Raw genomic sequence first — 71757 nt, forward strand, 5'->3', positions numbered from 1 at the left:
GGCTGATGAAAGGACGCCGCGTGTTTCACTCCAGGCTGGAGAGAGGATGACGATGGCTACAGTCACTGAATGTTGGCAGAGCAAACATCTGTGAGTACCCGATCACACACCACAGACACACAGACAAAGACACATGCACACAGACACAACATTAATATTTGCTTTCTTTGTAAGACGTCTCAGACCAGAAACAACAGTTTTATTAAAATATTCACGGAAAAATTAATTAATTTTTCTTCTTTGAATGAGCCAGGATAAACTGAGACTTAATGTTTAGGGTTAAGATTAGGGTTAACCTAACAGAAGCCTACAGAAGCAGCAGCAGATTAACGACTGTAATTGTCTCGTCTACAACAAAATGGATGGATGGATGTCTGTTTTAAACCATTTACAATCACCTGAAACTAACACATTTCAGCTTTTTTCACGGCCTTAGCATCCACACAGGTAGAGGGATATTTTCCATCCCGCCATGATGCACCACACTGTTTCTACAGCAGCCCAGAATGAATAAAGAATGTATTTATTTTTAATGCTAAGTCTCCCGTTATGATGTGAAAAAGCAGTGAGATAAAGCCCATTTAACTCCAGCTGGTTAATCCTCCAGACTTCAGGTCCCAGGACACGTGCGTGTTCGTGTCTTGACCTGCTTCCGCTGTTGACTATACTGCTGGTGAAATTGTTCTCGGGCAAAATGCGAAGACTCACTTGGAGGCAGAGAAGCCCTGACTGACTGGTTCAATATTTGCTGGTCCAGAGAGGAGGCGTGTGGAGGCTGCAGGAGGTCAGGAGGTCGGTGGGGCGAAGCGTTGGGCTTTTAGACCGCACACAACTGACCTGCAGGTGAATAAACAGAGGCTGCAGCGAAGGGGGAGCAAGATGGTGTCATGATAGGAGATGGATTTCACTTTAAGAGTTACGTTTACAATAAGTTTGAGCGAAGGATCCGACAAAAGATTCCAAAACTCATTTTTATTTTTATTTTATAGGGCTTTGTGACCATCCTGAGTAGAACAGCGTCAAGAGAGATGGAAAGAGGCATAAAACTGATGACTTCAGCTTCAATGTGAACCGTCAAAACAAGATGTTCCCTCATGCAGCACCGACTATGAAATCTGGGAATTGTGGAAAGACATCATGATATTCATTTATAAGCCTGTATTACTGATTAACACTGAGAACACATGTAAAATGGGCTTATTAGAAAATGCAGATCTTATTAAAAGCATAAGCTCAGTCATGCCAGATCAGGATTTCCCTAAAAACACAAGAGCTCACAAACACAGCCCGGCTCTCCTTTAATACAGCCGGCTGCCAGCGTGACAGAGCCGTGCATTAAACATTCACACTCTGTCTCACTGTGTGTTTGCTTTTGGTTTTAGCACCTGCTAAGACGCTATTGATAGCCGGTCAAGTAATGTCACCAGACCATTTTTGGTCTGGCCTCACTGCGGCACTTGGACGATGAAAGACGGTCCTCAGCCACCCCCCCCCCCTCCCCCCCTCCCCCATCCAGCAACAAGTGCGGCCCCCTGTCAGCGCCACCCCCGGCAGGAGGAGGCAGATCAGCCTGACTGACGCAAGCAGTGTGGACAGATACAATTTCATCCTGGCAACCCTTCTCCCTGTATTTACCTAAAAGCTCAGGCAGCTGAGCCCAGACCTCACCTGCTGGCCTCACTGGTCGCCATGAATGCTCACATAATCCTACTAAGTCTACGCAAACTCAGAGGCGTTTCTGAAACCTCGGAGTTGTGCCTTCTCACTAAGACGCAACTAAGAAGCGTTTTTACGATGAGCGTTTTCACCCTGGCAGCTCCATCCTGCAGAGGGAATTTCCCCCCTGGCTGCCCACGTTCACACACACACACACACACACACACACATCCTTTAGTTTCTTACTCGACTGTCTGACTTGTCCACAGAGTAATACATTTTTAGTGAATACCTATTTTGCAGTGGCATCTTTCACAGCAGTGATGCATTCAATCAAATAGTATAGAGAGAACGGAGCAGATTGTGTTGAATCCCCTTTTACATAACGACGGTTTCGCTTTTTTAAATTGTGTTATAGTATCCCAAAGACGTTTTAAAATGTTGTAGTATACATTCATACAGGTCAAGAAGAATATTTCAACTTCAATGAAATCTTTAGCAGATTGAAAATGTTCTGTAAACTGGATGCACTCTGCGGGATATTTCCTTTTAGGTTATCTAATTAACTCATTTACATATTTAAAACACTAGAATCATATTCAGGAGTCGATTTTGGTTGTTTACCCAGATTATAAAACAATGATTCCGATGTGAGGGTGCCTTTTAAGCAGTGGCGAGATGACAGGCTGACTCCTGTGTTCCCGCTGTTGATGTGGGGGGAGGGGGGGGGGGTGACCCTGTGAGTCAGTGGGCACCCGGAATCTTTAGTGATTAGCAGGAAAATCTAGATCCACCATCAGGGCTTTATATATGGAAGCCGTTTCCTTCCACAATGGGCTGATTCATTTATGAAGTCCCGTGCCGTAAGACCATGAGGTCATTTTATGTATTCTTTCAGGGTGCATGTCAGACTCCAATGGTGACAACAGGCAGTAGTTCTCTACCCGGCCACCCCTGTGGAATATTGCACACACACACACACACACACACACACACACACACACACACACAGACACACCAATAGATACAGGACCGCCGCAGGATTCACACGGTCAAGCCTCCGTCAATTCCTAATGTTTGAGGGCTGAGTAACGTAATTTATAACTCGCATAAACTAAAAACAGGGCTCTCTGTGTGTGTGTGTGTGTGTGTGTTGGCGTTTGACGAGAAGGGTCACTGACCTTTGTGACTTGGCTAAAATCCCCACGGGTCTAATTCAGCGTTGGAATAGACCCCACAGAGGAATGGGAAGATGCCTCCGCCATAATGAACACAAAGGGCAATTGTGAGGCTATTCTCCGCAGGGCAGAAAGCAGCGGGCCCCGGGGACAGTAGAAGGTTTTGTTGCTTCAACAAGCCTCCGATAAGATTCATCAGCGGCGACTCAGTTTACCAGGGTGCAAAGTGTTAGATTTGCATCCACTGTATATTTGTCTATGCTTGTTGACTGAAGGGCTGATAAGTGACTCTCAGAGGCCAAATCAGCGTCTAATATTATAGCGTGTCGTAAGCACTGAGATCAGTCTCTCCTCTTGTAGCGTATCGATCTAGAAGATCAAGCGCCCTGCGGTCGACGGTCACTCATAACATCGCTTCGATTGTTGAGGAACTGCTCACAAAATCTATGCTGCAATAATCAAAATGTAGGAATATTATTTATCGTCCAATTTCCTCAGTAATTCTTTATAACATTAAGAATCCATTCAATTCACAACCGCATAAAGTAAATATAGAAATATAGACTTCTCTTTGTTATTTATTAAACAAAATGTATGACTTTCACGTGAAGCTTCTGATTGATTATGCCCTTTGTTAGCTTTATGGCAGGAGATAAACGAAAATTTGTTGAGCATTCTTTCATGCTAAAAATCCACCTGAGGATGCTTGAAAGGAACTGTGCATCAGCTGACAACCATCTGCATTCATTTGGGTGCCAGAATCTCAAACTTCAGCTGCCATGAACAAAGCCAGCATCACCAACAAGGGGGGGGGGGGGGGGGGCAAACAAAGGGTGATGCCGCTGCTCCTGCCAAAGAGTGCCCACCCTCACAATTTATTGCCATTGCTAAGACTTTGTCAATGTTTTCATCATATACCAACCTGCCACGCCCCCTGCCCCCGCCCCAAAATTGTCTGTGTGATGAGGTGAGGGATAAAAAAAAAAAAAAAAAAAAACAAGCAACAAGATCAGGCCTTTCTTTCACTTAAGAAAGACTAGAAATGACGCTTTTGTGCAAGTCTGCTGCTGTGGCATATTTGAAAGGTCTGGTCTGGCTGCTTTTGTGTCACCAGCATAAAGGGGATTGAGGGGAAAACACAAACTGAACCACTGTGCCGTTGTGGCGCCGGCTATTCGTCAACGTGACGGCCTTTGCAGATGCTAATGGTGTGTAATGTGTCCCCGTTGGCCTCCCTCCTCCCAGAACGCAGCTATCTGATGGCACAAAGGCCTTCAGCTGGAGATTGACTTTTCCTCCGTTCTTTAGACGGACGGCTGCTACGAAGTCATTCAGCGTCTTTCACTCCGTTTAAGAAATCAGGGGATAAAGTTTGGCGTGCGGCACCTATCTCCATGTCTAAAGCTTCAGGTGCTGGTAATGAGCCCGCCCCCCTCCCCAAAATCCATTCCTCTTTGCTGTGCTGCCCTGACAGCAGCGCGGAGATATGAAGCAACAACCAGGCTCTTGTGAGAGAAGAGAGGATGCCCAGAAGTGGAGGACCTCTGGACTCTGCCTGATTAATCAGTCAGGCCCTCAGCTGCCTGCCTGCCTCTCCCTCAGCTGCCGCCTCGGGCTGCAACGCGTCTTTAGCCTGCTCTAGATGAGATAGAGTCAAATACTCTGAGGGTTTGCCCAGACCTGAGGCAGGAGCCTCATCACACAAAACGCACAGGTCACGGCACCCACAAGCAAGGCGGCTGGATGATGAGAGCAGATCATTCATGGTAAACCGCTCTCCAAGGATGAGAGGAAACAACGCAGCAAAAGCTTTCCAGCTTTTCATCACAGCGAATCAGCTCAGCAACTATTAAATGGACCGGCATGAGATGTTTGCGCGTTCACTCATTACGTATTCAACAGCCTCAGCGGGAAGACGAAACGGCTAACACAAAGTCATCAGCACGGAAAAGCACTTTCATGTTTAGCAGGTAATATTGTTATTCCAAGAACCGGAATGCTGACATTGGAATTCCCTCGTGCGTCAACACTCCTAGGCTGTACTCATATGCAGTAAAGCGCAGTGGCAGTTAGTGTAGCGCGGTTTGGTTCATGAACTTCGGCTGGATTGCACTTTGGTGCAACAACCGTTTCCACAGTAACGTCGGCGTGTTTCTCTCCCTCTGCTGACGCCAAGTAAACAAAACTTGTAGTAAATGCGTATGTTATGTGTTCATTCATATAATGTAAGCTATACTTACATTGTAATGTCATGAATTTAGAGGAAAAAGCCAGGGCTACTCTGATTGCTGGCGACCTGGCACAGAGGCAACTGCGCTCCAAAATCTGACTTTGCTCGTTTTCGTCAGTGCTCTGCGTTTTTTTGTTTTTTGCCACCTTTGGTGCCTGCATTTCTGCATCCTAAATGCTCCACACACTCTAAAAATCAATGGACTGGGGTTGTGTGCTGTAGCTTTTATTAAATGGACATGGAGATGCATTCTCTTTAGCATTTGGAAATTTGACTGAATTTCTCATTTGCTGAGAAATATTGTCAAAAAAGAAGCAAAGCACCGACTGGTAATATCAAGCTGGATGACAACGTTCACGCAGACTTAAGATCGACTTGCTAGACACGCATCATGAACAAAATTTATTTTTGCCAATTTTATTTTTTTCCTTAACACAAATGCAATAAATAAAGCTCATTTGATGGGGTTCATCATGCAGACATTAATTTCTACAACATTAAACTTTTTTGATCTCACCAGTCTTCCATTAGATTAGAGAAGCGCCTCACTTCATACACGTGCTGTAGTATCTCAATGACTTCCCATGAACCTCACCGGTACAGAATGCACGGCGTACTATAGTTTAATACGCCCATAAATACACAAGTGTATCAACGGAACGCAGCCTCACTGCGTCAGACAAACAGGAGACTGAGCGGCGGGGTGACGGGAGTTCAGATGAGCGAAGCGCAACGAGAGCCAAAGATGGGTGAAGACGAAAACGATGAGGGAATGAAGGATGGACAGCGACTTGGAGACAGAATAGTGACCAAAGCATTGTTTCCTGTCATATATTTTCATTACAAATCTTTGAGGAAAATTCCTCTTCGGAGATTCCACCATTTCTTTTTTTGCTTCCTCTTTCCTGAACCACCCTACAATTTGAACGATTGCAGATGAGCAGTGGACCTGTGCTGTTTGCATAGGACTAACTGACCTGCCAAATAAACAACCAATCAGAGCCATCAATTCTAGTATGGAGTGAAAATGCATCAAGGAAACCCACCTTCTCCTGTGTAAACATTCCTGAACTGGACGCTAGACTGGGAAAGACTAAAGCTCAGGTCTGAAGTCAAAAACGGTTTTCAGTACCTGATGATGTAACAAAGATCTTATGTTTTTTACATCACCGCAAAATCAGGCAAAATTGCAGCTCTTGTCTTAATTATTCTGAAAATTCCTAAATGTGATTTCAATTACATTTTGGCCATTTTATTTTATACTATAACCTCTTGACATGAAATGTAAATGTACAATGGCGTATGTGCAAACACCAAGAAACATATGTTCTGTGCATTTAACATTTACCATTCCCCCCCCCCCCCCCTCAAAAAAAAAAACCATCCAGCAAGATCAAAAGAATATAAAAGAAATCTATACATACAATATTTCCAACTTCAGAACTGACTATTCTTTTGAAGTGTTGATGAGAAGGAAGCTGCATTCTAGACCATCTCATTTAGGGATACAGACTAAATGTGGAATATAGCTGCAGTTTGGACAAAGTATTTAAGTGATTGGAATCTTAAGAGCTACAAAAAAGAACTTGCAAAAGTTAAATAGAGGCAAATTCTCGTGTTCCAGGTTGGTATCATGTCATTGAAGGAGCACAAGGCAATATAAAGGTGTGAATTTCTAACCCATTTGACACATGAGGAACACATCCAATGGTCTTTGAATAGAGATGAGTGAAGACACGCACTCCTATAATCACGTGTACACAGACACAACGTGCCAGAAAAGGAAAGGAAAGGAAAAACTGGACGATGAGCATCAAACACAATCCTAATTTGTTAAAAATGACTGCTCAGATGTCTGACGCTCCCATTCAAAGCAAAAAGAGGAACAGCTTGAAAGGTTTTCCCCATCTTGTCCATCTGTTCAGGTCCACGTCTTCTTCAGCATCAAAGGAGGACAGGAAGCTAAGTCCAGCGCAATTAAATCAGGGGCCGGGGTGATGACTCTCATTGATAGATTTTGTAGTCTCTGCTCAGTGCAATTCTCTATTCTGATCCATAGATTTACGGTCTTTAGTTCTGGAGATAAATGGGAAGAAAGAACAACAGATTAGACAGTGGACAGTTAACCATTTCCCGCCACCAGCACGGATTTAGTATCTTTACATTTATTGTAATCCAATGATTGTTCAGTACCGATGATGGTTAATGTCATTACAGAGACAAATACCTTGTTGTTCTATTATTTTTCCTTGTGAAGAGCTTCTATGAAGGCTTCGAGTTTTTCCTGGATCTCACGAACCTTCTCTGCAGAAAATCACACAAAGTTGAATGGTTAGAAAAATCCCCCATAACCAGGAAATGATGCGCAAAACTCTGAACACAGGAGCGAACAAGCGTGACGTGCGCATCAACCCACGCGCACATGAGTTTGAAGAAAGACAAAGTTTTAAAGCAGATGTTCTCAAGTACGATTTCTCCTTAATTATATCTGATATCAATTATCAAGCTAAAAAGTTAAATGAAATAGATTGCTGTGTCGGTTTGCACAAAACAAGATATTTGAGGCTTTCACCTTGACTTCTGGGAAACTGTAATGCACCTTTTTTTTTTTGTACTGTTCTAATATTGCAGGGTATCTTCAGTCAGCTTAAATGATAAACGCTAATTGCAGCCCTTGGTATGTCGAGTCATTCTTGTCATGTAAAATACACCCATTGATTTTCTGAGTAAAAAAACATGAAAGACGAGAAGAACTTAAGGTTTCTGCAACAACAGGGTGGGCAGCGAGTCATAAGCCTGCTCTTAAAAGATCAAGACCCATTAAGCAATATTCCTACCCCTTCCTTAATTGTGCAGGTGGAAATTCCCCACACCAGATGGTCCTCTCTGACGGTGACAGCCAAACCTCAAGGCGAACTTCCATCACACATCAGATGGTGAAGATCTCTCCCGGTTGTCATAGACCACATCAAAGCTCTGGCTCCCCCCCTGTTCAAGGTATGTACCTCACGGGCACATTGCTAATGGACAGGAGGGGATACAATAACTCCAACTCTTCACATGAAAGCAGGGAACTACTGGAAAAAGTCAGCCACCTCTTTGCATGACTACACCCCTATTGTCCGGAGACTGCATAAGACACAAGACAATCCTTCCACCCAACATGTACTGTCACACGAGATGAGCGAACAATCTAAAGCAGTCTTAATCGCTGATTAAACAGTGGCTATAGGAAGTCTGGGGGGCAATAGAAAGCAAAGGAAGCTGTAGCTCCCAATGCCAGCTGCACCTCCAGCCTCCCTGTCAACCTCGCTAATCTGTCTGGATTTCCCCCCCAAGCACAAACTCAAACACCGACTGGAAAACAAACTAGCACTGCTCTGATTCGATCCGCCACACGAGGCGGCCCATTGTCGATTGTTTTTCTATGAGCAGGTCCAATGAAAACAGATTAAAAAAAAAAAAAAAAGACTAGATTATTTTGAGAATGATAAATCACTGGTTTTGGACCTCGAAGCAAAAGTGTCCCAAGTGTCCATTTCAGGTCAGAACAAAGGTGATAACTGTGCGTGCTTTGGAGTGAAACTAAATACGGTACTCAGAGGCATTTGTGCAACCCCCCCTTTCATGAGAGCACTACTGCTGAGATATCCTTTTCCTGATGGATGAAAAGCACCTAGTCGTGAGAGGTGCAGGTACACCCCATGAAATGTCTTGAAACACTTGCAGCTGGATAACACATGAAGTCCACACACACATACAGGCAGGCATAGCTGAGAAGAAGCAACTGACTGTGGCCAGATAGACACACAAGAGCCTTAGACTCGTGTCACCTCCACCTCTTTTCACCTTCTACACATTCACTGCTGGCGGATGGCAAAAAAGAGGATAAAAAAAAAAAAATCCCCAGCCTTTGATACTCTTAACACACTCAGGCAAAATAGCAGGGTGTTAGGTGGAGATTACAACACCTAATGGAGGCATTAAGCGGGCCTGTCGAGAGGCATGCTGACAAGTCACTGCAGCAGGTGTGAGACTGAATGAAATGCAACACTGTGGTGTGCCATTCCAGCACACGCCCCACCGCAGGGTAAGACTCCAAGGCAACCGAGAGTTCAGGCATGTGGGCTGTGTGCCCTGGACAACACAACTCAATCCAAACCCATCAGAGCAGGATTACCAACATCTGTCCAACCTGAAGAAAGACAGGTCTACGTGATGAATGAGGGGGTGAGGTTTTTGCTGGTGTGAGGAAAGGAGGGTACTGACTGTCAGAGCATCTAAACATGGGGGAATCCCCTGGCTCAAGCTTCAAAGTCTCTAACTGCATTTAGATGTGGCTTGGTGATAAGGAGTGTTTGGAGCCTTGGTGTTTTAGACGCAAGCCGCTCAACACGGGTCAAACATTAAGACTCTTGCCGGCTGTCAGGCTGAGGCAAGAAGCTCTGCTGAATCACGGGAGGCAACAGTGGCCGAGGGTTCAATTGGAAGGCATGCGATGAGAAAAGACAGATTTGATCCTTCAGCCATCACCAATATAGACTTTTAAAGTGCATCTGACGCTCAGCACAACGTGCCAGATGCTAAAACGTCAGGCTGCAATTTGGACTCACTTGCACTGCAAGAAAACACGGGGGAAAATTTGGGTCCCAACAAAGAAAGAAAATGCAGCGCTGTCTGGGAAGAAACTTGAAACTGTTTAGCTACCTGTACAATTAGACTTCAACCGTGGCATTTTAGCTCAGAGTCAGCATATGCATCGCTCATTTGTTTGCTTCCAAAAGCAGCAAGTTAAAAAAAAAAATTAAAAAGGCCACAACGAGGCTTTCCTTTCACAGTTCAGTAGAAATGCAACAAAAAAAAAAAACACAGTGGACCGAGTCATATTGCCTATTCCTCACAGAGCAGCAATGGGAGTCACAATCTAAAACTCCATTTAGGCCCGTGTTTACCGAAGAGATGAGCCCCAAAACACAGTCATTCAACCGCTCACCCCTTTATCTGGTGATGAATATTCCTATAATCCACTGCCCCCCATCCCAGAGGCCCCTTCTTTAAGATGCCGGGTGTTGCGTGGGTTGGTGAGGGTGGCGGAACTCTCGCCCATTGAGAGAGAGAGAGAGAGAGAAGGGAGCCTTTTCCCTCCACTTCTTTTCAAGGCCTTCTCTCGGCTGATCTCCACATGAAATGATATCTCATTCACGCTCACTCTGAGTCCCCTAAGCCTGCAGAGGCCGAAGCACTGACAGAAGGAGCGCTGAGCCTCAAAGCCTTTAATTGACCTGTAATTAGACTTTGAAACTGCATGGCCTCGCTGGACAAGTAGCCAATGCAGGTGAGACAGAGCACAGCAGAGACCGAGGCCCTTCTTTAAACAGAAAGTTATGAAAAAGTGGCAACAGAAAGAATTCAGTCAATGAAGTTCGGCGCCAGGGTTAACGCTACTTTAGCATACGGCTGTTACAATTTTCTATCGACAATCAAGAGGCACCTCGCAGCATGGTCACTGGAGTGGGGAAGGGGTTTTTGGTTCCTGTCTCAACTTGTCATCATTCACCAGGAAACATTTTATATTGCAGGCCTGCCAGGGTTACATTATAGGTGGAGACGCAAAATGTCTAATAATGTAACAAACAGAAAACCCTTTCCTCGCCATGTTGGATGCTTGATTTGTCACTAAACCTGGATTGTCATGCTATAAAAACTGGGTCCTGCGAGACATTGGGCCGAGCGAGAGTGGAGATGTCGACGGCCGAAACGGCAAGTTGCTGACAGAGCAATGAATCAGCCGACGCATTCAAACCTCTTATTTATAAAACAGATGCGAGGGAACAGAACAGACCAACCTGGGAACAGACGTACATAGGTCTGAACAGGTCAAACCTCAGGGTCAGCCCAAGGGCAGACTAAACAAAAGAGAAAATTGCAGGGAAAATTCCTTTCAAGAGGCTCTTGCCGGGCTATGCAGCACAGGTTTTACGAACAAGTGCTGTTTATGCCTTTGAAACACCAGACGTTTTAGAAGGGGGTTATAAAGATGAGAACTGGATATGGATTTAGGGGCCTGATAGGTTTACCTGAGGGAAGGACGACAACAATAAATGTAAGACAGACAAGAAGTAATCGTCACCTTCACTTCCAATACAAAGTCTTTAAAAAAAAAAACAGGGCTAAGACAATAATTCTCATTTTGACTTATGACATAATGCAAATCAAAGAAATACAGGGGGGGGGGGGGGTGTCTCAACTCTCAAGTATTCCAAGAGCCTTTTCTGCAGTCAAAGCCCAGTGCTGAGGGTCAGTGGTAATCAATCTTGAGTAGCCACTAGAGCCTGAGGATGTGACGTTGACAGGTCTGGTTTAAACGGAGACTCTGTCATAATCTCTCAGAAAATTGCCCCTCTGCTGAATCAGACAGGGGCGGGTGGACCAAGTTAACAAATGCTGAACTCTTAGGTAAGCAGACAAAACAAACACACTCTTGAGCTTCAAAATGCATCGCATTCATTCGGACCTGTTGATACCTGGGCTTAAATGGAAGGCATTGGTCCTTAATCACCTTCTCTCGGTTCCTCCTTGACATGGCGCTGACCCCAAACAGACGATCAAACAAGACGACAGAGAAGAGATAAGGGAGGTCAGTTCTCCTCTTCCCTTTGCAAGCCCTGAAGTAAATGTGCGTTTCCAGCTGCTATGGACCCCACACAACAATCACCACCATAGAGGATAAAGCAAATGCACCTGGAATTCCTTTGAGGACTAATCAGGTCTATAGGCAGGAATCTCTGGGCAGAAAGCATTTGACACCCAAAGACAGACCAAGTTATTCTGGTCCAAAAATAAATAAATACAAAAGTCCCTGACAAAGTAATTGTTATTACAGAGATGACAACAGAACACTCCGTTGTGTTCTCAATATTTATTTACAAAGTAAAACTTTTGTGTCTAATGACAGATGCCCTAACCACCTTAAAAAGTTATTTATGCAGAGGTTTGGGAGTAAAGGTGTGTATATATATATATATATATAAAACCCATGCCCCTATAATGGGATTTTGTGTCAAAGACTGTCCTACCTAAATACATTTCTAGTCAAAGACTAATAACAAAATTATGAGTTACCTCATGCGACTGCGTAATCATCGAATCGGAATATTCCAACCTAAAATAAGTTTGCATTTGTTTATGCCTAACAGAAAGACTATAAGCAGCATCTGATACCAGGTCTTTGTAAATGCTTTGCATGCTCTGAGTTACAAAAAGGATGAGCAGGAATGGCTCCCTGATGGACACACCATGTTGGAAACGTGAAACGAAGCTTTGCAAAAGTTCCCTTCCCTTAAGGCAGCTTCTCCTCTGTCCAATTTTCTCGACACTTCCTTGGTTTTATTTCCCGTAGAGAATGAACTATGGTTTCACACCCTTAAATATTTAGTTCTTTATCACGTCGTCCATTACTTCATCTTGACCGGTTGTCATCTAAAGCCTTGTTTCCTTAGCTGACTGGATTTATTTCCTGCATTTGTACTGCATGGAGGATCTTAAAAAGCAGCCATATCACTTGCAAATTGTTCATCTGCCAACTAAACCTGGTTATCAATAGAGTAAATGGATTTGACAATTTTGGCATATTGCTTACATTTGGATGTGCACATACTGGAGTTCCGTTCATACAGTGAATTCATGTCAAAATCAAAGTGTATGTGTAAGCAAAGCAACAAATATCAATGACAGAATGAGCCTAAATTCAACTTGTAAGCATGAAAGTGAAAACAAAATACTCATAAGTTTCAAAGCTGCAAAAAGCACGGCTTCAGTACTTGGTTGCAGTGTTTAAAACATTTGGTTCCTATATCCATCTCCTCATTTTCCCTGATAAGTCACAAAGAAAACATGAACCAGCTGCGCGTTCTGTGCTAGAGCAAAGCAGGCGCATGTGAACACGACACCTTAAGATATGGCATCCCTCGCGGAGGAGCACAACTCACTGAGCCCTCACTAATCTCTCTGGAGGAAGCTTCTCAGAGGAGGAGAAGGGGAGAAGATGAAAGGAAACGAAGTGAGTGTGACGCTAACAGGGCATTCCGGCGAGCAAGCCCAGGCAACCAGAGGTTTATTGTATTCTGCTTCCAGACGAGAGCGAGAGAGAGAGAGGGAAAGGGAAAGGAGAAAGTGACTGCATGTGCAAACATGCAGACCCTTCACACTTTCTCAGTGATCTCAAGAGAATCTTCTGATGACACCTTTAAATCCTTGCCCAGCCTCAGCACAAAAACTGAAATCCAGAATTTACTGCACACTGTTGTTTTCAATTTTGGTCACAACCCCACACTGAAAAAAGTGACTTCATTGTAAAAGGCCTGTGGTGCCCAGATGTTCATGTGAAGCAGCACTTTCAAAGATGTGAAAAGGAGGTGTTACACTTCTTCTTTCTAGGCATCATCTACTAGTCGCAGACATATTATTACGGCGCTGGGATGCATGCTCATCGTAAAAACAACTCAAACGCTAATAAACAGTCCGTTTGATACGTGAAAGCATGAAGAATTACTGCTTTTCTGCTACTAGGCCGTGCAGCACGCTCCAATGCAAACCGTTTTTTTTTTCTACAAGGGGTAATGAAGCAGTTAAGTGACGTCCCAGCGGTCTCCTAAGAGGCGTGAGCTCGAACATTAGGCCTGGGCTCTGCTCCAGAGGCGGCACCGCGCCACACAGCTGGTCTGGCGCACGCTGACAGACACACCACGCTTCTTTGCTTGTCCTCCTCATTAACAGTGTTTTCACGCTCTCACTCACTGATGCACGCACCTGATCTGTATTTGTAATCTGAGCAATTCTGAACATGCCTGCGAGTAGAAGCAAGTGGAGCTTAACAACGGGCTGCCCCCGGGAGCACATTTCTGCCTTTGTTAAGTGTGTTTATCCTTTCTCCCACCCATATCATCCCTCGCTTCCCACTTCTTTTCCCATTCTTTTGGAATTGATAACCAGTTCCCGTTGACAGCCGAGTCCAAAGCCAATCCCCAACGACATGCCCCAAAGTTTACCAATATTTTTTTATTAACAATGGCATTGCTCATTTACGAACAACACAGTTGTAGATGGAATATGCTCAAACATCTAAACAACTTCAGTTCAAGAACGGTGAGAAACTCGAGCAGGCGATCCTATCCTTGTCCTTCATAGTCAGCATCAGAAGTACTTTACAACTACACTTGATTAAATGTTGAATCTGTGCGCACTAATCCAATTTCTGACCAATAAGCAGAATCAATCATGGAACCGATGTCATTCAATTATTAGCACTTCCCATTCCTGTGCAAAGGTAATGCTGGGAGGGGAACGTGGGCCCCCACTCTGTTGTTTGCATCAAATACCCCCCCCTCCCCCATTCAAAAGGGAGAGAGGGATGGAGTCGGCTGACAGACTTTCACAAAGGTAAAGAAACAACAGTGATCCAGAAAGAGCATGAAAGGAAATTTAGCCAGACCGGGTAGCCTGAGGTATTAGCGATCGTTTGACGCGAAGCGATCAAAGCTGCTGTACTTAACAGGCTGAAGTGTGGTGGTGGTGGTGTGGGGGGGGGGGTGATGCTGGGGTAGACAGTTGTTAGAGAGGGTGTCTGGCTGGGTGGCATCTGTCCTGTACCTCAGACATTGTGTTTATTGGGCACCAGAGCCTGCAACAAGTTTGGTGAGTTGTGGAACTTGTAATTCCACTTTAGACCGATATGAATGGGATTCCTTTACCTGCAGCACATTGCATTGCTGGAAAGAGATGGTGGAAGCATCTAAACCCCTATCATTTAAATACGGTACTAGATGTTTAACTTGCAAAACCACTACATTGACTGACAGGTCATGGGTTCAACCCCAAATATCACGTGAAATGTATTCAAATAAAACCAAATATGTTTGTCAGTGTGTATTTTGAATGTTCAAAATTCCTGTAAATTAATTGTGCATCATATTGCAGTCACAGGACAGTCACATAAATGCATCAAGAATCAAGAGAGAATTTAGAATTTAGAGTAGAACAAGAGAAAAAGGTTCTGCAGAGACAAATGTTTCACAGGATCTCTGTGGTTCAAAAGAGTTTTGAACCCTTGAAGCTCACTCACTTTGGGCTTTGAGGCGTATCACAGAAGCAGCCATCAGTCAAAAGACTCTACTGATGGGCCCACATACCCCCATCCACAGCTATAGGCTGCATTAAACAGAAAGGCCTGGGCAAAGCATTTGAAAGCCAGTGACCCATTTCCTCCACTTACAATCTCAATCAATCTGAATATTGGCAAATACAAGAAAAAACAGATCACCATAATGAGAGGTGGGAGATAAATATGAAGATAATTGCAATATTGAAGGTAGAGGTCAAACAGATTGAGTTCATTCTTTTTTAAATATTTTTGAGGAAGCAACTGCAAAAACACAAACAAAGAAAGTGTGAAATGAAAAATATTTAATAATGTCACAGCTTTTAGGTTTAACTGAGTGAGTGTTATAGGTCTATTCTTTATATTTTGTTTAATTTTCTTTATTACACAACCACAGTCCAAATATTGTTCAAGTAAAAACAAAACAAAACAAAAACAAAGAACACACTGTTGCTTCTTTTTACAAAACAATCTACTTTTTCAATTATTAAAGTGAAGATGCTGAATAAACTGAACTTTAAACGAGGGTAACATGTTTCCATGGGGATGTGGTTCTGTTGTATAGATCCCATGACAAACTCCGATCATGTTCCCACATCTATCAGTGAGTCTTTGGAGGTGGAAAGCGGGAATTGTCATGCCCCTTTTGGGAAAGTTTGGGATAGACTTGTCTTATAGGATTTGCAAGGCCAGGCAGGTCTAGGCATTCCTGAGTGTGTGGAGAAGTGTGTGTGTGTGTGTGTGTGTGTGTCTATGACTTCACAACAGAGAAATTAAAAACAGCCCCCTGCAAATTCAATTCAGTTTCATTCTCTTTTTTAATAGTCGTTGCGATACCCCCTTTTCCTTTCTGAAACCAGAAGACTTGCAGAATTGTGTCCTTGATACCCAAATCCAGCATGTCAGGATGCATCAGAGGAATTTCCAATACTGGAATTAATAACAGGACAGCATCCTCCTTTCTGGGGCTGTACGTTCAGCTAAACTTTCCCATTTGTGTGTTTGTTTTCTCAGGCAGATAGCTTAGTTCAATCACACCTACCACACACTGACAGGTGGAACAGCCGGATTCTTGGCCTTCACAACATGCGTGCCCCACAGACAGATAATGAGAAGTGAGCAACCAGGATTAGCTGCACTTTTACAAGTTTTAATACATGCAGAAGACGAGGTACATTGCTAATGTCCGTATGTCTTAAGAACACCAACAATCATCACATAGATTCAATAATAGTTGGAGTTGTGGGCTGAGATTTAAGAACCAAGGCTTTTTTTTTTTATATTGTGTGCCATTTTTAAAGAAATTATACATTCAGAATGTTTATTTTTAAGAAAATCCAATAAATGTATTGAAAGTATTACCAAATGTGTAGATAAATATTAGTGCTTTCCAGAATTTCTGGGAGTTTTTAATGATCATGTGTTGCTTGTATTGCTTTAGTATTGATGCATTTATATATAACCTCACTCAGTCCCCCTCACTCCCCCTCAGTAAATAGCTATGGTTTTTGTCGGCCTGCTTTTGTTTTTAAACATTGTATTTTAACTTGCTTGCCTGATAAAGTCAAATTTTTTTTATCAGCATGATGGTTTAAAGGGAACTACCACGCTTTATGAAACTTGTCAATAACATTTCCCTTAGCACTACTGCCACCTGCTGACAACATTTCCCACAAACGATCTATTTAACCAATTCAACAAAGCAAATAATGAGCAGTGGAAGATATGAATGGGATAAGCTGCCTGCTTTCTCACTTTCGCTTTGGCCTTCAAGTGTCAGTCAAGCTTCAGTTTTATTATAAACTTTTACATCTCTGTGTGCCTTACTGAGATCCTCAGCCAGCTGGACTCTGCGACCAATGATAAGCTGAGTCTTCCTCTCCATGTCTTCCCCGAAGTCATCCAACACCTCCTTCACATTTTTTTCCAACCGGCGCACTGAAAACGTAAACGCACACAAAGCACAGCAATCAATATCAGACCAACAATGCATCAGATTTTTCTCTCTCAATGTATTTTTTTTTAGCATAAGTAAAATGGCCGAGACATAAAATGTCATTGAATGGCAATCAATGAGTTGGATAACTAGTTATGGATCTTGGTTAGACTGAAGTAAAGGTTCCCCAGCTGCTCTAGTTGACCACATTGAGACAACTTTTAAATATTTTGTTTACAGAATCTCATTTTGAACATAATCACCTTTAAAAAAAACTGAACAATAATCTCTATTGAACTTTGTTCAGTCACATTGGTGATATTTGTCTCACAATAATTGATAACTTCATGCAAACAAATCCCACGGTCCTTACCCTCAGTGTTGGTGAGCTGCTGTCGGAGAGTGTTGGCAGTGATGACCAGCATCCTCTGGATCCTCCAGAACAGCACCACGTCATTGCACTCCAACTGGAAAACATAGGAAGAAATTCAGTGTCGTTTTTTTCCACACAGTGATGTAAAACGTAGCCAAAATAATGTGGAAAGAAAGATGCCACAGGATTACGCATCCTCTCTTCTTACCTCAGAGTCAACGAAATGTCTCTGATAGTAGTAGAAACCTCTCTTGCAGAGGTTACAGTGGGAGAGCGCATTCTGCAAGAAGTGCCTGCGATACAGTTGGTGCCACGTGTCCTTAATCTGACATAGTAGAAAGTCAGTAATTTAGAGGAAATAGAGGATAGAGACATAATGAAAGACAAAGAATACTGAAACTAAATGAAGAGCAGTAATGGATTTACAACAGTGTCAGTATTTAAAGCATTTATCTCGACACCATGTCTTGTTTAGCAGGCCAGACACACAATGAGTGCTTCGATCTCACCAGTACAGGGTCCACTTCAACCGCTCGCCCTTCCAGATTCTTTCTGACTGTGGTGACTTCATCATTGGCCAAGTAGGCTGTGTGATCATCGTGCAACTTCAGCAAACGCTCCAGCTCATTTTTTGTTTCATTACGAATGTGCTAAAAGGTCAAGAACAATAGCGTGTTTAGATTTACATGAACATTGAATTAGTTATGAGCTCGGATTGAGATTTCTTTTAATTGATTGAACTGGCCCATGACATTTTATTTGTGAAGCTGACAAATAAAATGCCATCAAACCCTTCCACTTTCAAGTATGTGTGTCCTTTAAAAAAAAAAAAAAAAAAGCATGGACATAGACACAAATTTGGAGAGACCGTCAAACTCTGACCTGTTCTGGAGTGCGATTCTTCCAGTTCCACCATCTCTGTTTCCAATCTGGACCCACCATATCTCCGATTACTGATTCGGCTGACAGAGAAGAAGAAAGAGAAAAGGCATGAAAGAGATTAAGATTATTATATGATCAGTAACTGTAATAAACAATTCAATCCATGGTCATTTACAAGATCAGACTTCTTCACCAAGGTTCCATAGAAACAGAGCTCCAAATGTAGCGCTCTATCATGCATGACAAGATAGCGCAGAACCATGATCATCCTCTTCTAACTTGTCTGTCTGTGATTTGCCATAAAAACGGCAAAACAAGCTGGAGCAAATTCAAGAATTTGTACTGTAATTAAATGGATTTGCTCCGATTATATCTGAACACTTCCTTTGTATCCTAACGGGAGAACAAATATGAAACAGATACCTTTTCCAACATTCTAGCAACTGACATGCAGTCTATTTTTTTACATGTTTCTTTCATATACTATACAGTAGCAATAAATCACATGGAGTTATGATAGTGCCAATAAAGAGTACAAATAAAACAAACAAACACAAAAACTGATCCACATGGGCCTTTAACCGTTTTGACAGGCAAGCCGTCACAAGTTCAAAACGGACAAGTGAGTGCAGTCGTGAGCGACACCGCTTGAGGGGAAGATGACGAACATACTGTCTTTGAGGCGTGTCTGTAGGGTTTCCTCCATGAACTGGATGGCTGCATCCCACTGGGGCTTGTCTGTGATGGAACGGTCTTCAAGGGCATTGTGCTGGATCACCCTCTAAACCCAAACAAACAGTGTGAAAATCTAATTACACGAGTTGAGTTAAATCAAGTTTTGGATGCTTTCAGGGGTAAATGTATTTGTTATGCGTTTACCAGGCTGTCCTTTGCCCTCTCATTCCACTTGTGCCTCTTGATGCTCTCATCCTTCACGGCCTCCTTCAACTTGTCAAAGATGTCGTCCTGGTCTTTGCCTCGGTACTCAGCCATGAAACGGGCAAACTCTTCCTGCAGCGTCTCCCAGGCAACCTAAGGAGAGGCCAAGTATGGTGGGGAAAGAAAGAAAAGGACCATATTGTCATAATGCTGTTGCCTAAATTCCTTCATCCTGGTGCAGTTTGCATTTTGGCCAAATAAAAACAGCTGATAACTCAGATTTGCAGCATCAAAGTCTATTTTGTAAATTAATGGAACATCTTGTACAAACTCATGAAAATAATTTTAAAATGTTCTCACATCAGAGGGCACACTTGATGATCTGCTTTTTCAGGTAAAACCCATCAAGAGAAATGACTCGATGAATAGTTGCATAAAGACGGCGCTTGTTACCTCCAGTGCTTTATGTGGAAGCTGCTTGTCGGTCCACTGCTTTAGCTTGATGTCTACAGTTGTGTTAAAGGTACCCGAATCCGTTGTTTGCGCAGCAGGCAGGTATATGTTTTCAATCACATGGGTGGAAACACGTTCCCAGAGCTTCTTCTGCAAGATGGACTCCCTGGAAGAGTAAAAGATGCAGTCGATCAGCTCAATATAATTTGACACCTCTGTCCTTTGTGACTCAAGTTCTCTGCGTTCTGACTTCAAGGCTCCAACGACAGAGTAGATACATATATGTACTTCATTAAATTCTGATGACTATTTATAGATATTATTTTAATATTAATACAACATGCCTTTAACTGTAACACTACTGGTTCCAGGTGTTCAGCCGAGGTCAGACTAGTGACATATTTAGGTTAAAGAAAATAGTGATTGATGACGGCTCATTCTGGCTGAGCCGTTTTCACTTGCGTAGACAGTGCTGCTGCAATTGCACTTGACTGCAGATTCCGATACAGCTGCAGTCTGACTCTGTTAGCATCTACCAGCCTCCACACCCTCCATGTCCCAGAGGCTCTGTGGCGATAGAACAAACCTCTTCCCAAGTCCCACGAGACCAGGCCAGTGTTCAGCTTCTCTCATTTATCATAAACCCTTGCTCATATTTCATTAAGCTCGCCTTTTGTCTGGGCTAGCACTCCTCGCTGTCAATAAGTGGTATCTCCAATAGTGCTGGCTGGCTGCTGGCTAACAGGGCCACCCCTGTTCTTGTCCACGGGCCATTTATCAGAGTATTGATCTGAGAGAACTGATGGCACTCACACTGGGGGGCGGCCACAACACAGTGCATACATCTCATTTAGCAAGGTTTTCCTCATTGTTGGTGAGATATAGCAATAGATTAATGCACAGACAAATACACACACAGACCTGTAGTTCACTGTAAAAATAGCTTTAACCTCATGTTAAATTGAATGTTTGAACGGTGCAAACACATAATCAAATTCACATCCACCAAAGATAAAGGAGGCAACTATGCAGAGTTCAGGTCTCATGAGATGTCACGTCATTACAGCCAATATTCTGCATGGAGCGGATTGTTATTTATTAATGCATATGCTGTTTACTACCATTCACTCATTTCTTTTGTGTGTTGCACTGAAAAGTGTTTTTATTCTGCCTTGTGTTTTCATGTGAAGTGAAGTTTTGTTTTTTCTGTAGCACATAAGAATACGCATTAAAGGAAACCTGAAATAAATCCAGAACATTAATTTACAATGTCATAACTAACAAACGACTCAACCACAGGAGGAATTTCTGTAGGTAAAAAGAAAATACAGTAACTAACTATACATCTACCACTATAATAACAATAAAAGAGTTTAACAGTTTCAAAGAATGTATGTAATTTATTTAAAAACAGAAAATCAGACTTTCTTCTTGTTGAATATTACTGTATTATCAATTCAACAGCTGTGAGCTGAATTACTATGAACTACCCGTAAATAAGAGGTCAACATTGACTCACCAGTGTTGTGGTGTCACTTGACTCAAACTAATGACTTCATCCAAGATTTCATTTTTGGCCTTTTCAAACAGTTCATTCTGCAAAGACACAAAATAATCATCTCGATTGCTATTACATGCCCCTGGGGAACTTTAAATGTGTGAACATAATTAGTTTTAATCTTTATAAACTTATGATATGAATGATTTGATTTCACATAAACATGATTGGGACAATAGAGATACTAATGAATCACATTAGTTATTCAATGCTTTTGTTGAGCAACGTCTGCGTTTGTGTTTCTCACCCTGTCCAGCTCTCTCAGACGAGGATAGTTGTTCTTCCATTCTGTCTCGAGATTGAAGCGAGATGCTGGGGTGAAGAGGAATAGTGAAAATGAATATTTATCTTTAAACAAACCTTCACAACATCAATATGAATAATCTACAACTTTAAAATCGGCCAATCCCACCATTAAGTCAAAAAACTTAACCTTATTAATTTGTCTTTATTTTTTTTTAATCTGTACTAATATGCATCATTTCACAAAGTGCTCGTACTCATGTCTGGATGGAACTCACTGCTAATGCGTTTTACACCACTGAAGTACTCCCATCAAGCAGTAATTCTCCGTAATAAACAGGCAATGATGATACAGCGATAGGGCCTGCTTTGTTTTAACCTGGTATGATATAAAAGCTTTCAGGCAGGTAATGGTGCCTATCCTTTAGAAAGGACACGCTCACTGTCTTAACGGGTCTCTTGGGGAGCAGGTGGGAACAGTCACACACTTTATTGGAAAAATATTTTTTTGTCTTCATATACATTATACAGGTACGTGCACACGCATGCATGCACTCATCCACACCCATATATACGTGAAAGAAGCTTGCCGTTCCTGTGCACGCTGGGGATTAGGCTAATTGCTGGGTTGTGGGGCCATGGCGGCGCCAAGCATGGAGGATGTGTGATTTGATGAGATATGGATCGATATGCCACACAATAGGCCTGTGGGAACTGCAGTGTCAAAGTCATAAATCTCTTGTGCTGCCAGCAATGTGCTTGTGAATATCCAGACTAATTGCAGTTGGAAGAAAGAACCACAGAAAGGTGTTGCGTGGTGAGTTGGGTGAAGCCATTACAGTGAGGGGAGGAGCAACTATTCAGTTAATGTAAGAAATCCAGCCATTTCCATTCACACTATAAAAAATATGCCTGACACCATGTTTTAGACAAAAGGTGTGCAGTCATACCTTTAAAGACATCAGCCTGCTGCTCAACGGACTCCCTCACCATCTTCCAGAAGCAGTCAGAGACGGCGAGACTTAGATTCTTTGTGGTCACCTGGTGGGCCTTCAGCATGCCGTCCCTTGTTGCACACATACATTTCACTGTCAACTTAACATTTATGTATTTACAATTCATTCACTGAAGAAGCATTCAAGTTAAATGAAGAAGGTGTAGCTTGCCTCAATAACCGGGAGTTCTGAAAGAATTCTTCTTCATAGTCTTTAATAGAGTCTATGCTTTCACCACTGCTCCCTGCACACAAGTCGACAGCAGAACGACGCTTAATTCAGGACATAGTTCATGAAATTACAACAATATTTGGTTTGGTTTGGTTTGCCCCCGACCCCCCAAGTTAGCATGATGGACAACTCAGTAGTGCACGTTACCTTTTCCCGTGACGACAGCAAAGTAACCCAGGGCCTTCATGGGAAATAGCTTGCCTTCCACTATTTGTTGGATCTAAAACAGGAAATTTAAAAGGGAAAGACTTTTTTTTCTCCACGCTGGTCCACTCTGAAGTACCCACAAAACCGCCTCAAAGACAGCCCAGCACTGCTATGGTTAACTGTTCTTGTTTAGCAACAACATAGAGCAAGAAGACAGATCCCTGCTGTCATCAATAACAATAAAGTGAATAAGCGCAGGAAAATCAATGGTCAGCTTGATCAGGATTTTTGCCGTCTTACTCGACTTGGACTCGCCAGGTTCTTTTCAGCCAAGTCCACCTTGGTCAAGACGAAGATGGTCCTCTTCCCCTGGGGGTCCATCTGGCTTACCAAATCTGTCACAATGCTCCGCTCTGCATCCACACTGCCATCTAGAGGCACACAAGGAAGGTTGCAGGAGACACAATAAGACTGGGGAGGAGTAAGAAAAAGATTACGCATCCCACCGCTCCTGAGTAGCTCACCCTGAATACAGAGAATGATCGCATTGGGGTTCTGCATGTAGGCCTTGCTGATTCTGAAGATGGTTTCCTTAGTGTCTGTTGCCATGCCTGTAGTCACAGTCTTAGAAAGAGATTCAAAATCTTTAAAAGACTGCAGTTATATTCCTGTATTTGGAAAAATACGTGTTGGTTTTCATTAAAATTTTACATTAGAAAAATTACAAAATAAAAAGATAAACATACATCTTGTACAAACTAATAAACATACATGCAGCGCAGTTCAGACAGTACCAAACGAAAATAAAATAATACGAAACCTGTGGCACTAAGGTAAAATAAAAAGTACATGCGCTACATAAAGTATGAGGAATACATCTGGAAACATTTCCTCCTTAATAATTTAAGAATGCATACTCACACTGATGACACCTGGTAAATCAACCAGCACCATCCTCTGGATGCCAGGCCCTTTCACACTCAAGGATATCGTCTGACATGCAAATAATAAACACCATTATTGAATGAAACTTTCTGGAAGCAAATCAGACATCTGTGCAGGTGCACTGTCCAACCTCAGAGCTGACCGTCTGTCCTTCCTTTACACTCTTCCTCATCCTCAATTCAATCTCATGCCTCAGAGCAGCCAGCTGCGGCACAGAGGATGAGATAAATGTAGTGGTGTAAATAGTCTGGAGCTAAAATTCACATCCAGTGAGAATGAGTTTATCACGTACATCCTCTTCCTTGGTGAGGTCAAATTCACGGCCGCTGTCCTTAAATATGGCCACATGGTGGGGGCCTTCACTTAGTGTTACCTGCAGAGAGAACATAAACATCCATGCAAGCTTGTTTATGACATATGTTCCTCTCCCTAAACGGCTCAACTCACACACCTTGACAGGAGAGCGGGTCATCATCTCTCCGGAGCCCCTGGGGAAGATCCTTGCTTGAGCTATCATTTCCAGCACACTGGTCTTCCCAGCACTTTGATCCCCAACCACAACCACCTGCGACAGAAAAGCAGGGAATGTGAAGGAATTGAAGAACAGCCAATGGAGTGAGGATGAACTGGAAAAGGAACTAAGGAGGTATTAAAATAATGCCATCCAAAAGAAATTGCATACATTTTGCTGTTTAGAGAATTTGCATGAACTAGAAGAATAATTAGATGTGAAAGCCCCCTACCCTGGGTAAGTGGTCATGGGTGTTGTAGTTCGCATCATAATCAGACAAGATGTCCAGGACTTCAGAATACAGGTCAATAAGGGATTTCTACACACGGAGACACAACAGACATTAATTCCAGAGACTTGCAGCAGTGTGGTACGCACTACAGTCATTTAAGGAAACATTTCTATATCTGCAGAACATTTTCGTCCAATGTAAAATACCAGATGTATTAAATGCATAACCCCACCTTTGCTTTCCTCTGGTGGATGCCCTTATCGTCTTTTTGCAGCACCACTTTCCTTAACTCCTTATTCTCCTTCTCCAGTCTCTCCAGCATGCGCTGATATCTCAGCTGTGGGAAGAACGCTCATCAGGAAGACATCGTTCTAAAAAAAAACACGCTTCGAGAGCAGTTGGTGATATTTACTGCAGAAATACTGCATAGCATAACTAGCTATCCAGTTTGGGCTTTCATTTTATTGACTTTAATGAAAGTGCTTAGAGATTTTGGATAATATTCCTCTGTTCTGATTTCATGAAAAGTAACACAAATCTACCTGTGTTCGGAGGAGCTCTTCTTGAAGCTGGTCTACTTTTTCTTTGTCTGACGACTAGAGGTGGAATGATAGAAAAACACACAGCAACAAATCGGATGAATTCTTTTTTCGTTTTGAAAGGAGAATGCTTTGCCGTTCAATTACACAGGCATGGAATTCCCCCAGCACCACAAAGAGAATTACATGTAAGTGGTATTACAAACACAACCACCGTTAAAGAGTTAATGCACAAAGAAAGAAGAATAAACCTGATCCTGGCATTGCCCGGCAGTGATCAGCAAGCTATTGATTCACAAACAGACACAAATCACAAAGTGAGCTCTGAAAATACAGCTGATTATAATTACAAAATAATTTCAACAAACACATAGTTTCTTTTTTCCTCATGATTGGGCAAAACTCATTTTAAATCGATCTCATTTGCAGTGTCAGGATTAAGTGCAGGGAAGTCATCAGGAGACACACCACACAGGAACAAATGGGATCAGCAGCAAAAGACAGTAAAACAGAAAGACGCCAAAACGCTTTTTCAAAATAAAACTTCTACACTGAACAAGATGGCCAAATAGTGAGCTATAAATGAACTTTCTGACAATATGAACAGAAGCTATGCTACGACATTTTCAATCAGAAAGAGACCTGATGAAGCACTTGACAACGGTCCATAATCTTAAGGCTTCCATCTTGCTGTTGACACGTCTCATGTTTACGTAGCGGGGTCCGTTCACCGTGGCTTTACAGAATGCAGCTCACACCATGCAGCGGGGTGCCACGTCACTCCATGCACCGTCCAAGCATGATGTTCTGCTGATTAACTCTGTTTGCATGAAGATGTGAGACTGAGCTACGTCACCGGTAGAAAAAAAAAAACGATATATCTTTGCACAGCCAGACTATGGGATGGTTCTTTTGAAGGCTATTGTTGGGTACCATCAGGGAAAAATAGATTTCGTACGGAAATATAAAACCTACACGATAATTGTTGAAAAACAGCCTAAAATTTGACAAATATTTACGTATTTGTACTACACTGCTATATATATTAAGATGTTGCTGTCTATGTAGTGGAAAAAAGGAACACTAATCTTATAGAAAGAAAATAGAACATTGCTGACATAACCACAGCACTGGAAAGTACTAAACTAGAAATGTACGTCGGTATGAAAGGAACTTTTGGGTGCTCCAGGTGTGAATGCAGTTCAAATGACAGCAGTTCTTCTCAGTTCCGAACGCTTGCAGAGTGTTAGGAAAGAGGTGATGCAAACATGAAGGATGTTGGCTTCATATTCTAAATGAGGATGTAAATTTCAAAAACAATAAAAAAAAAATCTGTTTAAATATGGAATGTTGTCTTTGTGATATTTTCAATTCCATACGTTTTGGGGTTCTTTTGGAAATGAGTTTGTAGAAATGAAATTATTGGAGAATATATATACAGTATATATATATATATATATATATTATGCCACTTCTATGCAGCTGTGATCTTTTCGTCGGTTGATAGGCCAGATGGGTTGGGACTTTCACCTTGTGTTTCTGTTGAGGGGGGCTGGGGTTCGGAGGCGGACTGGGAGCAGGCTCTGGCGGTGGGGGGCGCACATTATTGGCTGCTGCGGCCCGCCGGACCTCCTCCTCATGCCGCTGGATCTGCTGCTGAATAAGAATGAGCTCGCCGAGCAGACCCTGCTGGGGTACGTCACATTAAGAGATAGGAAGCAGCGGCAAAAAAAAAGGAAACAACCAGCCACTGCGCTGATTCGCAACTCGGGGAACTGCTGCACCCAAACATGGTGACAAAGCTGTGTCTCAATCACTGGAACGGCTGCAGATCAGACAATTATTGCAGACTACAAGCTCCGACTTCGATAATTTCACCACCATCATCAGTACAAAGCAACAAAGTCAGTTTCTCGCAACCACAACACGGAGATGCCAAACTGAGGAAGAGGAGGTGACGAATACGACAACCAGCACCTCTCGGCAAGTGGCAACCACAAGTGACTGTTGTCTTTCCTCATCATCACGCAGCACCGATTCATGCCTGCATGTTCATGATGATTTATCACTAAAACAAAATAGAAAAAGTAAAATAACAACTAAGTGCAGAGGACACAGTGTTTCAATATAATGTAAATGCATTATTGGTCTGGTGAAGCTGACAATGATGATGGTTAATGAGGAAAGCGGGTACTGGGATACTTATCAATTAGCAGTGGATAGCAGGACACGCTTTAGCTGCATGCCCCCCCCCCCCCAACATGAGATCATCATTTGTTTTCCTTCTACAGCTCTGTGACTTGCACAAAATACAACTGTTTAATATAAGTTGTACCTCCTAGAGTTGTTTTGTGCTTTATGAGCTCATGTTGGAGATCATGATAGCCTAAAAGCGGTGCAGGCGAGGAGAGCTGCAATTTTTTTATGCTCTTATTCATATTAACTACACTTCATATCAGGTTTTTTTATTGTTTGAATTTGTAAAAAAATGCAGACACATTAAAAGAGGGTATTTTGTACACAAAATGTACAAAATACGGCGAGGACAACAGAAATGAAGCACGTAGGCGTATAAAGCTTCCTAACAGACTGCTATACAACAATAAAGCTGTAGCTGCAAAGCTTCCTCTGGGTTTCTAAAGGCTCCATTTTTAGGCACACATATTCTCTCTATAGCTTTTGATTCAGTCCACTACATTTCTTGCCAAAAGCAGCCAGGGGCCGAGTGAAATCAAGTGGCGGAACAGAAGACAGAAATCTATCCGCAGGTTTTATAGACTTGCCTTCTTGTACTGCTTGTCGCTGCCATCCTGAGAGGCAGCAGAAGAATCCGTGGCTTTCAGTGAAGCATCGCCTGTGGATTCTACCGAAGGAGACACAATAACACCAAATCATGTTGTACTTCTGAAAACACAGATTTCACTACTGAGTGGTTAGCATCAACAAACTCAGGAAATAAATAAAGCCTTTGGCAAAAAAAAAAAAAAAAAAAACTAAATAATGTCATGATTAAAAAACAAACAAACAAAGTGATCAAATTTCAAATGTTTGGAAAATCTAAAATCTATTACCGTAAGTAATGAAAGGAAAAACCAGGATGAAACCGGAATTCAGGATGCTGAATTTCTTGGTGACAATGAAGTTATTATATATCCAATTTATTTTCACTTTTTTGCATTGACAATAGAATGCCAACATTATGTCTGAATTCACCACTGGAACAACTGTCAAATTAATCTTATGATTATTTTTTGATGTCTTTTCTTGCAGTCAAATATCGCGATCCAAGCTCAATAAATACATATGTGGAAAACCTAAAACTGCTGTGCGAAAACTATTTTCATAAAGTGTGACAGAGGCTGAAAAGGAAAGGTCAGCAGAGGTCAGAGGTGTTGTCCCATCCGTGCTGGCAAGTGAATGAAAGGTTACGTTGCGACCTTAATGTATTTTAAAGTTACAGTATAATAACAAAATCAGTAATAATGAGAACAATTATGATCATTATTATATGACTACTTGCCATTATTTGAAAAGTCAGACAGCATTTTCCAAACATTTGAGAGAAAACAACTTGAGGCTGAGTGTGTTTACCCCGCTGATTAGCGAATGTTAGTGCGATTAAACAGCCCATGCAGGCCAGGGGAGAGAGAGGGTGGAAGTCAAAGGAGGCAAAATCCACACTAGAATAAAGATCAGGAACAGTAAAGTTAAACAAAATGAAAAGAGAATAGATTAAATATCAAGGCGAAAGTTTAAGGTCTGCATTATGAGCACCACAAAGGAAAGACTCAAAATCAGAATGGCTCATTGGGGCTTTTTGATGTCCCTTCATGTCAGCCCTCCATAAATCTGATTGTCTACATAAACCAGAATATACACGCTTCTGAATAGTCAGAGAAGCTGGGAGCTTTCCCCCATTCTAGTGACAGAAGCTGTGTTAATCAGGAACTTTGCCATCATTGGCAGAAACAGCTGGGAAAGACGCAGTGCCACCACCTTCAGGGCCAAACCGTGGCTGGCAGGAACCCAAAACCACACCGATATTGTGGCAGGATGGTGAAACGTGTCATAGATGTATGGGTTCTACACACCTAACAACAGATGCAGACCAGAAGCTCCTTTGACTTCACTACCCAAACTCATACCTGCGAAGAATTGGGAGAGGGAGAGGAGGGTAAGGGAGGAGGATAAAGGAATAACATCACAAGATACAAATCGTGAAAAGGTAGAAACAGAGGGTTGGTGGTCGAAGCAGATACAGAGCTAGACGACGGGTATTAAGACAAAGCCTTTTTGCTGTGCAGTAGTTTTGAGTGAAGCAGATGTTTAATTAGAAACTGTTAAGAGATCAACACTTACCAATCTGCACTGGATCGTCAAGAGACCGAAAGCTCAAATTTAATCTTTAAAATGTCACTAAACAAAGTTCCCAATTCCACACAGACGGATTCATCTCATGTGTATTTGTAACTATATGCCTATTTGCAGAAGAGAAAAAAGGTTTGAATTGAGATGATGTTCAGGGGATCTCTTCTAGCCATTTGATCACTTGGTATGGTAAGCGCAAATTGAATAAATAAAACCCAGAAGAAGGAATTACGTGAATCGTTGAACAAACATTGGGGACACAGGAAAAGAAAAGAAGAGTTGAGGCTCACCTCATTTAATCAAAGTCACTCTCTAATTCCCTAATTTACGATCTTGAATTTCAAAACCCTTCAAGTAAGGTGAACTTTCTTCTCCTGAGAAGGAAAACTGGTGGCTTCGATAAAATGTCTTAGGATCAGACGAGGACTGCAGGAGCAGTTTAGACTATGAAGCTATGAAGCCTGCTTCTTCACGTTGTTTTAACTTTGTTGTTTATGTGAGCTCACTCTCCTAAGGCCACTTTGATGCAAGTAGAAGCACACATAACATATTTTAGAGATGGCATCGGGCACCCAACCAAAACGTTAGAAATATATGAGAACCGAAACCAGCCCAACTGATGAAGAAAGGTTTGCCGGCATCTGTGTCTACAAATATGATGATGATGATGATGATTTCTGGTTCCAATGCAGCAAATGTATGAAGATAAGATTGAGGTTTACTCACCAGAGGAGAGGAGGCTTTTGAGAAAAGTTAAGCTCTCCCTTATCTTGTCAAGGTCGGGTAGTAGTTTGGCAATTTCCTCCTTCTCTGGTAGCGCTTTGGCTATTTTATCTGCTCAAATAACAGGTGAGAATTGGAGAAGAAAGAAAGGTCAGGGGTGGCAACTCATGATGCACAAACGTTCCAAAATGCTTCAAGTACAAGCAAATGACATTAAAATTACAACACTCACCAAAGTCAATGTATTCACTTAATTCCCATACAAAGTCAGGAATGACCCAATTGTATTGACTAAAGTCCGGTAGCATGTCCTTCCATTCATCATAGGTCTGAAGATAAAATGACAAGACCACATTATTTTGACAGATCTTTAGACCAGTCGCCCCCCCCCCCCCCCCATAATATATACCATAGCCAGAAAAGGCACTTGACGGCCCTTCACAGAACACAGAGAAACATTCTGTAAAGTTCTTAAAATATTCTATTTATAGCCCAGGTTTGGTTTACAACACTTTCATTTTGTGTTACGGGTCCGGGTTGATTGCCCATATTGATCGTATGTGGTATGTGTGTGTTTCCTACCAACTCCTCACTACTCTGAGAACCTGCCATGACAACATCCGTTACTTGGGAGAATCCCTGAGTAGAAGACCCGCGCCATGATCCATTCTAACGTTAACTGTGTGGTATTTTTGAAGGTGTTAAATTAACTGGTTTGCTAATTGGTTTAGTTAGTTTTCTTTTCTTTTGATTGTTAGGTTCTCCAGGGCTGAGTGTGTGTTTGTTTATTCATTTTTTGCCACACCCGACCATCGCTTTTATTTATTCACTGAACCAAACAGTCTTGCACCGTTTCCCCCTTTATTTTAGGAAACCCCGTGTTTGCCTGTAAACATCACACGTTAAGTTCCTTCCCTTTTCCCTTACCAACTCAGATTGTAACACTTGGAAATCATGAGGTAAATAATCAAGTTCATATAGTGCAAAAAAGGTAGAGACCAATTCAGAAATCCTGAGATGAAGGTCCGTCACGCTGACCTTTTTAGCTGTATATCCTCCTCCTACTGCTGAGCCCAGCAGAATGTACCGAAGCCTCAGTAGCCGGGAAGCGAGACGGACCAACCAGAAGTTACGCCGTTGCTGGTAGCCACGGCCACCGGACGCTGGGGGAGGCTTGGGGGGCCGCATGGGCAACCTTGACATGGAGGTGAAATAACGGCTGGATGCGCAATGAGGGGCTCGCTGAGGGTTGGTGTTCCCCGAGTAGCGGTGATGGATGGCACGGGACAGAGAGTGCAGCTTCTGCAGCGGCACCGGAAATCTCACCCCCGTGTTAGTAGAGACCAGGTTCCTGCAGGCAATGCTGTGATGAAAAGGAAACCGCACAATAAAAATCTAAAAGAAAACAACAACAGAACTTCTAAAATTCACTTTCCTCATGTGAACATAAAACCACCACCCATGAATTTAATGGAAGCCTTTGTCGGCCGTCCCTCCATTTGCCGAAGTGTAATATAAAATTTGATTTCACCTTCATTCTAACAAACACAAAGTCAACACTTCAGAACAAAAGGATTTTGAGCTGGTTACATGAATATTCTTGTTGGAACACTAGTAAGTGTAAAATTAGGTCTTCGCTTCCCTCCTGCGACACCATAATTGAGAGGTGCATTGAAGCGATGAAACCATATTGATTTTAGGTTGTGTCTTCATAGTCAGTTTTTTTATTTGGAGGAAGCTCCACAAACATGAAAGAAAGACGAGGCATCCGACAGAGAAAGATCTCTAGAAGATTAAACAGTTGGCGGGCTGGGTGAAAAGGGTCCTTCATTTTTTTATGACAAACAGATCCTGGACTTTCGATGAACCTAAGATTTTAATAATGTTGATATTTTTTTCCATTTACCGATACAAACCTTGGTTGCGGTAAATCTATAACTGACTGATTTTTTGAAGTGGTCCTTTTAATAGATACATTTCTTTAAATGCACATTACAATGCGCAATCGATGTACGCTGCAAAAGAACTAATTAACATATTAAGTCATCTTATTAAGAGTTAACCGACAATAGACTAAAATCATCTCGTGAAGAACACACTGATTTTCATTGGCACAAGTCAATTTGGGGCTTGCAATAAATCTCGGTTGCTTTGCGTGGAAAGAAATCACGGCATGCAGTGGATAGATAAATACAGCACCCTCCTAGGCTTCCTGTCATCAGCTGTCAAAATGACCAGCTTTTTGCTTTCCTGCTACAACAGCTAACACAACTAGCTTAGCTTATGTGACCATTACCCGTAATTGAATGGAAACTTACCAGACGTGTTTGTTCCCGACACGCAACATAATGCTGTTATTTACAGCGAGTAATCACAAATCTCTTTTAAATCCACTCTTGGGCACGGCTTAATTCACACATTACACACAGAAGATACACATTAGCTCGCCTGTTAAAGCAGATAACAAGGGCACAAGCCCACTTCCGGTAAGACGGTACTACCTTCAAATTAGCACTGATAGAAAACGCAACAGCATATTAGTTCCTTCCTTTACATCCGATCTGTCGCACACACTGCTGTAAAATAAGGGACAGAACGAGTCCACACTTAAAATTGTGACTCTTCTGGTTTCTAACATTTAACCAAAAATAATTATGATAATTGTGTCGTCAGTCAATTATTTTATTTTTATTTTATGTCCACATAAAAGTATCTGAAAGACATCTAAAACACCTAAGATAGTAAGAGTATAAGACAAGTGATCATTAGACAATAAAAACCCACATCTAATTACACTGACACTGCTGGGGCAGACATAGACACAGCATAAATAGCTTACTGTGGTGAAAGTAATAAATAATTGTTATTGCACATGAGGAGGAGTGCATTATTGTTTATTAAAGTGTTCGAATAGCCCAGGGAAAGAAGCCGTTGGTCCTCATGTTGATGTGGGCTTTCATAGATCTGTACTGTAAGTACGCCGCCCTGAAGGTAGAAGATTGAACAGGTGGCGGGCTGGGTGACAAGTGTCCTTCAAGATGGACGGGATCTGGGGATACTTTCCGGGGAGGGCAGGGGGCACCCGGTGACCTTTTGGGCCGTATTGATGATCCTCTGAAGAGCCCTCCTGTCTGCTGCCGTGCTGTTGCAGTACCCTGCAGCGATACAGTAAGTGAAAACACCTATCATTGAACGAGCATCCTCTGGATGGAAAGCCTTTGCTGGCCCTTTCTGGTGACAGATGGGATGTGAATAGACCATGAGAGCTTTGCAGAGATCTGCGCACCCAGGAATTTAACGGAAGACACCCTCGCCACACAATCCTCATTAATATGGCGAGGGCGGTGGGCTGTGTTGTTCCTTCTGAAATCATTATGAGTTATTTTGTTTTAATTGAGTTGAGTTATAAGTGGATGATGTTGTGGTACACCCCTTGGAGTTGCAAACGTGCTGTATTCCTCTGCCATAACAGCCGTGGATTATTTGCAGAGAGATGACCCTCTATCTTGCACCTGTACATCTCCATAGCAGCACTTCCCTCGTCGTCCAGGGTTCCTCATTCGGGAACATCCAGATTGGGTGTAATGATAGATGATCTGACTGTCCTACTACTTTATATGCATGTTTAATATTTAGTATATTGCAAATTATAGTATCTATTATCTATATTAACTAACACAAAACAACCTTCAACAATAATAACAATGTAAACTTTTAGTGAATGGAAGACTGAAGCTGTTTTTTTATTTCATAAAATAAAAAAATAAAATCTCCAGATCCAAAATAATTTAGAACATGAATTAAAATGTAAATAAAATAGAAATTATTGGTTTACAAGTCCTTAAAGTCTAAATTCAACTGAAACCTGTAGAAAGATGTTATGTCGTATTTTGTTCCATCACTTTATCATTTAACAACACAAGGAGAGGACAATATTTGTTGAAGCGGAATTCTTTCCCATTCATGGACGATGCTTGGCTTCAGGTTCTCAACAGCCTGAAGTGTCAATCGTTGTATTTGATTGAGACTTTGATGGCTGCAGTCATACCTGATTTATTTACTCTGAAGTTTTAAAGCACAGAATGTGACCTCAATGCCTTGCCGGAATAATCAGGGACAACCCTGAAAAAGGTTGTTCCAACCTCTTTATGTACGTACCTTCCATCAATAAATCATAGGTGTGCAGTTTACCCACGCCATCTGCACAAAGATGCAGTCACTGACACTGGCTTTTGGAACTGTGATGGAAACCATCCAAATAATTGATGTCCATACATATATCCAATTATCATTAACTCATCTTAGATTTGCACATGTAGTGAATTTTATTTCTACATTATATATTTTTTTACAATCATTTGTCACATTGCCTTATTTTAGATTCACTTTGGTTATAAGTTCTATGAGGCTTCAATATTTTTTTTCTGGATTACTTTGCACCTTTTATTATCCGTCAAATGTTATTTCAGCTGCTGCATATTTCTTCAATTTGAAGTTTTCAGGAAACAGTGAAACCCTTTAAACCATATTCTAATGTAATTCTGTGTAAGTTCTCAGTAAATCAGAGCTTAACTAAAATGGGGTGTCAACTGAGCTTGCTTCAGGTTTCTTTATTTCAATAAATAAATGAAAATATATATTTTGTCTGCTCCTAATGTATTCCCAAAGATTTTGCATGAGCTATGAATTAAAATAAATTACTCACAGATTTGAGAACATTTATTCAAAATAATTTATTTTGATAAATCTAAAAAGCAAGCCTCAGGAAAAAGGTAAACATTTATACAAAATATATTAGAAAGTACAGAAATTGTAAAGAAAAACAGATATACCCCAGATGAGCCTCTTACAGAAATGCCATAGATGACAAAACAAAAAAGCAAATCTGAAACAGCTGAAACAAGTTTTTCTAACAGTATATTTTCATTCAGCTCCAACTTTTATTCATTTTCATGACAAATACACATTTTCCTGAGGAGACAGCCACACAAGGTTTCATATACTCAGCGGCTGCCTCAGTCTAAATGCCGTTAGATGGTTTGTCGAAAATACCTTATGATTAACAGGCCGATGCTAACTGTCAATAGTCAGGAGGTATTGCACCTGTATGACAGCATAGCATTGAGCATAAAAAGCATAAAATAAAATGTTTCTGAATAAAAGGCAAAAACGGGAGTGCAGAACCAAAGCAGCTGCAGAATCACTTGGCATGTTGTTACATCGATGACTTTTTCCTGTATCAAGGTACACAATTGAGACAAAGCTGACACTGAATGAAGATCTAGCAGCAACATGTCATCTACAACAGCGCTGATACTGAGAAGCGATGCATATTTTCTCCTGTCCACTATCTTCTACATAGATGCATCAAAGACAAAGCAAACATTTATCTGGAGTTATGAGACAGGAACATATCAAGATTGTCAGATTTTTCTTAAACTCTGAATCTTGTAAGAGCCAACTACTGTAAACGATAGTCAATTCCCTTCTTGTGTCCACATAAAAGTGGAACGAGTGAAATAAATGCAGAGCAGTCTAACATGCAAAGTATTTTTAAACCCAGAAGCTTACGTTCATTTTAAATGCTACAGTAGATGTGCTGCATTCACCCAAGAGTACAAATCTAGATCTAACTGCCCTTATATTTCACAATAACCCATTCATAGTGTGAAAAAAATGCCCACATTTTATTCCCCAATTAGGAAGATTCCAACCAATGCAACTTCAGAATAAAGTTTAAGTACAAATAAATCCAATAACAACTCATTTCAAAAGTAGACAGTACCAAAATAGTAGAAAGACATCAGCCCTTTGATAATCAAAAAAAAAAGTACATTTCTCGAACTAACGTTTATGTACATCTCACATATACAGATTTAATCAAACCTATATTATCATCCATCATCTGCTAAGCAGATCGTATTTCTTGAGGCATAAAAATAAAACCTTTTTCTCCCATTGTTTTTTAGAAGCCTAATGCAGATGTCTTTGGAAATCTGCTCAACACTAGCATCGCATTCATCCATCGTATTGATTCGCTTATCCGAAGTTACAGGTCCTGTGTTCTAGCTGGAGCCTATCCCAGCTGGCTACGGGGTACACGCCGGATGAGACACCAGCTCAACACAGGGCCACACAAAAGAGAGAAAAACATTCATGCTCACGCCAACACCTACGGACAATTTGGAGTGACCAATCTGCCTAAGCTGCATGTTTTCGGAGGTGGGAGGAAGCCTGGAGAGAGCCTGGAGAGAACCCACGCAGACACGGGGAGAAGATCCAAACTCCTCACAGAAAGGCCCCCCGGTGGAATCCAACCCTGAGGGAGGCAACAGCGCAACCCACTGTGCCACTGTGCTGCCCACATTAGCATATCCTTCAATTAAATTTCTTCCTCAAAGAACATTCTATTTCAGCCTCATTAGATGTCTTGAGAAAAACTAAAAGCCTCAACAAATTGTACATAATGTAAAATACCACTAAATACATGGAGTCCAAAGCCTGTGTGGGCAATGTTGTTTTTATGCCAACATCAACACTGGTGAAAACTCCAACAGTAATTTAGATATTAGGCACATGAATGTCTATTAGAGCCATTATTATCTCTCACCTCTATTCTGTCCCGTTACCAGTTAACCCACAAAAAGACATCATCCTAACCTTCTGGGGACTTTACATAAATGTTTTGATTTACATGGTACTCATGCACATAAATAACTGTCCATGATAACAGCCAGATACGTGCAATTATCCTGTGATTTTTCCCACCCTCAAAATACAAAGAATGCTAATGTAAATATCTCTTAATTCTATATTGTAGTAATGTTTCTAGTATTAAGTCTTCAGGTGAAAGGGAACTGGCTTCATGCCATTTGGGAATGCTTCGTCTCGCTGAAGTTGCCAGCTGCCGATAAGACGACGCTCATTGATACCAAAACTTGAGTTTGAGGGTTAAGAAGCACACTGGCAGCCCACGATGGTGTAAAGCACAGTAAACGATAATATCTGGATTGATGAAAAGCACCGACAAGATTACTGTTATGATATTTCCCACTAGAGGGACGATGGGTGTGTCTTTACTGGACAAGATTAATGTTCATTATCAGTTTTGTTAATGTACGATACCAGAACTTGGCATCATGTAGTACTGAGCAACTATATGAAAGTAAGCTGAAGCTGATAAGAATTACATTAGCATAATCCTTTGAAATCTACTGTTGGGAATTGAAGAGTTTGCGACATCTTTGCGTCATGAAAAGAAAAATCAGGACCATGACTTAATCAGATTTGATTAGAATACATCAGTCCGTTGTTGAGATTTATCCACGTGGCAAAAGAGCTGATCTGAGAATTTACTTTTTTCATGCACATCTTTATTAAATTTCTTCAATTAATCTCTGACATTCACGACAATGATCTTGCCAAGGTCGCAGACAGTGGTTGCTGCAAGGTCGCCTGTATGCCCTACTGTTCTCTGTTAGGCATTCACTTTTTCCAAATAATTAATAAACTCCGAGGACATTTACCACAGAATGGTTTTGTGGGTTTAATCGCTCTGCACTGTATTCGGGGTCTCCAGTTGACTGTCCTACTTCAATTGTTCCAAATCTTCTGCCATCATTTATCTCTTCCAACAACTTGCTTTAAAGACTCGGAGTATTGGTCTCGAGAAAGTCGTGACATTCGTCCCTGGGGGGCCACCACAAGCTTTAAAGTGTTTCCTTTTTGGTTTTTTATGTTCTGAAATGAGTGCTCGCCAGGTAGTTAATGCTACCTTATTAAAAACACATAAAAGCACTACATCGGAGCAATCAGACCTTTGAATACCACCCACCAGAACACATGAGACAAATAAAGCAAAGCAGTGGTGAGTACAGCCACCTACTGGTGAGACTATCCATCCCTCCACAGCACACACACTGAAACCACAGAATATCTTACCTGACATCTTTCTTAAAGCCTGTTCCTCTATATTCTTTTAGCACATTTCGTTATCAAGCAAATCATATTAACTTTTCGGTCAAAGTGGTTACACAAGGGCTGCTCCACTTCAGTGATCAGACATTGCAGGAGAGAACGGGAATTACATTCAGTTTGCCAAATTTTAACCGACATAAGAAAAGCAAGAGACCTGAGAGCGCTTGAGCGGGCGAGCCAAGGAGAGCAAAGGTATTGAGAAAATGAAAACCTTTGGTAGTAAATGTCTCTGACCGCTGACGGACGGCTGTCCTGTGATGATTTTGTTTGAATGTCAATTGAACATGTGTCATACGCATCAGTTGAGTGTTAGAGGGGTAATCTAATTCTACGAGGAGGGGTGCTAGGATATGTCCAGAAACTGACAGGAGGAGCCACTTTCTGGGTGGGGCTTGGCTTCAGTGGTGGTAGTTGGCTTTGGAGGCCAGTCAGGGTCCACACTCAGCTCCTGGGCCAAATGCATGTAGCGAGCCTTGGGCGCCATCTTACCTGGGCAGCACAACCAGGACAGACACTTGAATGACTGCCGATCAATTCCCACCTGAATGGGCACAGCCACAAAAAGAAACAAGTCAATTAAAAAAACTGTGATGTTTAAAGTGTCATGCATGCGCTCGGCCATTTAGCGCCAGCATCTGGAAGTTGCTTGTGTCTCAAATTTATGCTCGCGTCTCAAAGCTACATTTTGCTTGCAGGTTTGGTAGTGCCTCGGAACACTCGTATGTCGAGGTATTTCTGTATCCATAATCACACTATGTGGCGGCCTTATTCAACAAAAAAATTAAAAAGCTGGCTATGAAGGGTCTTCATTGTGACAATATTCCACGATCTGCGTGTAAAAAGGGCTTAAGAGATAGACGCGGCAGGAGTTTTGCATACTAATTCTGTAGTTTGGAGAAAAGTGCAATGGTTACGGGGATTAGACAGGTTAAAATGCGGCCGACATCTCATGCATGTCTCACTCACATAAAAGGTGTGGTCTGTAAGAGGAGGTAGGAACAGAGAGAGAATACTACACAAGAGGAAAATGAACGGGCTTAAGAAATAGGTTTCAGATATTCCCAACCTTTGGTCTGGGGGCAGCAGGAGCGAGGCCAGAGTTGCCCTGTTTGTCTCGGCTGAACACAAGCTTCCACAAGACGATGTCAAGGATGAATGTCTAAGAAATAGCGCAGTGGGCAAGGTAAAGGATTACAGAGAGGCTAATTTGATTTCACATAGCCGCGTCAATTTTTTATTCCCCACAGCCAGATTCTGTCAAAGCTCTAGATTTTCTTCCATTTAGCTGTGTATTAAGGTATGTGAGATCAAAATCATACTTGGAAATGTTAGTAAGAAGGAAGTGCATGGATTCTATTGTCTCCAAATACCAGAAACTGCAGAATTTATTATGTGCTAATTATGTTGTTGTTGTTTTTGTCCAATTGGCACTGGTAATGTAGGAAAACAAATCATTGCGAGTTTCTGATAAGCGGTGCATGTCTGACACTAACCCTTATTTTCAAAAGTAAGACTGATCAGCTAAATGAGACAAAGATGACAACAATGCATGAAAAAAACCACTGAAAATGAGGGGAAAACATCTACTTACAAAACGTGGTCAAGTGTGTGTCTTACCTCCATCAAAACAGACACTGTTGCATTAACTAAGATGATGAAAAGAAGTTGTAACCTCCATTCAAACGGGACACACACAATCTGGAAACAAAACAAACCTGAGCTGTAAATGTGAAATTAATAACTGGACCTTCATACTGTATTTCGTATTGAAATATTTATGGAGTATAGCAAAAAGCAAGCTGATGTATATTATGGTCTTACCTCCGGGGAGATGTGTGTATCGTAAAACAGGATAAAGAGCATGAGAAAATATAGACCTGCAAGAGACAACACAAAAGGCCCTGGGGAGAGGAAACAAAAAGCTTAACCACACACAAACCAGTTTAGGTACATAATCCCCAAGATTTAGAAGTGTTTCTAAAAAGGTCCATACAGTTCTTGTAGGTAGGTTGCCTGAAAGGTTTGCCCTTTGAGAAAACGATGGCGACAATGAGGTACTGAAAGCAGGAGACGAAGAAGAGGCTGGTGTTCTCAAAGTTTCGGATGTTGTGGTCATCAAGATCCGTCTGGTTGTGTACAGATAAATTGTGTGATGACTTGTTACACACACTAGGCGAGAAAAGAGTTGGAATTAAGAACAATCGATCAGCATTTGCAGTATTCTTGAAGCATCATCTTTAAAACAACGAACCCTAACCTATTACATCTTTTGTCTGGTTGCGGTCGAGTACAGGTGGGTCCTCACTTAACGACGTACTTGTTTAACGACAACTCGGGATTCCTGATATATGAAAGTGTGTGTCAAATATAAAAGTAAAAATGACTGCCAAGTTGTTGGATAATGAGGTAACGTTCAACGGCGGGGTCTTCAGAACGCCGTCGTTAAAGCGAGGACCACTTGTATTGATGATCGATGCAGCATATACTTTATTAATCCCAAGGAAATTCCATTCCATTCCGTTCTGTGGGCCGTACAGGGGGTGATTGTCGTCACTCACTCTGTAAGTGGTGTCCAGACTGTGTACCAGGGCTGCTGCTGGACCAAAAAGAATGTAATGATCTGGAAGCCAAAGCAGATGAGGATCTGGGTCAGCACAGAGCCCAGCAGTTGGCCTGAGATCAGACCTGATGGAGGGCGCCGCGAAACCAATTCTTTCCCTGCTGGGTTCAGACTCACTGAGGAAGAGCAAGGGGGGGGGATGACGAGGGCATAGACGATGAGGGGAAAAGGATGAAATAAAGATGCAAGTGATGAAAAATAAGATTGAGATATAGAACTTGTTAATTTTTCATATACTTACTGGTAAAGACAACAATGAGGATGATGGCAAGATCAATGAAGAGGAACTGGAAGTCTCCAAGGTTACTGAGGATCTGAAAAGCAGAAGCAACAAACGGCACAGCTCAGAGACTCGGGAGAATTCACTGGATTCCTCAGCTACTACTGGCTGCAGGAGCAGTATTACGTACAGAGTAGAGGAGAGTGACACTGATGTACTGGATGATACTGTAGAGGGCCATGTACTTAAACACGCAGAAGGAGGTGATGAGAGCAGCACGGCCCTCCCTGTTAAGGAAAACAGTCGTTTTATCTCCCTGCCACCACTAAACCTGCAAATAGCACTTTGTTGCACGGATATAAGAATACAGCTTCAAAACAAAAAGCATTTTCAGGGTGAAATTCATGAAAATTGTATTCCATTTCAAAGCTGAATATTCAGACTAACAAAAGTTGTGTCCAAGGAACTGACTAGTTGAACCAACAATACTCTGTGAATGTGGGCAAAAGTTACAGGTTATAAATAGTATTTTTACTGACAGCAGCAGGAGAGCCGATGTTTTTGCTGCGATATTGTGCTAAAAGCACGACGACTATCGAGTCGATCTAAACTTGGAAGATTATGAGAAAATTACTAGCATGTTAGTAAGTTAAGTTAAGATTATTTTCACTTGTATTATCAAGCATTTAAGATCAACATAAAAACAGAATTCTTACTTTTGACAGGTTAATCATACAGGATAATAAAATATGCAAAATGTTCTGTACAAATAATTTCAATATCCTCTGTACACTTCATTTATTATTCTCATAATTTGCTCATTAATTGTGGCAAATAAAATGAGGGAAAGGTAGACCTGATGAGGTTGGGGACACAGGAGATGTTGGGGGTCCTGGAGGTGAAGGGAGAGGCCACTGAGGCCTCAAGCTCTGACAGACTGATGCCACCATGAGCCCTCTTCAGAGCCTGGCCGAATAAAGCAGGAAACATAAAGCATCGAGACAACATTTAATGAACAGTCATTGAAGCCCGTTGCTGACTTTTCAGGCGGCTGTACATACCCCACAGTCATTGGCTCCATCCCCACACATCGCCACAAAGTAGCTGCAAACAAATCATTATTACGACTGACTCAATCAAATACAAGTTTTTTGTTTTACAGTTCTAACTTAATGATTTTACTGTGGTTTATTATCTGGAATGCCCAACTTGTGAAAGTAATTTTTCATGGCTAAATCACGTGTTCGATTTAAACACTGACTCTACGCCCTGAAGCGCCTCGATGAGCTGGGTCTTCTGATCCGGGGCCATTCTTGCAAACACCGTACCACGCAGCACGAGCTGCAGGGAAGAACACACCATTATTGGAACCATTATTAGGATTCTTGAGAAGAACATCGAGACCAACTTTCAGATTCCTGCTCCAGGTTGGAGTGATGTCTGCTCTCATTCAGAGATAAATACTTAAATACTGTACCTTTTGCAGCATGTCAGGGAAATGCTCTTCGATGATGGAAAATGATTTTCCGTTCATAGCGAAGTGGTACAGCGGTTGTGATTTTTTCTCATCGTGACAAACATCCTCCAGGCTGATGTTCACTTCCTGTACAGCAATGAACATATGACACAAAATATTATAAGATATCTTATTCCTCAAGTGATTAAATAGTTTCCATGAATTACTAGTATAACAAGCACTTCAGAAATGCCCTTTAAAGTGTTTTAATAGACAATACAGCATTCATACATCAAATCGAGAGATTGTCCATTTTGCTCATCTCTTAGATTGATCAAAAACAGGAAATGGTGTTCACTCCCACTCAATCTGTGCTTCAGGAGAGTATAAGAGCAGCCAACTGACCTAAAACAACAGTAAACCTCTGGTTTATCTATGTTTTGTTTTTTATTGACGAACTTGTGCTATCTCCAGGTGAGGCGTCTTGCTTGGTTCGTCAGCATATCTCCACATGATCTTGGCAGCTTGTCCGTTATTGGGAGAGATGGCATCGGCGATGATTATTGTGTCTTCAGAAGGAATCATTCCACAGTCCCGGGCCACAGAGATTGCCGTCAGCATATTGTCTCCTGCAATATAAATTCAGCACAAATTTCTGCATCTGTGTTTTATGATCGTCAACACGACTAAAAATAGCAAGAATCACGTGGTCATTTCTTGCGAATGATCTTGCGAACAGTGAAGACCACATAGTGGGGCAAGCTAAAATCTAAATCCACTCAAATAATGGAAAGGAGAGATCATATCCCTGATACCAGGAATGTCTAGATGAGACACAGATAGATGTCTCCAACAAATCTTTTATTTGCTTCTGTTCTTCCCTCTATTGACAGCTGTAACAGATACACATTCAACAACAACGCTAGTTGTCCAGGAATGCATCTGAGAATATAAACTAATACTGGAAACGCACATGTGCGCATGGTCTCACCAGTAACCATGACAGTGCGGATTTGTGCTCCGTGGAGGTCGTGCAGCACCCCGGCGGTTTCCGTCTTTAACTTGTTCTGCATGATGATCAGACCCAGGAAATCCATGTTGGCCTCTATGTGAACCCTGGATCGTCAAGAAAAAACACATTTGCACTTGAATGTTCAGACTATTACTTTCAACAGTCGAATGTCAGCTGTATCAAGTTGAATACTAAACTAGAAAAACCACCACACAGGTGTAAGACAAAGTAAAGGGGCATGTTCCAGTTTCATCACATGACATTTGACAATCACATGAAGCTGAATGTCTACACAACCTGGCTGCTGGCCAATAAAGCAGATTCTGACTCAACACAAAGTCACAACAACCCTGAGCACAAAGCGAATCAATTCGTCCTCGAGTCAAAGGACATCTAACATTTGTGTTCGTAAATTTTAAACAGAGTGCTCGTGCCCCCCACAGGTTTAAAGGTAAGATCAAATTAACACTAACCTGTTTACATTTTGGACCTTGTGCCAGGTCAGTTTAGATTCAAGTCGACGATGAGCCAACGCAATGACCCTGAAACCCTGCTTGGTGTAGCTCTCCAAAACCTCTGCAAAGTTTTCTGGCACTAAAACAGAAGATAATAACGAATATTAAAAGAGCTCCTGGTCTTCAGCCATTCTCTGTGCTATTTAAGGCCACCTAGACATCTCACCAGTCTCCTCCTTGCACAGACCAGCCACCATTTCTGGTGCACCCTTCATGTAGGCATCCATGCGTTTCTCCCCCAACAGGCGAGCCACGACTGTCATCCTCTGGAGCGCAGAGGAAAACGGAAACTGCCGCACAATACCTATCTCATAGGCCGACTGCACATGCACATCCAAGTAAAAGAAATAATAAAAGCAAACAGTCAGTCTTGGTCATTGATGTCAAGGACAATTAAAAAAATTATATATATATATATATATATATATATATATATATATATATATACACGTTTCTCACGGATAATGTTCATAAAGGACTAATTGCAAATATCATGATATAATACTTTAATATTAAAACGTAATTAAACACTAGTAAACAGCCACAACTTGTGCTCAAACTTTACATCTGAACTGCTAAGAAGGAAAATGCTTTGATGAGAATATTTTCACACAGTAAACAATCTACTTACTGAGAGCTCATACAGTTCCTAGAATGAGAAAGAAACAAAAGAAAATGGTTCCAAGTCATAATAATGTTGATAACGTTACACTATGGTGGCAGAGTATATCAAGTTTAACATCGAAGCGCTAGTGTGCTAGCCTTAATTACAATTAATACAAATAAGCAATTTATTAAGCAAAAGATAAAGATAATATAATATCAAAGAGCACAGTCCTACTATTTTAATTAATAGATACATCCTGATGAGCCACTGGATTCATACCATGTCTTGCTCTGGCGACACAGCTGGCTCCGGGGGCAACAGGTGCTTTGGGGGTCGAAACACAGTAGGCATGATATGGTTGTGAAGAGCCGTTTCTTCTTCCGTGGCCTCCTCCATGATCTGGACAGATCATTTAGAGAAAAGGAGCACAGGCGTTTTCAGTATGAAAACAGAATATACACATTGTAATTAGGTTGGAATCCTTCTTTCTAATGTTGGATTCCTCTTGGGCATTTTTCCTTATTTATCTAAAAAGAGAGCCATGATTAATCTCACAAATGCATGCTTTTAATCGATACTCACCCAGCCAGTAGCCTCAAACATCTTGAGGTCCAGCGGGTCACCAGAGAGCTGGCCCTCTATTTTGGTCAGAGAGTGGCATGTGGCCATACAAGCCACAAACTGGGACTTGACTAAATTTTCCTTGTAAGGATTTTCCTCCGACAGGTGAAAACTGGAGAAAAAACAAGATGCGAGACGTGTAAGGAAAATCAAAAAACAGGTTTCTCAGATTTCTAAACTGTGTTCGGGATGCAGGTGAAATGCATTTGTTTAGTAAATTCGGAACACACCAGCTTACCTGCTATTCTCAACCCTCTGGACTCCCCATAGGTCTAATCCATCCTCTGTCAGAGTACCAGTCTATGAAGAAAGGCAAACAGACCTTAAATTAAACTGATTTAATCCAATCAAAAAGAGCCAGGATTTCTTCCTCAAGGCAACATTTCTCCGAGGTCCTCTTAAACTGCAATTTTATCACTTAATTCAACATCAAAAACACACCTTATCAAAACAGACCAGATTTATTTGTCCACAGATATTGATTCTCTGTGGGCTGATGCAGAAAATTCCAAGACGTTTGAGGCGTCGCTGGGCATACACTATTCCAGCTGTCAAGGCGGCTGGCAACGCCGGTGGCACCGTGATGGTGATGATGTCCAGGGATTCAATGATGATGGTCTTAGCTGGCACCTGAGGCAACCAAAAAAGGAATTTTCAGGACAGTTTGGACTTTTGTCTTTGTCTTCGATTAACACATCTCAAGTTATGTGGCTACAGATCAACCAGAATATTTCCCTTCTGAAAAGGGCTGCTAAAATTCACATTAGAGTCGTATGTGACAAAGCAAATCCAAAACGTCTGGGTTTCTCCTCTGATTGCTTGTGTGAACAAAAATTCAAAGCAAACCTCTTGGTTGAATGCCAATCCTACAAAAGAGTTACAGAAAAAGGCTAAAATGATTGAGCAAATATGATTTTACAGCACGCATCGCATCTGGAACACAGTTACAACAAGGGCTTAAGCACCAGTTTGTCAATATTAGGCATATAAGATGACAATAGAAAAAACTAAAAAACATTAGGTGCAATGATGAGCAATTATTTGCCAACGTATCATCAGACCTTGGTAGCCTCATTGTGCATTTATTATGGAACCATTCTACACACTGTAGGTAAAGATGTCCGCCATGTTATTTGAAGTTTCAGCCACAGTGACCATGTAAACAGAAAAATGCTACAGGTACAACAATGCTACATTACCTTGTTCATGACACTGTGGGCGATGGAGTAGATGAAGCCAATTCCTGCCACCCCCACCAAACACAACAGAAAGAAGTAGGCATCGCGGTACAGCTTGAAGTCGGTGGGTTTTGGGTAGAGGATGGAACGAACCAGCTTCCCTTTGGCTGTGCTGAAACCTGAGGGGAACATTTTATGAGAATTTGAGGTAAAGTCTCTTAGCATCAGCATTCCAATACTAACACTTCTTAACACATTCGCCCCCCCGACAGACACTCCTACCTGTGCAGACCACCACAGCCTTAACCAGTTCATCTGTGTAGTAGCGGGTCTGGATGATGTTGGTGCCACAGAAGAGTGTGTGTCTTTTGTGCTCGTTTGTGCTGTAGACATCATCAGTCGCCTCCGACCTCTCCCCTGATACTGGGTTGGGGAGGTCGGTCTTCGTCACTGGAACACTCTCACCTGATTTTATACGGAGAGATTTAAAGTAGGAACACGTTGCAACACCTGTGGTTGGTTGTTAACATTAACAGATCTCACCTGTGAGCATGCTCTCGTTGACGATGCAGGTACCGCTGACCAGCACGGCATCGCATGGCATGATGGTCCCACTGCTGGGGATGACTAACAGATCACCAGGCACCAGATCAGTAGACAGAATCTCTTCGATGTCTGCCGAAAACATGGGTGAGATCGAGAAGTGAGATAGACAGGTGGAAAGGGAGCTAAAAAATACAGTATAAAGATCCATAAGTGTGGAGAAAGATGGGGAATGAGCTGACAGTAATTGATTGTGAATGGTTGATGGGGATAAGGCATGAGAAAGGAGATATTTTGAGAGTCCTATTCAGTGCAGCTCTCATTCGTCATGTCACTCTAGGCAGCAGGAAAAAGGCTGACGCACAAGCAGAAGCCAGCACAACAGGTAAAGGCACAAACTGAAATGTGTTTACGTGTAATCTGCCAACAAATATTTGTCATTGGTTCTAACTTTAACAGGCAAAGTTATACTATTAAAATAACTCAAGAAGCCATAATAGAATATAAACGAATGTAAAGACCAAAAATAAAAAGCTGACAAACCATTGTTGGCTCGGCATACAGACACACGGACAATACTGTGAGCTGACACCATGTCACGAAGCATGACGTATTGCTGCAGAAACGGGAAAGAGAATGCAGATTACAAATATTCAGAAAGAACCATGATCACCTGTAAAAGCTCAAGATTGTGTCTGATCTGTTTGACTTTGTGAAGTAGCGGTCATCAATTGAGTCTTTCTGCCAAGCTGGAAAGCCTGGATTGACATGAGACCATGTCGTACAGTTTCACACAGCAAATTGACATTTGTTTTTGTGAGGAAACCCGACTGAGCTGTGATATAACAACCAACTTTACCACAATGTACAGTTAACATTACAGTCAAGTTGTGAAACAAGAAATTGTTGAATCCGCTAAAATGACTGAACCTGAGACAACATTTATGCAGCTCACCTTTTTAACTGTGTACAGAGAGGTAGCTATGGATATGACGGACATGACAACAATGGCCATAGCATAGTAGTAATACTCATCGACAGTCCACAGGATCACACTAAAGAGCTGGAAGATGTAAAAGGGGTTGAGAACCTGCAGGAGAGGGGAAGAGTGTGTATGAAGGTGCAGCAACTAAAGATAACTCATGCCCAACAATACCCCTCAAAACTGGTACGACAAAAGCATTGATCTATGACTTCCCGTCCACTTGAGTATAATGTTTTAGATGTGTTTTATATGCCATAGAGAAGGTGATCAGTCATTCAATGTCCAAAACAGCCTGTCCCAATGGAAACCAGATTATTCAACATTACTAACATATCTATCGTCTGGTGACCCAAAAGCATTCGGACGGATCTTGATGAAATTGTCAGGAGATGTTGGGAATGTTACCAGGAACAGCTGATCAAATGTTGGTGATGACCCAGAAGAGATCCTGGATTATGGATCACTTTTAAATTTGAGAACATTGCGGTCAATGGAGCTTCAAAATCTTGGTTGATTATTGACCAATGTTTAGGGGGGGGGGGGGGGGGGAGGGGCTCTATCTCACCACCGAAGGTCATCTGGATCGGATCCAGAAGGTCAGAAAAAAAAAATACATTTTAACATTGAAAACCCAATTTACGGATTCAAAACTCCGTTACAAATTCACATCAACTCCGATTCACTTTTACTTTTCATGCTTGGTGGTCCATTCCCAATTAGGAGGGGAATGAGCTGTTTGGCAGAGGCATGCGCTCTCTGAGTGCTTTTCGAGTTTAAATTGAGTCATTTCAGACACTCACCTCTTTGATAAGCAGCTTGAAAATAGAAGGCACTTCCACTGATATTTCATTCACTCCAAAGAACAGTTTCCTGATGAAATGTCAAGCAAAAATATTTGGAGACAAGTGTTCACACAGACACAGACACCTATGTACGAATAAAAAGATTATTACCTGTACCCTTGCTGGTCCCCGGTCAGGCCTTTGCTGTGCTCCGAGTGCAGTGTGGAGCAGCGGACCTGCAGATCCTCCACACCACTGCGAGTAAAACAAGTCAAGGGAGAAAACAACAAATCAGTGTCAAAATGTACGAAGATTTTCTGAGGCCGTAAAAACAAATAGTTGATTTTGGTTAGTTATTTACACCTCATTATAAATAAGGATGAAAGGATTCATTTACACTTAACAGAAAGAGCAGACTAGCATGAAATCATTTCACCAAATTTGTACAGATAATGAAAGAATGCTTACGTTAACACTTCAAAATTCTGCAACTCGTCGTTCCAGTAATACGTTGCGCTATGAAAGCAAAAATACCGAATCTGAGGGAAATAGAACAGAAAAGCAGGTTAACCTCGATTTTTACTTGAGACATGGCAGCAACATTATTTTTGTCCTCATGCTACATCGTTGGCATGATCTCCTTTCTGCTGTACTGTAGTACATGTAGTTACTGGGAGGAGAGCAAGGCGAATGGATGCGTGCCCCTTAGTTTGAAATAGAGAAGGCAAGCCATATTTCACAAACACAGTCAACTGAAGCAATGGGCCTTACTTGTACGGGCTGGTAGTCAGCAAATCTTTGAATGAACTCCTGAGTGGAACCGTCACCGGAAGGGCGGTGGATACATCCGTCGGCCATAGAGGAGGCAAGGGAGGAGGTCTGGGTTTCCAGGTCGTGGAAGGGATTTCTCCCTGGGGCCAGCAGAATTTGCACTCTGGCCAGGAACCATGTGCGGAACTCATCCTGGTCAGACAGACGGCAAACAAATACAGGACATAAAACCACACAATCACTCCCTTTGTACACACTCGTTGGACTTCGTCTCCCAACACAGAGTTGGAGTCCACATGTAGTATTATACAAGCCCAGCATTAATTCAGCAATTCACTCAACATAACCGGACACTTGTATTCACAAAAATGGTCAAAGCGGAATGAAAACGCATGCACACGAGCTTGAGACATACACTGAGTACACAATGTAGATACACATGTAGGCACATATAACTGCATATCTGCACACTCAGACTTGTGGTAGATTACACGTTTCTCCTGGTGTGACTGTAGGATTCATTCTCTATGTAATTACTTTGTTCCAAATACAACACACCAGTTGTTTTCACTCACAAGTTTATAAAACGTGATACATTTCACAATCTATATAGTCAGAAACGGAAATGGGATCAGGAGAAGCAGTGAGAGTGTCATTTCATTTTTAAATGTACAAGAAAAATATTTTATAAATGTCTGTTAAATACTGACACTGTACGAGACATGCCACAATCAATATCAAATGTTTAAAGCGTGACAAAAAAAAAAAACATTTAACCAAACCATCTTTACATTTTCAAAAAGCCAGTAAATAATGTAAAGATATTTAATTTACTCATAACTGAGAAGCTGAAACCAGACGATATTAGCATGGATTATTTCACAACTACAGCTCTAAATGCAACCTACCGTAGAGCGCAGCAATACCACTTCCGCATCACGGGCTGTGGTACGTCTGCAGGTGAATTTGGCACACCACTGTGGCATCCAGTAAAGCAGCAGCAGGAGGAAGCCCCCTGTACACAGCACCCCAAGACCCACCAGCGCCAGCCGCCAAGGGCAAAAGCGGTAGCCCTGCAGCTCCTAAAGGGTAGGAAGAGGAAGGGTGTGTGTGGGCCATAAGTAGAAATGCACGATTCTGACAGTGACATGAATTTAAAAAGAGTCATACCATCTCCTCATCTTCCCCTTTGTTGATAATCTTTAGGGCTTCCTTTTCCATGCTACATGAACGTTTGCCAAGGCCGTCCATTCGTCACTGCAAACATAACAGGCAGAAAATAAAGCGTTGGAATCCGTGTGGTGTGGACGGCAGCACGGATCTTTCAGAGAAGCATGTGCTTCTTGGCTCAGTGAGTGCCCAGCGCTAGGAAGTGGTCGGAATTCAACAGAACATTTTGCTGTGCTATGACTGGAACGGCTGGATGTTCTGAGGTGCATCAGGGACAAACTGTTTGGCAAGATTGTTTCTCAGTATGAGGAGCAGCAAATACCACAGTCAGGAAAATGGCAACCAAAAAAACCATTGACAATATCAAGCTTGCACTTTTAATGTTGCAGACAATTATTACATGGTTTATTAGGCTGACGTGATCTATTCAGCTAACAAAAGGCAACATCAGAAGACAAATGTAATTTAATACATTATATGTAAACTCAGGTTGGAGTCAAGTTAAAAATCACTGCCAATTGAAGTTGTGCAAGCGCAAGGGCAGGCACATGGGAACTGTCACAGCCTCTAATGTGCAATCTTAGTATACCGTATTGGCCCGAATATAACACGACCCCGGATATAATACGACCCCCTCTTTTTCAAGACTCAAGTTTGAGAAAATACTCATACAGAAAATAATTACAGTACATCTGAAACAAACGATTATAACAATATATTTGAGAGAAAAAGCATGTTATTTTGCCTCAATCAAATCATGCAAAAACTGTCTCACATCTTAATATCTGAACATTTAAATATGTGAACTAAAGTGCAATCACATTTGTAAATGAATGGCTTCTGGTTTTTAAAATGTAAATAAACCAATATACTGTGATAAAACAACAAAATTGCAATAACTGCATTAACCATCAAAGTGAAGTCTAACTGGGGGGATCGTTGTTCTCCAGCGCCTCCGGGGTTAACTTTCAGACCACGCTGGGGACGAAGGCTGAAGCGCAGCAACACAAGATGGACGCCAGCCAGACGTGCTGAATCGCTGAAGCTGCTTTATTTTACTTGCACCGTTAAACAAAACTCCGTTTCCTCCTATCGCTCCCATATGTCTGTCTCAGAGTTCTCTCTGTTGCTGCTCTGCGCTCTCTCTCTTTATCTCTCACACACTCGCTTGCTCAGGCGGGACACGCCCCAGCTGGAGGCGCGCACACACACACACACACACACACACACACACACCCACATCTCACCACATATGAATATGAATGAAGGAAAAACATCGCAATAAAATAATGATAGGCGTTCGCTTTGGCCTGGGGAGTTCAGTTCACCATTAGTTGTAACGATATCTGGCGCCATCTAGCGTTCAAAATGGGTATAATGTCTAGACCCCTAATACAACACGACCCGACTTTTTCAGCCTAATTTCAACGCAAAAAACAGCGTGTTATATTCGGGCCAATACGGTACATCAGAATCGGGGGGGGGGGGGGGGGATTTCACTATGTAGGACCAGTGAACATTCAAAAAAATGACTGATCCCTGCAATGGACAAAAACAGGTGACCTGGGTAAGAAGAATTTGTTGAGGTTCGGTTTCTCGTGACTTGGTGGGCTCCTACCTTAAATGCCAGGGGCAGTCCTCCTCCCCTCAATGAGCTTTCACTCTCACCACAACAACCTGGAACCTGGGTGGGAGGGGGGGGGGGTTAATTGCACATTACATACACAGCTTTGGCAAAAAGTCTTTCCACTTAATGACTATGGTAACCTTCAGGTTACATAAACAGTAACATAACCCTAACCTTAACAGAAAGAATGCAGAACAATGGTTAACGTGTACTGAGCTGTCCGCCATATAAAACTAGACCGTGGGGTTCACACTGGGATGCTGGAGAACACATTTAAATAGATTTGACAAGACAAAGGACATGCCTCTGAAACTGAAAGACCAAAGACTAGGAATTAATTAAATCGTCCTTTCCGTGACACGCACTGTCCCCCCCTCCGCATGCAGACAGAGCGGACTCGGATAAACATTAACCAACATGGAGGAAAATGTATGTATAGTACACCCGGAAGCCAACAGCTCTCCCTGAACATGTTTGTCAAGGATAACGATATTTCACGGAGGAGCAAACAGAAGGAATTCAAATATTCCAGTCAAGGCTTTTTTTTTTTTTTTTTTGGGAAGTGGCATTATGCAGAAATTTATTCCAGATCAAATGTACAGAAACAGAATTTTCACGACTGACTACATTTCTAAATAAGAGTGATGGGCTGAAACCATTTATTATATGTAGGGATGCACCGATCGATCGGCGGCAATTTCCTTAATTTTGCGCCACCTGCGATTTCTACTTATGAAAGCGATCTTATCTACGCCCGCAAAGGTCTGACAGTCAGCCACTGTCTCCTCCTGCTCTGCCATGAGATCACCGACAGGCACGCCTACGTGCACGAGCCGATCGCTTCTGCAAGCAAATTACAAATTATGATTTGTAATTAATTGATCTAAATTTTTGTTTTTCAAAAGAAAAATAGTCAAATAGCTGGAGATCCACTCTGAGCCATGAAAACTTAAGTTCCCTGTCAACACCAACAACCCAAAAAATGAATTGTCATGTTTACACTACAGTATTGCAATTTATTGCAAAAGCTGTAACCCATATATGGCATGAGATGTATTCCTTCAGTTGATTATTCCCTTTACACAGATCTATCAAGCAGATGGATAAACTGAATATCCATAATCAAGGACGTTGTTTATGCTACCGAGCCCCGAGCAAATAAATTACTCTTGGGTAGAAGGACGAGACATAAACGCCTTTCCCTTTCTATTCTGTTGCTCAACACACTGAATAAACGGAACACGTGAACAATGAACCATGACCTCATGACACAAGTTCATAATTCATGGAAGCATTTGAAGGAAAAAAAAGAGTTTCGCCGGCATCTTGTGGTGAACTCAATGTGCTTTCTTTATCGCTTCCTGTCCTACATGTTGGGTATTATATCCAAGTTTGGCTCTCCATCATGACCCATTCAAGCGACTCCCACAGCCACTGGTCTACGTCTACCTGCCTTTCCGCTGCCGTCTGAACAACCAAAAACTCTTCCTCCAATAACAATTCCTTCTTCTCAACGTGCTGAAAGAGAAACCCTTTGATCAAATTTCCGATTCATGCATAATAATTGGTGAAGCAACGCCGCAAAGAAAGAAATCTCCATGGAAACAGACAAACAGTCCAAACAGAAAAATAAAAATAGAAGTGTAGAAAATATACATTTCAGCTTTAACGAAGCCAAAGAAGAAGAAAACAATTATCTGAAGGAGAACCAACCAATCAAAATGAAATACTTTAACACTAGAACTACCAAGGCAGTCATTTTGACTGCTTTCAAAATTCGCAACGTCAAAACTTGTTTTTTTAAAAAAAGTTAATAATTGTCATTGTTACGGTATAATGATGACACCAACCTGTTTTAAAAGCAGGATACATTCGGTTTGTTTTTCACAGAGATAATTGTTGTAGTTTGAGTTGGCACGCGTCATTGCAGAGACGTTACGTGTCAATGAAATAAATAAAACACTCAATCATTATAGTTTTCATTTAGTGGCCTGATGTTTTTTACCTATTCACCCTATTTTTTCTTGTATCGTGATAACAATAATCCAGATTATGTACAAATAATGTCCGAGCAGTCAAAATGACTGCTATATGGCCATCCTAGTAGTTGCAGAATTCTGGTAGATTGAGTGTTAAAGATCCTGACACCACATCCGAAACCAAAGTAACCGGTTGAACTTGCTGCCGAGATCAATTTGACTTTAAGATTTGCCTCAATTTGACTTTGAGAAAAACAACCTTTATTGCCAAGGTTTTACACTTCCCTTTCCGCTGCCGTCTGAACTAAAAACTCTTCCTCCAATAACAATTCCTTCTTCTCAACGTGCTGAAAAAGAAACCCTTTGATCAAATTTCCGATTCATGCATAATAATTGGTGAAGCAACGCCACAAAGAAAAAAATCTCCATGGAAACATGGTTAAAGTAGGGGCGACAGTGGCGCAGTGGTTGAGAGGGTCCTACGACCGAGAGGTTGGCGGTTCGATCCCCGGCTCAGGCGCATGTGTACACTGTCGTTGTGTCCTTAGGCAAGACACTTCACCCGCATTGCCCGGGCGCATGCGCACGCTGCGACCAGCAGCAGTTCAAACTGCTGTAAACCAAATTGCCCTCCAAGGGACAGATTAATAAAGTATTGTATTGTATTGTATTCAGCCAATGTTGTCCACGTTACCGCTGAGACACAACGTCCCATCTCGATGGCTTTCTACCAACACAGCATTCTCAAAAGTGTACAATGAAGAGTGAAGTCTTGGAATCACTGAAGAAAGTGGATAGGATGGCATGGATAAATGACTTGAACAACCACCCCCATGGAACCGCATACCCCTGCACCCCATGCCCTTCAATGACCGGCTTAAAGTATCAAGTAGTGACAGATCGAGCATGCTCTGACTGCAAGGTGAGCAGTGCGCCCGCCACACCTTATTTACCCTGAAAAATGGGAGCGTCAGTCAGACTGACTACAGCCTAATCAAAAACCTGAATTGTGTATTCGATTACATGCGTGAGGAACATGTACAGATTTGACTCAAATCTATCTCTTTTTTTTTTATAAATAGAAAAATAATTCTTCCTTCCACCTTTTTTAGCCATGATGGTGGTGCTGTAGGATATTGAAACACAAGACGATCCATCCATTTTCTTGTAGACGACACAACCTCAATCACCCCGTCTACAGCCACTTTATCTGTCTCGCGGGCCACTGGTATTGCTGGAGCCTATCCCAGTTGAGAGGCCCAGTTGAGAGGCTGGGTCGAAAAGGACTCGAAATGCTCATATTCATGTCAGGGTGTTTGACAATTCGAAATAGAAAGGTTCTGCCGGTCCGAGTCAGCTGATGACAATCACACAAATGAAGTGAATAGTGCCACTAAAACATCAAAGTACAAAAACTGAATAGCAGATAGTTTACAACAAAATTATGTCAACATTGAAAATGTGCATTCTTTTAAAATTTGTGATTCACAACTGTATTGTGATGGAACTCAACAAGATGGGAGGCGTCACAGTTTCTGCATCTCCACCTGTCAGGTAGGAGAGACCTGCATGAATTTGCAACGTCAACCTTCTGAGTCGATAGTACGGATAATATGTTGTACAGGACATCGATTGATTAGATAAATCATGACAATTGATTAAACGTAAGAGTGTTAACCAACTCCACCGTGAAACAATGGAACAGGATTCAGAGAAGGAGCTACATTAATAGAGAAATGACTCCGGTGACAGGTGGTTTAGGAGGAATGACGGCCAGCCCGCAGAGACGGAAAGCATGAGCTCCAATAATTAGGAGTGACCGCCACAAAATGCAAAACACACACATATCTCTCACGCCAATTAAGGACCGAAATAACATCATCGTTACAGCTGTAAAATAAATAAATACAAATCTCAATGTAACGAGTTCGTTATGGATGTTTTTGGCTGAATCAGGTCAATTTCTGACCATGATTCGTGACAACAAGCCTGAAGTGAAACCGGGAAGACGCCGATGTTTGCTCGTCTGCTAATGCTAGCCGGCTAACTCGTAGCTAGCTCTCTATAACATCATCCACCGGTTCCAGACACGATCGAGTCTTTCAACATAAACGCGGAGCGGTTATCCCGTACAGGCACCAGCTAGCTTCGGTTAGCTTTCGGGATTGCTCCGGCAGTAAACACATGGGTGGTGATGATGACAGCGACGTGGGGCAAACTGAGCGCCTTATTACGGAGGAACACTCACCCAGAGCCGCCGGGACGCTGCGAGGATCAGCTTCGAGCCATGTTAAAACGGGAGCGGCTGTTATCTGAAGGAAAACGTCGTTGGAAAAAGAAAATGGACTGAGTTTAACAGACCACAGCGGACGCCTGCTCTGCTGACAGATGTGCGGGACGGACCGAAGTGAACCGGCCTGAACCGGCTGTCTGACGGGCGGAAGTGGTATGCAGTGACGTCACGGGGGGCGGACTCAGCACCTCAGCTTCTTCACCCTGATCGTGCACGGAAATGGGAAAATGTCCTTTATTATTATTATTAAAATGCCAAAATAAAAAACTGCTTTTATTGATCTCTTTGAATGTGAAATATCACCACCCCCCATATCCTACTCAATAAATAAGAAGGCTCTCAGAATACACTTTATTTTGTTTTTGCTTTACAATACGTTTGTGTGTTTTGTTTTGTTTTTGTCTTTATTATCATATTTGTCATCACCTTTCGTTGTTAATTCACTGTTATACATAAAACTATCTTTGTTGTATACTGATCACTTTCAGATTCAATGAAATAACAAAAGCAGTGCGCTTCTCAAGCTTTGACCATAAAATGTCTCATGCAGAGGCAATAATGAAGTGATTGATTCTAATAGAATAATTACGATGCACGGCTAATAATACGCTCCTTATTTCTGATTACAGTGTTCATGTAAATGGAAAGAGAATGGCTTGTAAAGGGACAATATAACGGTACTTTAGCATTGTGGAGGTTGGGAATGGACTTCACTGTGCAATTAGAGCCCGTAAGCCTTCTGTACAATACGTAGGGATAGCTGGGATAACTTCGACAAAATTGTATAAAAACAAAACTGCCGTCTCAAATCATTCAGCATCTTCCATGTCCGCTGCGGTGGAGCGGTCACTGACGCACGGGCCAAGAAAAACAGAAAGGCCGTTCCCCGCTGCTGCTTCAGATGTGTTAATCCGTGCTCTTCATCACCTCTGCAAACAGAATTCCACCTTTTTACATGGGATATGCAGTTTGTTTTCCTTTGACCTCGTCTGAGAAGGCCCAGAGATGGAGTAACGCTAGCTCAGCATTCACCATGACATCATAGAGCATTAATGGAGTACAAAGACGTGTTTTTTTTTAAACTTTTGTTAGTGGATTGGTTAGAAATCACAGATGAAAAACAGAAATGCATCTTGCTGTCCATTCCTAAAATGGGTTACAACATAATTAAACTTAATTTTAAAAGTCCCCGAGTCGCGAAGGTGAAGACACATTTTGCATTCATCCATTCATCCATTCATTCATTCATCTTCTTGACTGCTTTTTCCGTTGGGTCGCAGGTCGTGCTGGAGTCTATCCCAGCTGTCAACGGGCGAGAGTTGAATGAAAAATCACATCTCAGTCAAATTTATGGTGTCGTGTTTTCATGATTTCGTGTTTACGTAATTTCAGAAACCGCACTAATAAGCGTCTCTTTTGTTCCACATAATCAGTCGTTTGTTTCAGACGGACATGTTGCGTGAGGAAATGTAACAGGGAGGAGTAAAATGTGCTTCATATCTTTTTCTCTTATCTCTGTATTGTTCCTTGTATCAGGCTCTAGGAAGTTCCCTCAGTTGTTCCAGCATCTTCTAAAGCATGCAGTATTCAACTGGACAGAGGTCAGGAGTATGACTGAGAAGCCATGGACGTCCAGTCTGGTGCTTATCAGCTCCAACGGGCCTTTTCCCAGTCCAACCCTGATAACCTGGGTCGACGAGCAAAATACAGGATATGACCCAATAATCTTCCAAGGCAGCGGGGGAGCAATAATCTTTTATTAGGGTGGGTGCTTTTCTGTCAACTCTGTGATCCAGTCTGGACTGAATTTTGATGATGGAACATCAAAAGTCTCACATGGTAATTTTATTATACATTTTTAAAAAGGCTTGATGTCACAATGTTGACACTGGAGAAAATTGATCCAACATCTGTGACTGTGGGCAGATGTGCCTCAAAAGTGAATCAGCTCCTATTTAACCCTCGATGCACCGCTGTACAAAAGTTCATCAAAATGCTTTGTCAACATTTCAAGATGTGCGATCATATCAGCTCCTCCGACTCTTGTTTGCAGGAGTACGTAATTCTAAACCAATAGACCTGCAGTCGACTCTGTAACATTAATAACATTGGCCAGTTGAGGTGATGAGAATGATGCAGTGTGTCACACACTCTTAGGCTGAACTATAAAACAGCAAAGTACAACAACACAGATGTCAGGTCGTCGTGCACTTTTTTCTTGTCCTGCATTGCATCAGATGAGTGAGAGCGGCATTCCTCAATCGTTTGCTTAGCTTGCATAAGAGACACTCACCCTCCTCTGTGCCAGACAGAACTTTCTGTAACAGTTCAGACATGGTGCAGGTGCATATGTTGAAAGGTTGGGGGGGGGGGGGGAATTGGCCACAAGGGAAATTTTCATCTGCAGAATCCCACTGAAAAATTCAAATAAGTCAAAATAATATAATGGAGAATTGCAAATGATTGTGATCTGTCATATTGTTTTGTTAACAGAGTCAGTATTCTAAAAAAAATTAATTCCACTTTTTTCATACATGCACACACACACACACACACAAAAGACAAACATTTCCCAAAATAGCAGAGAGCAACATTGGCCCCCTATTGACAAGGCAACCATTTTCCGCTACTTCCTAAGCAGACTGGCCCAACCCAGAGCTGGTCTTTAATCAAAGATCCTTTACAGCAGAACAATTGGGCCGCAGGGCAAATTGTCCAAAATTTCCACCCCTCGCTGTACCCGCCTCGCCTCCAGTAAAGAACCAAACTCAGCAGAAATGTGAAAGACGCACAGCACAATAGAGTGAATAGACAATGCAAGCAGCACTCATCAAACGGTGTCGTGTTATCATGATCGATGATAATGCTGAGGTTACGGATCTCTATGTAAAATAAATATATCCAAAGTTGTTTAGTAGTACTGTCAACCTTTTCTTCAGATAGTTCTAAATATTTAACAATTAAGCTTAAAAAAATGATGTGACATTTTCAAACACAACCTTTTCAACTTCTGTTGCCGGGGCTTTCTCAACCAAATCAATTTTTTCTAGAAGAGCAATCAGAGACCGCATACTTCTGTCAAAGCCAACTAGTTCCTCTTCGTTTAAACCCTCATCCACATTTTTTAACCTAGCGTGACCAAATGATGGCACATTTTTTCCAAGATGGTTTCAAAATCGAATGCAGTGCGGACCTTTTTCAGATCCACAGTTTCTTCATTATTGCATGTCATCCCAAGACAGAAGGAACGCTGTAAAAAGCACCGTCTTGCAACAGTAATGAGGGTGAAAATAAATTTTACTTCTTCTGGATGCACGAGAAAATGTTATGTAATCTTCCCTGCAATGTGCTCAAGCCAAAAATGTGTTTTGTGTCACCCTGCTAACAGATTACGAAACAAACAAGCCAACAAATGCAGGTGAAATCTAATAAATAACAAATAGGAAAAAAATATAACTAAAGATGTAGTTTCTTGACAAATGAAATAGCATGGGATCATGGGAATTGTTGTTTTTAACTGCATAACAACAACCACTGCTGATAAAAACCTGAATTGTCACATACTGGGTTTATTTTTTATTTTTTTTTACTTTGTTCGCATTTTGTTATTTCCTTGCTGCTCAAGTATATTAAAGTGTCTTGTGTCACAAGTAAATGCATTGTTACCTTGAATAGAATTCTGCGGATAACACCGGTCGATAGACTAAAGATTTGTAGTGTATCGAGAAGCAAAGATTAGCCATTTGTTTTGGGAATTTACAGAATTAAAGTTATTTCAGACTAATCTGAGCTGGTTTTAGAACACTGAACATTTGTAAGATCCTGTCCCTTTCTGGACTCAACCAAGTGAGACCGGATTAAGTTCAAGAAGGGGAGTTTTCACACAGCCAGTTTAAAATTGTGTGCTTTACCACATGCAACATCAGTACACTTCGAAAGCCTCCTCACACTTTGTGCTTTTACCCACACACACACACACACACACAGTACTACCACCCACAGTCATGTGAGAGGGAGTGTTACTTGTTATGAGTTCCTCTGAGCAAATGTAATCTCTTAAATCCTTCAAGGAAGATATATTTCTGGTAGGTTTGGCTCAAATATAAACACAAAGGAAATGGCATTCTTTTAATACTGAAGATAGAGGTTGTGATTCATTCAAGAAATGTAACTTAGACGTAATCCGTATATATATATATATATAGCCCAAGCTATGCTTTCAATTTAGAATTGCTCTTCTAATTCCTCAGGTGTGAACACTGATTGACTCTTTGTGGTGCCATCTTTGCTGTGTTTTTTGAAAATAACATCAAGTATGTTATAAGGTGCCCTAATACATGTTGGTCTCTAGGCACTAGAAAATTAGTTGTCCTCCAATGTCCCTTTAAATTGCACCGTAAGCTTTTGTTTTTATTATTGTAGGGGTATCTTCATTATAACATCTCAGTTGTATCATAAAACAATTGAACGTTATCCAGGGATCACCTTAAATGCCTCACAATATTATGTGACCTTGTGCCCCTTTGCGTACATGCAGTGCCTTTTCTTTGACTTCCTTCTTTTAAATATTTTCTTTTATCCCTCAGACAACACAAGTCTCTCAGTGGGCGTGCTCCGGGGCCGTCGGGGGCACAGCATCAGTGTTGTATTACTGAGCTCTTGATAAAACTCAAGACAAAACAGGGTCTTAGTTCAAGTTATTAATTTAATAATAACTTTATTGGTCAAATAAACATTCATCCAGCAAAATCAGCATTCAACTCTTCATGACCTGTGTTGCTCATAATTTGGGCCTGTCAGTTTTCCCATGTTAGTTTCAAATATGTTTTAACAATTGATGTTATTAGGAAAAATGAATCTGCGCAGTCGACGTGTAAACACAACAGTCGATGGCACGACGCCTTAAGGGAGAGCATGTAATTGTTGCTTCATCACGTGACACTGCATGCTTTTAAAATTAAGTGGTCCAAGAAAAGAGAAATGAATGCCTATATGAACACACAACCTTGTACAAAAGACATACATTTAAAAGTAAATGCAATTCATCCATTGCACAGTGCAATACTAATGACAATTTAATGATGAAGTAAAGAACTGGAATAGTGACTTGAAAACAATCAATTTATTTTAGAATGCATCTTTGTTACATTAATCACAACTGTATAGGAGAAGATATAGGACATGATTTGGTTCATGAAGATTTATTTATGTCTTTTGCTCATTTTGAAATTGAAACTGAATGTAAAACACATCCTCAGGGTGAGTCTATTTCCAAACACTGCAGAGTTCTGCTGTCCCAGCTGGTGAAACAGCTGATGGAACACAATTCACTGCAGTGATGTTCCAGCTAGAAAAACACAAGACATTATGTTCCTCGGATCTTTAAAATCTAGACAAACCTGACCCTCCCAGACTCACGGGATTAAAGGACCTGAATCCATCTACAGGTTCTGTTGCAGTTATGTGAACTGTACAGTGGGGGGGTTCTCCAATCCAGCTGAAACGATCTGTCGTTAAAGGTGCTTCGATTTCAGATCATCCTCAGGCATCCAGATGCTTATTAAGACGGCGTAATTTCTCCTTCTTGTTCTTGTTACCATGTTTTTTCCAGGGTTTTCCCGCCACCGCCTCCGTTCCAGCGCTTCCTGTACAGACGGGCCCACTGCCTGGTTTGTAGCCCATGACGGACTGAACCCCCTTGGTGAGCGCCCGCACATTCTCCTGAAGAAAGAGATCTTGTTAGCATTCACTCAAGTTAAAAATGTTCCTACAAATAGGAAGAGAAAAGATTCATCATAACCTGATGGAAGAAGTTCTTGTCGACCACATTTTCAATCCTCTTGATTTTCTGCTTGTTTGTCGGTGCAAGGACGTCGCAGCACTTGGATTCTCTATCCTGGAACTTACTGTGCTGCGGCTGGAAGTCTTTAGGGTTAATATGCGGAGGAGGATGGCAGTAGAGAAGCTTGCCCTGGAGGAAGTCCATATTAGCGTATTCAGGACAGGATGTTCTTGGGGTGAACAGCTGATGCATGAATGGTGCAGCAGCAGTTGGCCAAAGTCAAGAAAAGTCTACATTTCTCACAATTTAACAATAAACGATTGAGTTTAAAAGACACGATTAAAACGGCAACCATTTACACTCACGTTGACAAAATCCTTCAAGATGTACCGAGCTGATCTGGACTGATCAGGCTGACCGTGGGATGTCATAAAGCCTCTCATGTCTGCAACGGACATAAGCAAAAATAATAAACTCTATGCAGTTAATATATACGTTATAATGCTTCATTATGAAATGGTCAAACACTACATAAAACCCAGTCTATTGAGTATTTAACTAACAGACATCAAAGATGGGGCAGTTGGGTCGCTCTCAAAGCTCATCTCTGACGATCTCTGGAGAAACACTAACTGTCTGGAATTCTCACATCCATAAGCCATCAGCAGCTCCTCAGCGGTGGGATGCCTGTCAGGGTCCTCATCTTCTCGTGGCCGGATGATGTTGATCCCGTAGGTGCCTTCTAACACGTGCCGAGGGATCGTCTGGCTTATGTGGCAAACGTGTTAAGAACTAGTATCAGCATCAAGGTAACTATCAGGAGAAGACCTAGATGTAAAGCAGCTATACTGAGCAAGAAAAAATATTCTTGCTCATTATTATTATATTACTGCTTCTCCAGTTCTTGCCAAAAGGTGATAATCCTGTTTTGAAGTCCGACATCCCATTGTGAGAATTCACTTTCATTTTCTCAGAAACATGACTGCATGTCTGGGCAGTATCACATCTATTCAATAACATCTCAACTGGCTAACAGCACGTCTTTCCCCAAAAAATAAAGCCGCTGCTGGATTTGATCGGTGCTGTGAAGAAAGCGCACAAAGGATATCAGTGAGACTGCAGGTACATGATCTCTCATCTGGTCAATGGGAAGGATTCCACAGCAGATCATCTCAGCTTTGGTTGAAACAAAAGAAGGCATGACCAGACCTGGGCAGTCACAGAGGCACAGGCCTGGCTCCACGTATAGAGTCTGTGAGACACATGGGGACAGAGCAACAGAATCAGTCAGCCCAGGTTTCTCTGCTGATGCCATGAATGGTCGGAAGCCATATTGAGTACCGGTAGGTTAAAGAGTACTGCAGTACCTGAAAGTGCTTCGTGTGCCCCGGAGTGGCTGAAACAGACACCTTCTTATTTCTCAGAATAGTGTTGATTGTCGAACTCTTTCCCACATTAGGATAACCGACCTGGTGAAGTCGCACACAACGAAAGCAGGAATTACTTTCTTTATCTTCCAGAAAAAAGAAACTTGAATATTTGATATGTACGAACAGAAAGACCCTCGCTGGTAACGCATACTATGGATTTCGGTGATCTTACTTTGCACAGTACAGAAACTACGCACCAGTCCCACGGTCAGCTCTCCTTCTTTACATCTGGGCCCGTTGTGAGCAGCCTTGAACACGTCCAGCAGCTCATCCTTATGTAGCAGACTGCTGGAGTTGTGGAAGGACGACTCATTGGAAGGAACACCCATCCTTTCCTCTTCTTCACCATCATCTTCTGAGCAGGTGTACCAGTCATCTTCGTCTTCTATTTCTATGGATTCCTGCTGCTCATCCTCTGTGCCAGACTCTTCACCCTCTGTCTTCGCACCTTCCCCTCCATCTTCTCCCGTTTTGGTCAAATCTTCATCGTCTGACTGTTGTTCATTTTCCGAGTCACTGTCTTTAAAATCTGGATCCTCCAATTCCATGCCCTGTGATACATTTAGCTTTTTTTATACTGAATTTAATACCAGAAGCAAATCTGCAGATTATAAAGAGCGAGACTGTTCACAAGGACTACTCCAAAACAATCGGAAATCAAATCTGATAGTGTCCTCCCAATGATGAGAGGATATATGTAACACATTTACACCTCCTCACCTTCTCCTCTGCATCCAGTCTGTTGTTCTCAGCCAGAGCAGACCAGAAAACCGCCCTCAGCCCGTCTTTTTGGAAGTATCTGGCCCAGGCCTGTCTCTGCTTCCTGGTCAGCAGTTCTGCCTTATTTACCAACAGCATGTTGACCTTGTGCTCTGACAACTCCTTTACATACAACTCCTGAGAGGACAAACAGAATATCTCTGTTGGTTGTATTTTACGATCTACTTAAATGCATTTTATTTCCTCAAAATTAACTCGGTCCGAAATATTGGTATAACCTCTATTACAAAATTTAAGATACCGGTAAGTAGAAAAGTGAAAGAAAACATTTGAAATATGCACATGTATGCTAATGCATGAATAAATATAATTAAAAAACATCCTATAATTAGTCACATATTCGTTACGCCCCCCTGTGGACATGCCTTCCCAACCAAATCAATGCTGCCTGATGCACTTACCAGGTCGGGACATCTGAACAGCAAAGGATTCCTGGCATCAACAATCTGAATAAGGATGTCACTACAAAAAAAACATTTATTTATTAAGACTTATACAAGGTGAACACATTCCTCATTCCAGACAGATATGAGCAGAAAGCTGAACACAGACGTTAAGGGGTTTTTACCTTCTCTCAGTCACTCGCCACAGTTGTCTCCAGAACTCCAGGTTCCTCTCAAAGGGGGTCAAAATCAACTTTTGCTCCTCTTCTAGCCTTTAGAGAAAACACTTGCACTATTGGAATGATGAACACACAAAAAAGAACAAAAAAGTGACAACGTTTACAGAATAGTACACACTGTGCAAGCTCTCGTCTCCACTCCAAGAAGCTGTCTTTCTCCGCTTGCTGAAGTGCATCAGAACTGGTGCTTTCATCCCAGTGGGGGCTTGATATTGGGAGATGCCACAGAAAAATGCATTAGAAGTATTGCACAGCAATTTCATTAAATTATATTTAACTAAATTAAACCTTTTTTTTTTTTACTCACCGTCGAGGAATTCTGAGGAAATGCTTGTTGTCTTCATGTAATTTTGCCAGTTGGGCTCTTTCCTCAGATGTTATTAGGCCTGCTCTAGCTGCCGCTGGCACAAACCTGATGTTGAGTTTCTCTGAAGCAAGATACAGTCATAAACAACAGTGGCATCAAAGGACAGAAAAAAACAAATAAGGACGACAGACAAAGTAACATTTATGACACAATCTTTTTATGCACTCTTGAGGAAGATGCACAATTTTAAATTTCCTTCAGAGAACAGGAAAGGTTGTGTATAATCATTTAAAAAGGGAGAATAAGTTACATTTTGTCCTTCCCATTAATGGATTCAATGCATATGAAGAAATAGAGCGGACATAGAGTAACTGCGTAAAAGCACAGTAAGAAAACATACGACCAGGTTACAGTTTTGCAGTAAACAGTGGAAATTTGATCAAAGAGCCAACAATTGACTCTGAATTCATTCACATTCAGAATACTTTAATACATTTAAGATGACGTGATGTTTACATAAAATAACAGTGGTGCTGGAGTATGAACATCGTGACATGTTTGTTCCTTAAAGACTATTGATTATCTTATGCCACAGCATATAAGAGAGATAAGGGAGGCGTTCCTCACCTGCAACAAACTCTGTTCCTGCCAACTCTGCAGTGGCCAGAAAGTCATCCATTGAAGTCTGTTCAGTGACTGACTGCAGGTTCAGCCGCCCCCAATCATAACCATCGTTTAGCTCACTGGTGTGAAGCTGCAAACAAGACATAAAGCAATACGACTTCACCTAAATAACCATTTAAACCAGGAACACCCATGTGTATTAGAGCAACGATGAAAATAAAACTTTTTTTTTGGCAGCTTGGTGCAAGTTAAACTATACGTCGGACTTTTCTACGTGTTGATTTCCAGTTAGAAACAGAACCAATACGAGCTTGTTGTCATGTCTTACCCATGAGCCGCCCTTCTTGTTTCCTCGGCCTGCGTGGAGTTTATCCTTTATCAGAGCCCTCCCCAGTCCACCCCCCCCGCCTGCCTTTTTCTTACCCATACTAACGTTATCTTTTTTTTCTCAATTCACACAAAACACGTGCTATACTATATCGGTAGGATTACAAAAGCGATATTTTAAATTAGCGACTTCTACCCATGTGCACTATAATATTGTTGTCGAAAGAACCGGAAGTGGGACAAACCAATCCATTGTCATATCCGGATGGGTGAACCTCAGCTCTTAGAATTATAAATCCATTCCTGAACTACGAATACTATGTGTATCTGAACACTTGGTCTATATTCAAAAACTATAATAAATATTCTGCCTCAAAATCTTACCCTTGATATATTTATAGGGATGGAATATATATATATATATATATATATGTAAACATCACTAAAGACGTGCTTATGGTACAGTCCACATCTTGGTCCAGCTGTCAAAGATGATCTGGTGAAAACGCGACAGTAACAACATTGGTTCCTTTTAGCAACCTGTAATTCCCTTTACAAATGAGTGCATATTGATGCGGTCTTCATAAATACTATCCCATAATACATATAAATTAGCGCGTTTTTATTTAGTCTTGCGTAACTCGCAATACTTTCTTTCTAACATCACACAAGGGCACTTCGGATTGGGAACCACAAGATGGCAGCATGAACAAGTAGTACAGTATATCAGAATGCCCACCACTGGGGATGGCATATGCATGGAATAAGAGTCAGACGTTAGCGGGTTTTATTTCTTTTATTTATGAAATGTTTAATTTCACACAATGACAATTCACCACTATATTTTGTGTATGTGTGTGTGAGATTGTATGTTTTTTCATTCATGCATTCATCATCCTTATTATTACTATATTATTATTATTATTATTATTATTATTATTACTATAATATTATTATTATTGTTGTTGTTGTTATTATTATTACTACCGTAAATATGCCCCAATGCCTCAGTGACAAGAATAACACAAACCAACACGTCTGGGTTCAGCTCCCCCCCTAAAGTAAATCTCAAATGGTTTCTCCCAGTATATAAACCGGGGACGCTGGCTTCATCGCATTTTATTCTACCACACACTGAGAAGGATGCGTGTGTATCAAAATGGGCAGGAGGACATTCGAGGATGAACGCTACAGTGTCTCTGCGGTCACTTCTTATAGAGTAGATAAAGTATCTGTCAGGATAGGAAACGCCTCTGGAATTTAACAGCAACACAAAATCTTTTTTTTTCTTTCTGCGTCTCTCAGTAGACTGTTGCTGTTGATTTGAAATAGCAATTTAAAATGCTGCCTTGGAAGAAGAATAAGTTTGACCTCATCGAGGAAGACAAGCAGTCCAAGCAGAAGGGCTATGCGGTGAGTCTCAATTACGCCGCGCTCACGTCTTTCGCCAAATCCTGCCCCGAGAGCGCAATCAACAGGGTGGGCAACATGTTCAAGTCCAAAAGGAAAAAGGTCAAGATCACCAGCGAGGACCCCACGTACACGGTGCTCTACCTGGGGAACGCCACCACCATTCAGTCCAAAGGAGACGGCTGCACGGACGTCGCCGTGAGCAAGATCTGGGGCAAAAGCGAAATGGGCAAGAACGGCACGAAGATGCGGCTGACCGTCAGCTCCCAGGGCATCCGGATGGTGCACGTGGACGAGAAGGCGAGGAGACCGGGCCACCTGTACCTGCTGCACCGGATCACCTACTGCGTCGCCGACCCGAGGCTGCCCAGGATCTTCGCCTGGATCTACCGGCACGAAATGAAGCACAAGGCGGTGATGCTGCGGTGCCACGCGGTGCTGGTGTCCAAGCCGGAGAAGGCGAAAGCCATGGCGCTGCTGCTGTACCAAACTTCTGCCACGGCCTTGGCCGAGTTCAAGAGACTCAAACGGAGGGACGACGCGAGGCACCAGCAGCAGCAGCTGATCGGGGAGCAGACGATCCCGCTGGTCCCCCTCAGGAAGCTGCTGAACGGACAGTGTTACTACAAGCCCCCGGTGGAGCGCAGCCGGAGCGCGCCCAAGCTGGGCTCCATCACGGAGGACTCGGTCGGGGAGGAAGAGGAGGAGAAGGCGACGCACTTTGAGTGCGAGGACATTCTGGACACAAACGGCGATTGCGTAGCGAACGGGAAACGGGAGTTAACCCAGATTATTAATGATTTGGGAGAGATGAGCATAGGAAACGACGTGCAGACTCTGAAAGCTGATCTCCGAGTCACCAGGCTTCTGTCCGGAGAGAGCACCGGGAGTGAGTCCTCCATAGAAAGCAACCAGGAGCCCCCACCCGCCGCCACTCGGTAACGGGTTTCAGGAGGTGAAGGTGCAAATCTGCGTTTCTGGACCAATGAATGCACCTGTTAAAACGCAGAAAGACAAGTGCATGTCCATTTGAGGGAGTTGCGCAGGATCAAATCATTTCGACTCAAAGCACTAATTCCATCTCTTTAAATTTAAGAGGATTTTGTTTTTGCCTCAGTCTAGTTTACCACAAAATTATTTTTTTTTAATCTTGAAAGATGACAAAGATTAAAGAGAATATCCCGTTTCTACATTTCCCTCAAAAGTGGTTTGGTCAGGTCTTAACAGGCATTCTCCATTTTCCTGTCTAGTTTACCACAAAATGATTCTTTTTTAATATTGAAAGATGACAAAGATTAAAGAGAATATCCCGTTTCTACATTTCCCTTAAAAGTGGTTCGGTCGGGTCTTAACAGGCATTCTCCATTTTCCGGGTCGGGTCTTTTGCAGCCTGTTCATTTATTTAGATTTTTGCACTGTCGTAGAAATCATTCCAAGTGTTCTGTTGACCCCAATGTACATGATGTTTGTTGATATGTTGTTTGAAACATAAGTCATATCTTTGCTGTGCAAAAGAAAAACAAAGATGTAAAGAAAACAAGAGTACATATATTATTTTTTAAAGAATACAAATGTGATTTGTTATGTGAATATAGAATTATCAATAAAAAAAGAAATTGTGATATAAAGCATTTGAAGTTCATTTATAAATTACTGGTGGCCTCGGTATCCACCTCATTCTGAACGGGGATTTACCGCGAGTCTCAAAATGAGGTCAGATTTGCATTTCTGAGGAACGGAAAATGGTGAAAAACTGTGTTCCTCACTTGTGTAATTTCTTAGAGATAGCACTGAAATGTTTTTATTACAGTGTCCCTTCTCTTTGGTCCTATGTCTTGGAGAAACCAGGCTATAGCGTTTATCGAGTTAAAGCACTGAAGGCTCATCCATTCTCATTGGCCTCAGAGAGGCTGGCCGCACAAAAGAACATCGCCACAAGCGAAAGCAGTTAAATGTTACGTGACTCTTTGATGACGAGGCAGCAGACGCACCCAAGGTCATTTAAGACATTACCAGTTGGAACACACACACACACACACACACATTGATCTATGTTGACCAACAATACCAAGCGTCTGCCTGCCAGAGCCGCTCCCTGAAGGCCACACGGCACACGATGGATGCTCCTCCTGAGCCAAGGTTATTCTCGGTAACGCTACACGAGGCCTGGCGCTGCACAATAACAGGGATGAGTAACGGTGGTGGGAAACAGGCACGTCGTTACCCAGAGGATGCTTATGTGGACGGAGATTGCTATCTGCACAGACTGTTTCACCAGCTGACATAATAGTCCCCTCAGCCATGCTGAGGCATTCACTGAAAATGTCACCCTCCCACCATGGATTCAGAGAGAGAGAGAGAGAGAGAACCAGACGATATATTTCAGCCAGCAGTTGGGGAATGCTATAAAAAGCATCTCGGCGGCTCATTATGAATTTATGTGCTTTTAGGAGGTGAGCGGGCTCACTGGCTCCAGGCCAAACCCGGCTTGTGAAATGGTAATTCTGGATGAGAGTTCAAGGTGCAGAAACCGCGAAATTCAGTCGGCCTGATGACATCAGCACGTACAAAGCTTGACGTAATTAGTGGACAGCCTGCACGTAAACACGAAGACAGAGGAGCATGCCACATATCTGGCATTTCTGCCTTTCACAGCTGCATTTATCGCAGGTATTTCCCACGAACTTTGATCTTGTAGGTTAGAGACGATTATCCCCCCCCCCCCCCCCACCACCACCACTTCCGTAAAAACAACAGCTGTCTCGCAATCCTTCAAGGCTACGTAGATATGAGCCATAAGTACAGCAGGTTCACTCATGTAATTAAAGGTATGGAAGAGTTTGCTCAGAACAAGCGGTCGTACATCTCGCTTCACGTTGCCGAGGGCAGGCAGCAGGATTCCTGTCTAATAAGAGCCAATATTTTTTTTTTTTGTTTTTTTAAAGAAGCTTTTTGATATTCACATGTCATGCTTGCTTTTCCCTTGAACAAATAATCAGGCGTTTTGTTTTCCTGTGAGGGTCGCAGGGGAGAAAAGTTTTTAAAAGTCAGCAGGCGACGATCGTCAAACACAAAAATCAAGCATGTTCCCGGTGGGTTTTAGTGTTTGCTCACCTGCCGGGGAAATAACTGAAGAAATGATGGCATATGTTTTTAAATGAAAACACAATGATTGTATCTTCCCCCACCAGGGCATGCTTTCACCTGTTGTTTACTTCTTGATTTGGTTGTTGGCTGACTACGCCAGAGCAGATTTATTTGAAACTTTGATGTAGGGTCTTACTCAGAATTGATCACATCAATTATTTGTGTTTTGATGGAATCAGGATGTTTTGGTTACTTTCTTCACTATTTGGATTCTACAAGCTTTATTTAAAGCCAAGGGGACTAGCATGGCGCTCAAAAGAGCAAGGCCCAACATGTGCCTATAATTCAAACGAATGCGATGCCAATTTAATCGAATAGACCTCGAAGCATAAATGAAGTTCACTGTCGGCCACTAAGCCAACGAAAGAACGCAGATGAAATCATAACATCACAGGAGGAATAATAGGTTTATAAAAAGGAGAACAAAATGAACCAAATAATAGAGCATATTCACAACACAAAGATACACAAACGAGAAAATCCTGTCATACAAACATTATAAATATACATTATTCTTTGATAAATAGAATTAACGGGGACGAAATATGCTCTAATTTTATATAAAGATTTTTTTTTTAAAACAATAAATACTTTTGAGACTTCAGCAAACGTATATTTCTTTACTGCGTAGTCGGCAGATTCTTCCCAATTAGCAGACCACGGTAGCCCTTTTCTTTATGTAAAGAACAGGGTTAAATGAACATGAACTATTCTCCTCGTCCCTCCTGCTTGCCGCT

General features: G+C 41.9%; 4 protein-coding genes across 4 annotated transcripts; 1 reads left to right on the plus strand and 3 right to left on the minus strand.

Moving 5' to 3' along the window:
- Positions 1-7049: 7049 nt before the first annotated feature.
- On the minus strand, positions 7050-32582 carry LOC137912707 (dynamin-like GTPase OPA1, mitochondrial). The gene is made up of 31 exons (XM_068756840.1): positions 32554-32582; positions 31274-31598; positions 30468-30564; positions 30239-30346; positions 29236-29289; positions 27928-28007; positions 26675-26830; positions 25148-25201; positions 24838-24942; positions 24606-24692; positions 24314-24427; positions 24155-24235; positions 23993-24067; positions 23839-23910; positions 23442-23541; positions 23218-23348; positions 22918-22990; positions 22711-22783; positions 22495-22610; positions 21549-21613; positions 21263-21339; positions 19744-19909; positions 19291-19443; positions 19084-19192; positions 18412-18491; positions 18039-18179; positions 17738-17854; positions 17530-17623; positions 17048-17158; positions 7292-7368; positions 7050-7140 (listed from the first exon to the last, which is right to left on the minus strand). Exons 1-30 carry the CDS (start codon positions 32580-32582, stop codon positions 7304-7306), a joined length of 3108 nt encoding a protein of 1035 aa, XP_068612941.1. The 3' UTR covers positions 7050-7140; positions 7292-7303.
- A 5012-nt stretch (positions 32583-37594) lies between these two features.
- LOC137912703 (polyamine-transporting ATPase 13A3-like) lies at positions 37595-50773 on the minus strand. Its single transcript, XM_068756837.1, has 32 exons — positions 50693-50773; positions 50431-50604; positions 49523-49714; positions 49220-49290; positions 48923-49006; positions 48770-48839; positions 47940-48074; positions 47528-47600; positions 46985-47116; positions 46724-46906; positions 46463-46620; positions 45705-45893; positions 45502-45563; positions 45225-45375; positions 44922-45041; positions 44667-44684; positions 44202-44355; positions 43994-44114; positions 43500-43624; positions 42968-43137; positions 42530-42655; positions 42314-42393; positions 42114-42156; positions 41909-42018; positions 41243-41339; positions 41074-41146; positions 40771-40948; positions 40206-40381; positions 40034-40113; positions 39830-39910; positions 39279-39371; positions 37595-38753 (listed from the first exon to the last, which is right to left on the minus strand). The coding sequence occupies exons 1-32, from the start codon at positions 50771-50773 to the stop codon at positions 38556-38558; spliced, it is 3798 nt and encodes a 1265-aa protein (XP_068612938.1). The 3' UTR covers positions 37595-38555.
- A 10958-nt stretch (positions 50774-61731) lies between these two features.
- On the minus strand, positions 61732-66563 carry LOC137912713 (large subunit GTPase 1 homolog). Its single transcript, XM_068756848.1, has 14 exons — positions 66465-66563; positions 66140-66266; positions 65513-65633; positions 65324-65410; positions 65152-65238; positions 64985-65045; positions 64524-64700; positions 64001-64354; positions 63741-63842; positions 63473-63625; positions 63023-63137; positions 62739-62818; positions 62392-62562; positions 61732-62312 (listed from the first exon to the last, which is right to left on the minus strand). The coding sequence occupies exons 1-14, from the start codon at positions 66561-66563 to the stop codon at positions 62133-62135; spliced, it is 1914 nt and encodes a 637-aa protein (XP_068612949.1). The 3' UTR covers positions 61732-62132.
- Positions 66564-67770: 1207 nt separating this feature from the next.
- On the plus strand, positions 67771-69489 carry LOC137912711 (protein FAM43A-like). Its single transcript, XM_068756846.1, is given in 2 exon segments — positions 67771-68791; positions 68793-69489. Coding segments are annotated over 2 exon segments (1101 nt in total). The 5' UTR covers positions 67771-67804; the 3' UTR covers positions 68907-69489.
- Positions 69490-71757: the final 2268 nt, after the last annotated feature.

The sequence above is a fragment of the Brachionichthys hirsutus genome, unplaced genomic scaffold (genome assembly GCF_040956055.1).
Source record: "Brachionichthys hirsutus isolate HB-005 unplaced genomic scaffold, CSIRO-AGI_Bhir_v1 contig_468, whole genome shotgun sequence".
Classification (NCBI taxonomy): domain Eukaryota; kingdom Metazoa; phylum Chordata; class Actinopteri; order Lophiiformes; family Brachionichthyidae; genus Brachionichthys; species Brachionichthys hirsutus.

Excerpts from the sequence above, each read along its gene's own strand:
- LOC137912713 (XM_068756848.1), bottom strand. The coding sequence starts at position 66,563 with ATGGGTAAGAAAAAGGCAGGCGGGGGGGGTGGACTGGGGAGGGCTCTG. Across the intron at positions 65,634-66,139 it reads AGGAACAGAGTTTGTTGCAG|AGAAACTCAACATCAGGTTT; the intron begins GTGAGGAACGCC and ends ATCTTGCTTCAG. Across the intron at positions 65,046-65,151 it reads TGGCGAGTGACTGAGAGAAG|TGACATCCTTATTCAGATTG; the intron begins GTAAAAACCCCT and ends TTTTTTTTGTAG.
- LOC137912703 (XM_068756837.1), bottom strand. The coding sequence starts at position 50,773 with ATGGACGGCCTTGGCAAACGTTCATGTAGCATGGAAAAGGAAGCCCTA. Across the intron at positions 48,075-48,769 it reads TCAAGCTGCTTATCAAAGAG|GTTCTCAACCCCTTTTACAT; the intron begins GTGAGTGTCTGA and ends CCTCTCCTGCAG. Across the intron at positions 45,042-45,224 it reads TGTTTGAGGCTACTGGCTGG|ATCATGGAGGAGGCCACGGA; the intron begins GTGAGTATCGAT and ends TGATCTGTCCAG.
- LOC137912707 (XM_068756840.1), bottom strand. The coding sequence starts at position 32,582 with ATGTTGCGTGTCGGGAACAAACACGTCTG. Across the intron at positions 19,910-21,262 it reads CAAGTGACACCACAACACTG|GGAGTCCATCTTGCAGAAGA; the intron begins GTGAGTCAATGT and ends TTACTCTTCCAG. Across the intron at positions 18,180-18,411 it reads AGAATCGCACTCCAGAACAG|CACATTCGTAATGAAACAAA; the intron begins GTCAGAGTTTGA and ends TTGACCTTTTAG.